This window comes from Cyprinodon tularosa, unplaced genomic scaffold, assembly GCF_016077235.1.
Source record: "Cyprinodon tularosa strain WSP-4 unplaced genomic scaffold, ASM1607723v1 ctg17, whole genome shotgun sequence".
Classification (NCBI taxonomy): Eukaryota; Metazoa; Chordata; class Actinopteri; order Cyprinodontiformes; family Cyprinodontidae; genus Cyprinodon; species Cyprinodon tularosa.
The window spans coordinates 4585019-4657107 of NW_024038531.1; the positions used below are offsets into that span (position 1 = coordinate 4585019).

At 39.1% G+C, this 72089-nt stretch overlaps 1 protein-coding gene across 1 annotated transcript; it reads left to right on the forward strand.

The window, feature by feature from the left end:
* The first annotated feature begins 6239 nt into the window (after positions 1 to 6239).
* mtpn (myotrophin) lies at positions 6240 to 33908 on the forward strand. The gene is made up of 4 exons (XM_038281368.1): positions 6240 to 6574; positions 12517 to 12630; positions 14427 to 14510; positions 32634 to 33908. The coding sequence occupies exons 1-4, from the start codon at positions 6503 to 6505 to the stop codon at positions 32715 to 32717; spliced, it is 354 nt and encodes a 117-aa protein (XP_038137296.1). The 5' UTR covers positions 6240 to 6502; the 3' UTR covers positions 32718 to 33908.
* Positions 33909 to 72089: the final 38181 nt, after the last annotated feature.

Below are 72089 nucleotides of genomic sequence, written 5' to 3' on the forward strand. Positions count from 1 at the left end.
CAGTGCTACTGAGAGAGATGGACTAAGCCACTTTAGAAAACAGTCATTATCTTTCTACACACTTACCAACTTTAAATGGATAGTTAGGAGCAGTGTGTCAGGAATCGTTTGTGTGGTCTGTTTTGTGTCTGTCTCTCCCTCCACCACCAGGTGGCACCCTGTCATTGGTGGTCCTCCCTGCACACCTGCAGCTCTTTGGATCATTATCTGGAGGAGTACTTAAGCAGTGGACTGTCACTACCTCGACGCCAGAGTGTTTGCCAGTTTTGGGTACTCTAGCCATGCTTAGATTAACTGAGTCTAACCTGAGTCTTTGTTTCTCTGAGTCTAACCTTGTTTTTGTCTTTGCCTTTGGCAGGAAGTCCTCCTGCATACTGGAAGTTTGGTCTTCTTCCCCTGGAAGGATTATTTTCTGAGTTCACACTGAGCAGGGGAGAAACCTCCACATGTGCCGTTGGACTGTTTACTGAGCTCACACTGAGAAGGGGAGATACCTCCACATGTGCCGTTCAAGTCCCTCACAGAAATCCAAGTGACAGTCCACTCCAGTGCTCCTCCGGGTCCAAAGAGAGTCTACCTGTCCACTCTTCAACATGTCCCCTCTTCTCTGGATCAACCCACACAGACTGGATGCTAGTGAGAGAATAACCCCCCCAAACACTTCCTAGCTCCTGTTCACCAGCTCCCTGAGTTCCAGATCATACCCCCTTCTACCCTTACCTCAACAAACCTGTTAAACCTTTGCCTTGCTCTCTGAGTGGTTCTTTGCATTTTGGGTCAGACCTCTTAAACACATCATGGCAAAGTGTTTATTTTTTATTTTTTTTCTTAACTCTGCCTGGTTACTAATTATCACTCATCTTATCCACCTACTCCTGCTGCTTTATATATGGCTCAGCCCAGCTATCGGGGCCAGATCATTGTTGCTGTTTGCTGATGTTCTTTGTTAAGTTTGAGTTCATTGCAGATTTAATAGTTCATCTTCATTTTCTTGTTCTTGGAGGCCAGTGGTGAGAGGGTTTTAGTTTTGTAGTGTTCCTGACCATATTCAAGTTTTAGAGTACCATAGTTTTGTAGTGATGTTGAGCTTTCCTGTAGTTTTCCTGTTTTCATGCCTTGTTCTGCCTCCCAACCACTGAGCTTTCCTGTTATTTGTATTAAGCATTTTCTGATTCTGATTTAACTTATAATTAACTTCTGTATATAAAACATGAAGGATGTTATTCACTAAGTGCAGCAGTTTCATCAAAAAAATAAAAAATAAAAAAATAAAAAGTGAAGGGTGTTTGTTTTCTGGGTGGATTATTAAAATAAATGGTCCTCCTAATTGTCCATCATTCTGGTGATATGTTTACGTAAGGCCGTCCCCATTTTCACTTACTGGTGGTGAGTCGGACATAGGGGAAAAAGCAAATCTTATTTTGGAAAGTAGGCTTGTATGCAAACAGCAACTTTTAAACAGAGCGTGCACGAGTAGTAATGGGCTCATGCATTAATAGGTTTAATAGGCATTCCCTCTCTCAGGAGTGGGTACAGGTTTGTGCAAGAGCATTTTTTTTAAGTGGGAAGGGGTGGTCTTTTCAAAAATGTGCAAAAATCCTCAACTATACCTTTAAAGGTTTGAATGTTGTTATAGTTATACTGAAACCTATCTGCATTGTCAATGCATCATTGTCTTCAAGCTTCTTTCTAATACTTCGAATAGTTAATGCGTACGCGCAGTAATCTCATCCACAGTCACTTCTTGTAAGCCATTTGGTATGTGCATTTTTCTACAGGCCAATACCAAACACCTGTTTTTTTTTTTGTTTTTTTACTGCAGTGAAGTAGAAATTCAGCCACATACCATCTTAGGGAATAAAGGTTGCCAAAGTTTGTATATATATATATATATATATATATATATATATATATATATATATATATATTTATTATTTTTTTGGAGGGGGTGGGGGTGTCACTGTAAGATTTAAATTTCTTAATGCACTAGTTTGTACAAACTACTTTGCAGCAAACCACAAAACTCGCAAAACCGTCATTTAAATAGGGTGTCTCCAACAGTTTTGCACCTGCCACCAGTTACGCAATCACTCTTGTTAAATCACCTGTAAACCATGGTTCAGCCCCTCGCGCAAAATTCCAGTTTGCGAGCGCAAATTACTGCAAGCAAAATTGGATCTTGATAAATCCGGCCCATTGTGGATTAACAGATCTATCTTCAAGTATCACACGACAACCATCACCAAGACTTCTGTAATGAGGTTTTACTGGCTTTGGTTATAAACACGTACACGACAGTGACTGCTGCTGCGTAACGTCCCTACTCACCACATCAGCAGGGTTGCCAGATCTCACTGACTCATGTGTTCCAGCCAAAATGTTCATAAACCATCTGGATATACGAAATCTCACCCAATTTGAACCAAAGTCTATTGATCTCTTAGGCCATAAATCTAAAGAAATTTTTTTTTTTACCAATAGAGGGCCATTCTAAACTGCCAGATTGGGAAACATCATGCACCGCAACATATTTTTGCAAAATATTTTAACATAAATTTGGCAAATATAAGAAGAACATCGTAGTTTGGTTTAAAGAAAGCATTTTAGTTTTATTGTAATTCAAGTTTGTTGCTAGGATTTTACAGTTTGAATAAATAGAAAATTACACCATATGCCAACCGTCACAATGATGTGCATGACAAGGAAGGGCTATATATACCGCATGCATAAAGTGTCAGTTTGGTGTCTTTAGAATTTGCAATGAAATGCACATGACTTTGTGGTGCTGCATTTGACTTTCAACATCACCTTTATATGGTGCTGTATGTCTCTTTAGCATGACAAGTAGGGGAAACCTGAGCAGTAATCAATTTTACCCCTTCAACCATTTTTGCATAAAATCTCCAACAACTCATTACACTTACAGTGAAGAGTATTAATACCTGCTCCTCAGCTGCTCAGTTTATAATATCTGCATGTGTGAACAAGCTGTCAAGCTTCTCAGAGGAGATTTTATAAAATCGGAGAGGATGTGAGAGCTCTTGAATGTCATTAGCAGGTTTAACATTCTTGTCATGATTTTTTTTCTGAGTAGCGTCCTTTGTTTTTATTTTGAAACAACTGTTTTTGTTATGATCTTAAGATTTTCTGTTCTGATGGTGGGCAAAAACATTTGTCTTCACCTATATTTCAGCCCTGTATAAACTTGTAGCTGAAGAGGAACCTTGCCCTTCATCTGTACACACCAGGGCAAAAAAAAACAAACATATTTTTACAAAGTTTTCTTCTGCTTGTGATTTATTGCATCTGAGACTGACTAGACAGCTCTTCAAGCAGCTTCTTTGACAAGAGCTACTGCCCTCAATTGAATACTGCCATCATCTGCTTTGGTTCCTTCAGCGCCTTGAAAATTATGACGCACAAGCCATGCCCTACTAAAACACCATCAGTCACTGCTTTTATGAGAATGTCTCTATCTCTCCTGACCACACACTGGAATATACAGTAGATGCTTTACTGCTCTTGTTGAGTTTACAGTGCACATTCACCTGCAGGCTCTAAAGATTTCATTTTAGAGGGATCAAGGAGGAGAAACTGTCAGTATTAAAGCACGATCCCCTTGTAAAAATGGGATTGCTTCTTCACTTTGAGGAAGCAATTCAATTTATTTATATTTTTTATATTGTTAAGTTAAATAAAAGAGGATCTGGGATCTTACATTTTATAAATTGTCTTTATTTTAAATAAAAGTTCTGCAATAAATGTCACACATGCAAATTCGAAAAGTGTAACAAGATTCAATTTCACCCTTATCTTTCTTTAAGTTTAGTTTAAAAAAAAAAGATCTCTTTGAATACAATATTAAATGTTGTGATTGCATCATCCATCTTTCAATTTAGATACTCAGAGATTAAATAATAATAATAATAACTGAACATTATTGATCTCACATTGGAGAAATTTACCTTTGCATTTAACCCCTCCCCTTGGGGAGTAGTTGGCTGCCACTGTGTGGCGTCCAGAGAGCAGTGTGGGGTTAAGGTTCTTACTCAAGGACCCAGAGTGGAGGCTGTGGAGATCGAACCATGTACTTGCAACCTTCCCAGAGCACAAGCACACTGCTCTAACCACTAGGCCAACATGCCCCCTTAATGTACAATAACTCTTCGAATGGAAGGATCTTGGATGAACTAAGAGTTTGCACTCCCATGCCTTATGACTCTGCAGACTGTAACTCTGCAGTCAATCACCACTGCATCACAAACGCAAGTTAAAACTCAGCTATGAAGAGGAAAAAAACAATATCTTGGTAATAATTTATAGTTAGACACATTGATATTTTATTGTAGCATTATACTAATACACTTATGCAAAATTACAGACATTTCTTCAAACATCTTTATCTCTGCAGCCAGCAAATGATAGATAATAACAATACCCTTAAAGCATTCCCCACACAGGCTATCCTATTGGACGTAAACTTGCAGATATTACAGAACTTAATGAGGAAACCGGGTCTAGATCACTCCATGTTGGCTAATTGATAATAGATCAATAATTAAGAGAAATTTGTTTTCTGTCAGTTACAAATTTACCTGATTGAGAATTAAATTCATAAAACATTTCATTATGGATTTATAGCTCATCATAGTACTGAACCGTTTACTGTCAGTCGTTAATAATATCTTGTTGGATGTGATTCTGGTACCTAAGCGGTCTTGGTTCTGCTTCTGCCTCCAGCAATTTTGATCACAGTATCCTAATATTACTTCTTAATCCTTTTTGTAGGCATTCAGTACACTGTTATCGACTGGGTGATGATTTTTTTTCTGCACCCCTTTATAATGTGAGGTCCCACAGGGCTCAATTTTCATTGTATATATTGCCTTTAGGTTTCATTCTCAGGATATATGGAATTGCTTCTTCATGTCTATGCTGACGATTGTCAGCTCCATTTGCAACTGAAGCTGGGGGAAAGCCCTTTGGGACTGATTGGAGGATATTAAAGCTTGGCTATTCCTGAACCTTTTTTATTCTTTTTTTTTTTTTTTTTTACTAAATATATTCCAGGCTTAAATAGTATGTTTTAGCCAGTCTTCCATGTGTTAAAGTCATATGAATTATCAGTCATTTTAAAGGAAAAATGGAAGTCATGAATCATTATGCAAAAGTTCTATCCAGCTACTTAAAAACTATAGCCTAAAAAAATTACATTCATTTAATCAGAAATTGATGTGCTGTAAATAATTGTGGATACTACAGTATATATTCTGAAAAAGTTGTTTATGGTTTATGAATTATGTTGATTTTTTCCTATCTTTGACTCAAAGTAAAGGTTTGATTTTGCTGAAATTGTTGTTGTAAGATTCTACTAAAGTAATTTACTGCAAACTTATTTTGGTGACTTTAATTCATCTTAAACGGAGGCCCAAGTAAGTCGAAACATGAATATCTGATTTGGAAACATGGTTACAACTCCAGCATTAAAAACACTGAAAAATGCTTAAAAATGTGTCTTGAATTGTAATGATCTTATTCAAAGATGGAGGGCTGGTAAATTGTGCAAACTGCAACCTGTGCCAGTTTTACTGTAATGTGGTGCAGACAGCATTAGTGGTTTTTAACATCAGTCCAGAGTAAGAAAAAAAGGGTTAATTCAGCATAACATTTTTTCTTGTCTCAATAAAACTTTTTTATTATTATTATTCTCTTTGGAAGGGCGTGAGGTTTTATCTAATGAAACTCAGCTACGGCAGTAACCTAGATTAAAAGGAAGTATGAGTCAAGAGCTGATATTAGGTCAGTGCCAGTTATGGGAAACTGTGGTTTGAATGGCCTGTATCTTAATTTAGGTATGCAGTTCTGAAACTGTCTTTAGGCTTTATAAAAGGGTTAACACGTGTCAATTATTGTCTTCTTCAACTTTAAACAATGAGATTGGTCGATAAAAAGAAAAAAATAACAGTAAAAAACAAAAAAAGCTCCGAAATATGAGAATGCTTTCAGGTCTCATCGGAATTTACGATTGTTTTTCATACTTCATGTGTTGAAATAGTTTTAGCATACATCTGTTATTACTCCGTGGTCAGGTGTATTAAAAATATTGACTGAATGCAATGTTGTTGTAAAAAAAAAAAAAATAACTTACGCGATGCGAATCTTTATGTTGAAGATAAGGCTGTGTGCGTATTTAATTTTAACGTGAGCGCCTGAACGCCACTCTGGTAGTTACCTTCCGGGTTACAGTTTGGAAATATTTCTGATGTGCCGAGAAAGGCGGATCCCCTTTTGCCACTTTTGTCTTTCAGAACTTCTGTTGGAGCAATCTTTGCTTTTTAGTCATCGACCGCTTCATTGTATTTGACAAAACGTTGCAGCGCTGCACATTTGACAGCCTTCTATATCTTGGGTGTTGCTCCTAGCGGCCATTAGAAGAGTGTTAGTCCACTGTTAGCGAGCTAACTTTTTACTGCATTACAAGGAAGGTGCTACACGCAAGATCATGGCAGATAAAGAGCTAATGTGGGCTTTAAAAACCGGAGATTTGGACGAGGTTAAAGCCAAGCTGGTAACGGTAGGAATGCTGTTTTAACTTTGTTATTTTCCGACAAGTGTTAGCTTTAGCCGAAAGTAAGAGGAAAAATAGGTTTTGTAGCCTTTCATGCTAGCCGGTTAGCTACCAGCGTTAAGGATATTACATGTATAATTTATTGCAAAACCGGCCAATGGGAACTTCTACGCGTAGCTAAAATTTTACAGCAGCTTAAAATTATTTAATTGGTGCTAACAGTTAAACTTCCTGCTAAAGCAGAAGTCTTAGCATCCACATAAGTCGTCGATAGAAATTGCTGTATCGAAAAACTTAAAATGTATATGTTGTGTTTGTTACAGTTGGACAGCAGTAATTTATTGTTAATCAATAGTTATGGGGGTTTGGTTTTGTTAATTCTAAGTTTACTCAGCGTGCATGATGATTAATCTATGGCAACCTGTTGGTAAGCTAGCCAACAATAGCACCGACTGCTAACTCTAGTGCTTATAGTGTTGCACCACCAACGAGTTAAATGTTTGTTTTATGCACATGTGTTTTATAAACTAGTCTAGTGTTTTTAATGGGTTGAACACGTTTTTAAAGTGCGCTTTTATGTTTGTAATTAAAACCTAGCTGGCTAACCAACCAGACAGGCCAAAAACCCAGCAGTGTCTGGATTTGGAGGGCGGGGATCCCAGCTGTCGCCTTAGACGGTGGGCTTAACCATGTCAAATTTAGCTTAACAGGAAGGAATCTAAATGTACCTTGGTGATATATTGTCCTTAGTGCTGTCAATCGATTAAATTTTTTAATCGCGATTAATCGCATCAATGCCTGAGTTAACTCGCGATTAATCGCATTTTAATCGCACATTTTTTTTCCTGATTGAAAATCATTTAAATACTCTGGATGACATACAAAAAAATACATACAGGCTAGGTTTGTGCCAATGTTCTTTTTTTAAATGAAAACAGGTCACAGATACTGATTTATGCCATAGAAACATATGGCAAGAAGATGGCATGTAGCAAAAAATAACAAATATGTAGCCAAAAAAAAGGCCCTGAAAACAGGCTGATGTAAAAGACAGTCTTTACAGTTAATACAGTCTTTTGAACAAAGACAAGCATTTTACCCTACTGCTATAAAATTTAGTAGAATTAACATTAGATGTTAATTAACCAAGGTAATAATGAACAATTTTCAATCAATACATCAAAATCAATAGACCAACATCACTAGATGAAGGTAGTCTATGCTCTCTAGAAAGTTACTTTTCAGCCTCTTAACAAAAATGAGAACACACACACACCCACTCACCCACACACAGACACACCCACCCACACACACACACACACACGATACCGACAAGAGTGCCGTAGCAGATTCCATTTCACCTCAGTAATCTGTTTTCTCAGCGTATTTCAGGTTGCTACTAGTTACCAGACACTCAACTTGTTTGTTGGTGGTGGGGCTTAAAGAAAAGGCACTAGCGCCACCCAGTGTATGAGCGTCTTTTTTCCTTGAGGAGCTCCGCTCTGGAAGCCTATGAGAAATGCATAGACTGGGGGAAAATAGCCCCGCCTTCCCGCAGGCTGCAGCGGGATGCACTTGGAAAATTGTACCATAAAACCACATAGCGTTAATCTCACGTTAAAAAAATTATCGCCGTTAAAATGGCCTCGCGTTAACGCGTTAATAACGCGATAATTTTGACAGCACTAATTGTCCTCATACTATTCTTATAGATTTGCAAAAATTAAAACTGTTAGCTTATTTCCTTATTTAGATACCAGATGTGGTATGGAAGGTTTAAAGTAGTGAATGTGCAAATGCTTTTCCTTTTGAATAGATGTTAGGCTAAGTGACTTTGACAACTTTTATTATCATTTCATTTTGTACAGCTTTCATTACATGTCCATTCCTTAAAGTGCAGCAGTGATCAAATGTTAACAGTGTGGGATTAAAGTGCCTACTCTGATGAAGTTTAAGACCTTCATTCTTTATTTTCCCCTCTTAGCAGTTGCTATTAGCGTTTGATCGGTTTGCATCCTGAGCTCAAGGGTCAGCATGTTATTCTCATAAAGTTCAGCATAAGCTCTGTAGTATGTAGTAATAAAAAAAAATAAAACTGTTGGTTGTTTATTTGCAGTGTTGGCTCTGAGTCAAACAGGAGCATATCTAACAAAGAAACAAAAACAAACATTTTTTGGGAAGTTACTCAGAATATAACCAGATTCTTGACTATACTATAGATATACATACAACTTTTTCAAACTGTCTTTGCATAAGAAAATAAACGTGTTAAATGACCGGCGCATAAGTGCAACCAATAGTCATGCTCAACAGATTTAAATAATATTAATAATTTAACTTTATTTATTCCACATTGGAGAAATTTACCTCTGTATTTAACCCATCCCTTTGGGGAGCAGTGCAGTGCCTAGGGAGCAGTGTAGGGTTAAGGGTCTTGCTCAAAGACCCAGAGTGGCTGTCTTTGGTAGTGGGGCTCAAACTCATAACCTCAGGATTCCCAGCCCTAACCACTAGGCCTCCATTACCCCCTTAAAATGGCGTGTGCAACCAATTTGGTTGCATTCTAGAGTCCAGAAGAAGAGTCTCATATTTGCTTGTCAAGGTATTGATGAAGACATTTGTTAAAGTCGTAGGGCCAGTTAGTTATACGTCAGCTCGTACACCTAAATTTGACCAATCATATATCAACGGTCATCTGTCAGTCAAATTTTTTTTTCGGTCATAGCATCTTGATAAACAAGATTTGGGTTTTTATGCAAAAAAAAGCACCAATTTTTGAATATTTCTCTATGAAATGGTTTAGGCCCCATAGAACAAAACATGTTTTTCTGCAAAACATGCCTTTAAGTGTTGCCACAAAAGGTATACATACCACAATGGTTTCACGACCTGAAAGGTCATTTACCTTTAAAAGAAAATAATGGGTTTTACAACCTCCTCGTCCACCCACACTATTGAAACCATGACATGAAGCTACTACCTAGCAAGTTATCATTTCAGTTGCTCACTCAATTAATGAAATGGACTACATAACCAATTTTAATGTTTTGGAAATCTAGGACTTTATATTCACTTTGAAAAATTTGTTTATTTTCCTGTTTTCCCATGTGAAGGTGTTTTAAGGTCATAGCATCTTGATTCATATGTCACAGCAAACATAGGCAACGGTTGAAATTAGAAATAAGTAGGGTTGTCACCATACTAAACTTTTCAACTCGATACCGATACTAAGGAAAATATTCGATACTCAATACCGTTTTCAATACCACAAGCATAAAAACAAATTCTAGAGAAATATTTTCATTAATAAATAAAATACAATAAAGGTTGTATGCTGTGCACAATATTAAGCAAGCTTGATAAAAAAACTTATAAAATTAAAATCAAGTGTTCCTTCCTTGTCTATGCTTTGCACGCATAACAATGACACTAGCCAAATCGGTTAAGAAACAAAAATTATTCTCAGCAGCTGCACCTCTTACCAAAAAAAAGTCTGAAACTGAAAAGTGCACAGAATTATTCAATCACACAGTGTTCTGAAAGTGAATTGTCCTCTATTCTGCACTTTAGATGAATGACTGCTTAGGTGCCACTGGTGGTGGCACTGTATTGATACTTTTAAAAACGAGTATTATCCAGATACGTTTCAGTGTCGATACTTTTTTGAGTGTCAATACTTTTGACAACTCTAGAAATAAGAATAATTTCCTTTTCCAGTGTTCACGGGGATGGACGTCTGTGTCTTCAGCAGGCGTAGAGCTAACAGAACTAGCAGCATTGCGAGGCAAGGGCTCAAACATGTACGGCTGGAAGCCTTCTACACCAAACCAAGCTTCTGCCGCCATGGCGTCCTCGTCCACAACATCTTCGTCCCCGCTTTCCTCCTCTAAATAAAAAATGGATGACGGGGGAGACTCATCCACGACCTTTGACACAAAACTCTCTTCCTCTTGCATGGTTCTGCTGTCTATGGTGTTCCTTCCCATTGGGAACCTACTAGCATTAAGTTGCTAACAGGTTAGCAAGGTGCTTCAGAGAAACTGGCCGCCACCGAACTTGCTTGTGAACCTTCCGTCACAACAACCCCACCCTCTTGATAAACGACCAATCACATTCACTTTATTCACCCATGTAAAATCGTGCACCACTCGGGAAAATTTTTACGACTGTAAAAAAATTAAGTTCTTCTTTACACATAAAGGGAAGTTAAATGTGCTAAAATAGAGCTCTACCAAAAATAAGCTGCTGGGTCTTTGAAATGTTCTGATCGTTTATCAGTTTGACAAACAGTAAATTGTTATCGGTTTCTTTATATTTAACTTTGTCCAATAAAAGTCAGGGACATGCTTTGATCCATAGATTGGATTGTTATTTTAATTCTTTAATTACCTTTTTGTTGTACTCAAAACTGCTATAGTGATCAAAGAACCCGATAAAGTTTTTTTTGTCTTATAGTTCTTAGGATAAAAATTGCCATCAGTCAAAATTTGAATTTGCAGGCCGGTCCATACAAACTTAAAATCTGCTTTGCCAAATGAAAGCCTGAACATGGTGTCTTTATGCTAAAAGTAAGAATACCTTTAGATCATGTAATGGTTTTTATCCCTTCCATTATTCTTTAAAAAACCTTTGGGGTGGCAGAACATTCTTGGACATGTGATATTCTGAAGGACTTTAGATATTGCTGATTCTTCATTTAAAAAACAGATGATCAGTTTAAATGTATAATTACAGCTTTTAATTTGGAGCAAAATTAAGTTGCAGTCATGAAGTTTCAAACATTAAGTAGTTTTCTTTGCAAGTCTGAATATAAATATATAATATAATATAATCCTTCTTCCATTTAATCAGTTTCCAGAGCCTTAGCCATTGATGGTAACAATTAAAAACTTTTAAATGAGGCTGAGATTCATTATCCGTCCCTGCTAAGCTCCAAAATGAGGAATCATGTTCATTACGTCAAAGTTGACCTTCAGTGTAGTTTGTAGGTGAGTGGGTGACAGTGGTGCTGTGGGGATTATTATATGATTCTGAATCAGCGGGACATTACATTTAAGGTTTTGGGAGTAATATGCTGTAACGTTCCTTTCAATTCAGCAATAGTAAAACCTTTGCTTTGCAGGTATTCAGCAGAGCTGATGTTCAGATTATCTAGCACACTGATGTCCTTTTCTACTATCTGAAATCAAAATGCCTCATCTGAGATAGAATTAGATAAGGATCTGTGTGAATCATGTAGCGAAACTATAATTTCTGTTTCATAAAAGTGGATATGTTTGCCATGTAATTACAGAGCAAAGAAGGGAAGTTAAAACCCTAACACATACTTGGAAAGCCCTCAAAAATGAGATGCATTTTATTTAATTAACATATATAGTTACTTTAGCATTCATCCGGATCTCAATAAAATTGCATTTGATATTTTATTGAGTTTTAAACCAGTTTGCTAAGATAACACTGGCCCACCCTCCTAAGGTTTCCTAATATCAAACTGCTGTCTAGGGGGATAACTTCTCTGTCTGCCTACGTATATTAATTCACAGGGATCATATCTCTTTGTTAATACTTTGGCATCTCTTGCCTTTATTTTTGTGTAGAAAATCAGATAAACATGTTTTTTTATGAAGGATGTCACATTTCATTGGTGGTGTTACCGGAAGCTCAGCTGCTTGGTATGTGTATGTGTGTGTGGTTTGTAGGCTAAAGAAATGAGGAAGCAGGCCAAGGTGTTTCTCGGTTTTGTGTCAAAAGCAAAGTTTAACAGGCTGTTATTATAACTACAGCAAAGTAGGTAAACAAAAGGACATGATGCCAGTATTTTACTTGCATAAAGTGTCAATACTTAAAATTTTCATCAGGCACAATAAGCCCTTTCTACTTTGCTGAATGTTTACAGTTTGCCTGAGTTTCAATATCTCGTCCAAACAACATGCTTTCCTCTTTTTCAGGCTGAAGATGTAAATCGGACCCTTGAAAGTGGAGGGAAGCCTATTCATGTTGCTGCAGACTTTGGCCAATCGGAATTGATCGATTACCTTCTTAGTAAGGGAGCAGATATCAACGTAAGAGATGCCATCACAATAGTTCACAATATGTTTGCATTCATTTGCCTACTGTCTAGTGTTGCCATAAACACAGAGTATAACTGCTCTCTTCTGCTTCCCTTACCACTCAGTGTTCCTACTCAACATTGCAGAATTGTACACTTTCTCTGCTACTGTTTGTTGGTTTATACAAAATCAGGTGGTCTGTTTTATTTTTTTCATTCATCGGCTAGTGCCCTAGCTAAAGCTAGTTAATGAACATCAGTTATAAAGTGTCACCACAGATTCTGACCTATATTTTGATCCAGACTTTAACTGTAGATGAAAAAGCTTTTTATCATTTTATTAAAGCTCCTGGTTTCTATTTAGGGCCGCTATCCGACCAGAATATAGTCGTCTGTCCCAGATTTTAGTTATTTCCATTGTTTGATTGTTCGCTTTGTATTTTATTTTATCCCCCGTTTCTGAACTCTAGTCCCTACTAAATAAAATACCCTGACTTGTTATTATATGAATATTGAAAAACATCTACACAATATGATGCTTCCACCACTCTGTATACCATGGAATTAGGGCTGAAACAAATTGGTTTAATCGTGATTAATCATTTATTGTAACAATCGTTAACTAATTCAGTAATCAATAAATCATTAACTAGAGAAAAGAGACTGTAACACATGCATTTAGCTGACAGAGCAACACACAGAGCACAGTAATAATACCCAGATTATAAAAAAACTATGTAAACATTTTGCATTTAAGATAAGAAAAAAAAAATCCTCTGTCAATATGCTCTATGCAAAACTCCTCAAGTGGAGAAGTTTTAGTTCCACCTGGCTTTATTTAATAAAAAAGTCTTATTTAAAGAATCTTTGGCTTGGATCTTGGATAATTGGATCTCTGGCTATCTGATTATTAATCCGGAAAATAATCGAAAGTAGGGCTGGGCGATAATTCAATAACGATATATATCGATCGATAGACGTGTGGCGCAATAGAAAAAAAGAGAGTCGATAAAAGTTCGATAAAAAAACGCAGTTTTCCTTCCTTCTCATTGTAGCCTAGCATGTAGGTTTATGCTAGTCACTACTTCCTCCCAACCAATCACAATGGTGGACCCAGGCACGCAGTCACAAAGCGCCGCCCTCTCAAACCACAACACAGAGCACATGAAGCTGTCGCAGCAAGGAGAGGCGGGGGTGGTGGTCCATTTATTTATTTGTTATATTTTTTTTGGTCACTTTTCTGGTTACTTTAGTTTATTCTTTGTCAGTATTTAATAACATAACTCAGGACTCTTAAGTTATTTTTCTTTAAAACAATTCTGTTATGGTTAAAAAAGTTGGTTAAATAAAGATTTAATTAGAAGTCTGTGTTTGTGTTCTTTATTATAATTAAATCATTTAGCAATATCATAAACTGTCCAGGCAGAGCTGCACATAAAATATGGTTTCAAATTTTTTCAATAATTATCGATCAATATGCATTTTTTTTTATCGATAAGCTTTTTTTCTATATCGCCCAGCCCTAATCGAAAGATTAATCAATTTGCAAAATAATCATTACTTGTAGCCCTACATGGAAGTGGTGTGCTCAGGGAAATAGTTCAGCTTTCTGTTACTAGTAATATTTTATTGGCAGAAAATTCCACTTGGCATTAGACTTATTGGAAACAACATTTCTTATCATTATCTTTTAGTTTTCAGTGTTAATGTCATAAAGTCACTAAAGATTTCCGAGAGTTTAAATACTTTTTAAAGACTCTACTGCCTGCTCCTGTTATTGAAGATTTGTACCTTGTTCTGTCTCCACAGGCTTTAGACAAGCATGGCTTCACTCCACTATTGCTTGCCTGTTTTGAGGATCATTATAGTGCTGCTAAGCTCCTGATTGAAAAGGTAGGTACCTCATTTTCTGCATGCATTCATGAACGAATATGTAAATGTGCATTCCCTGATGTCTCTCTGTCATCTATACTTGTTGATGTCAGATGCTCCCCAGTTAGTGCTGATGAGGTAACTCCTTGGACAAAAGGCCCTTTAACACAGTTCTATGCAGTCTGTGCTAGAATGTCCAAAGTGCATTGTGTCACATGCTGCCCGTTCTCCTCTAGTACTATCATTCATGGTTGTACAAACCTTTATGTAAAATTCTCCTAGTGTGTTTTTTCTTGGGTATTTACCTTGGATGTAACCATGCTTGGTACTCTGTCATGTTCATATTGAAAATTTAATTGTGAGCCGAGATTTCTACTTTGTTTTTTTCAGCGTAAAGCTGCCAGTAATGACATGAATAAGAACTTGGCATTTCTTACCGACTGAGCTGATAAAGAGTTTGTGCTTTTGCCGTTCTCTTACCCGTTTGACATGACTCAACAAAAAATTTTACATTTCCTGTTTAATTTGGTTGTTGTTGGGTTTTGTCAAAGTGAAAATAGAGCCAGATTTCACATGTTCTTGAAGTGTTTCAAGGGTTTGTCTTATATAAAGTAATATAAAGTCCCGTTTATAATAGTGAACCAGATTTTAATCTCATAATACTCTCTACTAAAATGCATGTTATCTAGTTTACAACCATGAAAGATTTATGTTCTGTTTGCTGTTTATCTTTGTAGGGTATGTCCAAGAAATTAAAAACTAGTAAAGGAAATTAACAAAAAGATAGGATGGCTTAAAGTAAGAAGCATGATCTGGGAAGGATCTATTTTGAAAAACAATTAATTTATTTTTTCTCTGGTTTGTATAAAGTACAAATCAATCTGTCAATCTGTTAGATCTAGACTGGTTTTGTCTTAATTTCCATTTGGTCTGCTCTGCTGCAAAGCATGTAGGTGCCTAAAATCATGCTCTGACCACAAAATAAAGGTAGAAGTTAGACCAAAGCAATTGGAAGAAGCTTTACAGCACCATGTACAACTAAAGGGACGGTTATCCTCCCGCAGCAGTGTGTTGCAGTAAGCTTGTCGCAGATATTTTTGATTTATGCCCAATTTCGAAGCATGGTCTGCTTTAAAAATGTTGGCCGTGTGATGTGACAGTATTTTTGTTTTTCCTGTGGTTTATCAAACACAAAATCTGGTAATTTTCCACTTTTTGCACAAGCTCAGCTATACTGTGTGACAGATTCTCCCATTCTGAAAGACTGCATGATGTGATGTAGCAAACTTAACAAAGGCTGCTCTGTATTGTGGGTGTTTATTAGGGCTGCAACTAACGATTGTTTTAAAAATCGATGAATCGGCCGATTATTTTTTCGATTAATCGATGAATCGGACAAAAAATATTTTTTATATTAACCTCTTTATTCCAAAATAAACATTTTACACAGAACAAACAAGCACACGAGTACAGGTTGCTCATTAACTGTACTGGTGCAATATGAAAAATAAATGTTTGTGTTAAAACTACGCAAACTTACATGAGAAATGTAGCTGTACATCCACAAAATATAGGGTACTTTGTTTCATAAAGCGCCAAAAAAGACATTTTTGTTTTTAAAGCCCCTCAGGGGTTCAAACAATAGCCCCCCCCCCCCATTTCAACAAATTCGTTTTTTTAGACTAGAAGAGTTCTGCCTTTTAAGAAAGGAAAGTATAGCAGGTAAAGTTGCTACTTGAGAAAATACTGAACCATAGAGATAAAAATAACCCTGTGTAAATTGTATTTGGAATAAAAATGAGAGAACTAGGGGTGCTAAAAAACACATCCTCCAAAGACAGATATTTACATGGGAATGTGGCATATAATTAATTGACATATTACTGATCTTGCTGGATTTTATTCTGCTTTACTTCCATAAATTGCAGGATCTTCTTTTCTTTATCTTCGCCAGAAGATTTAAACTTTAAAAGCCTTGCCCTCATAATTTGCAAGTTAATTTATTTAAAAAGAAAATATAAATGCTGCTTAAGCTAATTCAAATGAAATTAAAAGTAAAATAAGTAGCCAACCTTATCACTGTAACCTACTAACAAGGTAAGGAAAGCATCAGATGAGCTACCTGAGAAACTAACATTACGTTTCCCCACTTTAAAACGAAACAAACTTTGTTACTCATCCTGCTGATGAGCTCTCTTCACTGCCATTGAAGGCTCCAACGTGTTTTCTTTTCAGGTGCTGCGTCATAACAGTGGTGGTTCCGTGCCATGTTCATTTGTTTTTACAAAAGTTGCATGTTACGTGTTGTTTTTCACTTTACAAAGCGCATTGTGATCATTGTGATCAATTTGCGCCGTCAATCCCGGCGCATGCGCGCTTCATTTGCAGTCTGGACGCTGAGGATAAACTCCTCACTAAAATCCAGCGGCTCTGACTGCAGCGCTGAGAGGGATTCCTGTGGGAGAGGGAGAAAGGGGTTGGGATGGGGGAGGCGCCCCACGGCAGGCAAAAGCCGCCAGTGACACCGTGAAAAGTCGCCAGATTTGTCGCTAGTCGTTTTTTTGAAAAATAGTCGCTGGAGGGGTCTGAAAAGTCGCTGAGTTGGCAACACTGCAACTGCGGCGCTACTCGCTCCGCCATATTTTTTTTTCTTCCCCCGGATGACGGCGGCGGCGGATGACGCATTAATCGCGCGACACAACTAATCGATGATTAAATTCGTTGCCAACGCTTTTAAAAGTCGATTTTTATCAATATTATCGATTCGTTGTTGTAGCCCTAGTGTTTATATTGGGCAGATGAAAAGATGGACGTTGGTGCATAAACAACGGCCTTTTCTCAGCTTTGATAAGGGATGGCTCCCCCTAACTGTTTTATGGAATTAAACTTATTAAATAGTAAATAACTAAGCAGGACATTTTCTCTTTGTCATTTTACTGTGTACAAAGACACCGCCACTTTTAGTCACTTATGAATGTGGTCAGTTCAGTTGCATTTCTCAAAGGGTTTTTTAGAAAGAGGAAGTTTGTATAGGATATCTTGCAGGGAAAAGGGTGTTATTGTGATAAGTTTCCTCTTGACAGTCAGTTATTTTTAGTCTCTTTCCTTTCTCTAAACAAAGTTTTGACTATTTAGTACAATCAGGGAGCAACATTGAAAAAAACAGCAGTTCAGTAGCCAGTCAGTTGGATGGATATTATTACTTTATACCAGGGGTGCTCAAGTCAAGTTCTCAATAGCTTCCATCCTTTGCCTTTTAGATGCATCGCTTCTCTAACTCACCTGAATCTAAAGGCTCAATCCCTTCATTTAGCTCAGCAGAGGCATGGTGATCTAACCTGACTCCGCCAGATGGATTTGCTCTGCATATCCATCTGGAAACCTTCCGTTGCAGTAATTTTCGGAAGGAGCGAAAATACTGGTTAGCTGATTGGCCTATGTTGGTGATAGACGGGCCAAATAAACCAATCAGATCAACGAAGCATATGATGTACTAACAGAGCGACGACGAAAACACAACCACAAGCCAGGCTACCCTTGCCGAAACCAGTCGGGAGAAGGGCAAAAAAACATCTTTTCCTCTGAGAAAAGCCTCCAGAGCAGTGTTTTGCTCTTCTTTCAGTGAAGAAATACTCTGTAATTCCGATAAAACTTGCTCGATAGCCACGCTAACGCTAGTTTCATCGGCTGAAGCCGCCATGTTCTTTAGACTGAACTGTCGCGCTTCTCGTTGCGTCACACCTCAACCCGCCTCAAAGCCAACGCTGATTGGACGTTCGTTTGGTGAACGGCTCCAAATTTTCTTTAACAGAGAGTCTCCAGACTGATCTGCGAGTGAAACCTTGCAAGCTCGCAAGATCAGGATGGTCTCACGAGGCGAATGGTAATCCCCCACTCATTTGATTCAGGTGTGTTTAAAAATGGAGTGCATCAAAAAGTTGCATGATGGTAGCTCCTGAGGACTGGACTTGAGCAACCCTGCTCTATACACTCCATACATCTTTTGCTTCTATGATAATCAACCCCGCCTATTTTTCTTTTAATCTTTTCTACATAATGGAAAGCGAAATATATATCTCCCCTTAAAGTCGTAGGGAAACTGCCGTTACAACCGTTGCATTTCCGAATTCTTCCAAGTGGTGCACGAGTTAATAAAGTGAATGTGATTGGTCGTTTATCAAGAGGGTGGGATTGTTGTAGCGAAGGTTTGCAAACAAGTTTGATTGTGGCTGGCATCTTGAAATCCTCTTGCTAATCAGTTAGCAACTTAGTGCTAGTAGGTTCCCAATGGGAAGGAACACTGGGACTTAACTCAGTGGTAAAGTAAATTATTCTTATTTCAACCGTTACGTATATTAGCTGTGCCATATGAATCAAAATGCTATGACCAAAAAAATTTGATTGACAGATGACCGTTGATATATGATTGGCTGAATTTATGTGTTCAGGCTGACGTATAACTAACTGACCTGCATAAAATAAATAAAAAAAGAGAACCTCAGATTTTAAGACAGGATTTTTTTTCTAAATTTTGGGAAAATATGGTCTGATAAAGAAGACATTTATATACATGTTTAAGCCAGAATGGTTTTACATGTAAATATGATTTCCCTACGACTTTTGAATGCAAACGTTCAGATTTATCCGGGAAGACAAAATTAAATTGTCTAGAGCTGTTTTAAACGAAATTTCGTTTTGTATGCACTCGTGTATACAAAATAAATCTGTCCAAGTCCAAGACGCTACTCTTAGCCACCCCAGCAGCAGTGATGCTAGGTTTTATTGCTTTTATTGGGTAGAAAAAGAAAGAGGAGAAAGGAAAAAAAAAAATGCAGAGTATTGGCCGGTTTGGCCTGACAATCCAGCTTTTCTGCTGGCGGGGCGGTAGCGCATGGGTTCACATACCTGCAAGCACTCAGGGTGAGTCTGAATTGACGACAGATTCCGAAGGGTGCGGGCTTCATGTTTTCATAGAACTTTACTCTCGTGTGCGTGCAAATAAGGAGTGTTTAAAAACATTATTTTAAACGTTTTTTTTTAAGTATTACGGCTGGTGAAATTTCATATGTTGTAAATATAAACCAGCAAGTGATCAATTAGGGGATTAAACATTTTTGTAACGCTGAAATTCTCATTAGTACTAAAAAGATGTGCATTTAGTATTTTGCGGTGTGCTTTTGTTTTTGTTTTTTTTCCCCATTGCACTTCATATAAGCTTTTCTTTAGAATTAAAAACCTGGTAGAGATGGCGAAACATGAGAATGCTTTTGGCTGGACTTTTGGTTTTCTCTGTAATTATCTCTTATCCCACAAAAAAAGGATTATCATCAGGGTGCAGCTAATGGGTAAACTGTCACTGCAGGTACCAGATGCTAATTCTTCTACTCTTATCCATTTGAAAACCTGCCTGCTGCCTCAACAGGAGATTAATAAACTGACCCAGAGCCAAATCATTGACTGCTGCTTGGTAACCACTGTGTCTGGTTGCACCGGTAGCACCACTGCCACCCTACTGCAGTTAATATAAAGGATCACACTGAGGATACTGCATTATGAGCAGTTGGTTTTGCAGGGGGGGAAAAAGGTTCATTTTCTAGTGCATCTTGGGAGTTGACACCTGCCCTCCAACTCTATGGTGCGCTGCTGTTGGTAATAAATTATGAAATGTGCTTTTTATTCAAAAGGTGGCCCAGCTGTAAGATGTTGGGCATAAATATGAAATGCACCTTCCAAGCACAGGCCAGCTAAATAAAAATCTCCCAATAAAAGGGCAAACAGAGATTCATACATTGAGAAGAACATCCACATCATTTTTATGAGGAACTATGTTCATGGCTGGGAAGATATAAAGTTTTAGTATGTCTAGTTAGTTCCTCCATCTTTCTGTGGGTTTTTCGAAAAAAAGAATTGAATAAATATTTGCACTTCTCCATGGTTTGATCAATAACTTTTTGTGTTGGCTCTTAAAACATCAAACACTTGTGAAATACGAACAACTTATAAACTTTTGAGATTCTCCTTTACTTTTGATACAGTATGGATTTCCTTTTTTTTCATTTGCTGATGTTGCCAAAGGCCAATACACTGAAATACGTGTTGCATTTCAAATGGCTATACAGGTGCTGGTCATAAAATTAGAATATCATGAAAAAGTAGATTGATTTCAGTAATTCCATTTAAAAAGTGAAACTTGTATATTATATTCATACATTACATACAAACTCATATATTTCAGATGTTTATTTTGTTTAATTTTGATGATTACAAATGACAACAAATGAAAATCTCAAATTCATCATATCAGAAAATTAGAATATTGTGAAAAGGTTCAAAATTGATGGCCCCTGGTGCCACACTCTAATCAGCTAATTAACTCAAACCACCTGCAAAAGCCTTTAAATGGTCTTTCAGTCTAGTTCTATAGGCTACACAATCATGGGGAAGACTGCTGACTTGACAGTTGTCCAAAAGACGACCATCGACACCTTGCACAAGGAGGGCAAGACACAAAAGGTCATCGCTAAAGAGCCTGGCTGTTCACAGAGCTCAGTGTCCAAGCACATTAATAGAGAGGCGAAGGGAAGGAAAAGATGTGGTCGAAAAAAGTGTACAAGCAAGAGAGATAACCGCACCCTGGAGAGGATTGTGAAACAAAACCCATTCAAAAATGTGGGGGAGATTCACAAAGAGTGGACTGCAGCTGGAGTGAGTGCTTCAAGAACCACCACACACAGACGTATGAAAGACATGGGTTTCTGCTGTCGCATTCTTTGTGTCAAGCCACTCTTGAACCACAGACAGCGTCAGAAGCGTCTTGCCTGGGCTAAAGAGAAACGGGACTGGACTGCTGGTGAGTGGTCCAAAGTCATGTTCTCTGATGAAAGTAAATTTTGCATTTCCTTTGGAAATCAAGGTCCCAGAGTCTGGAGGAAAAGAAGAGAGGCACTTCATCCACGTTGCTTGAAGTCCAGTGTAAAGTTTCCACAGTCAGTGATGGTTTGGGGTGCCATGTCATCTGCTGGTGTTGGTCCATTGTGTTTTCTGAGGTCCAGGGTCAACGCAGCCACATACCAGGAAGTTTTAGAGCACTTCATGCTTCCTGCAGCTGACCAACTTTTTGGAGATGCAGATTTCATTTTCCAACAGGACTTGGCACCTGCACACAGTGCCAAAGCTACCAGTACCTGGTTGAAGGACCATGGTATCCCTGTTCTTAATTGGCCAGCAAACTCTCCTGACCTTAACCCCATAGAAAATCTATGGGGTATTGTGAAGAAGAAGATGCAATACACCAGACCCAACAATTCAGAAGAGCTAAAAGCCACTATTAGAGCAACCTGGGCTATCATAACACCTGAGCAGTGCCACAGACTGATCGACTCCATGCCACGCCGCATTGCTGCAGTAATACAGGCCAAAGGAGGCCCAACTAAATACTGAGTGCTGTACATGCTCATACTTTTCATGTTCATACTTTTCAGTTGGCCAACATTTCTATAAATCCTTTGTTTTTATTGGTCTTCAGTAATATTCTAATTTTCTGATATGATGAATTTGAGATTTTCATTTGTTGTCATTTGTAATCATCAAAATTAAACAAAATAAACATCTGAAACATATGAGTTTGTATGTAATGTATGAATATAATATACAAGTTTCACTTTTTAAATGGAATTACTGAAATCAATCTACTTTTTCATGATATTCTAATTTTATGACCAGCACCTGTAGACTAAAGCTCTTAGCCAATAAGTAAACACATACAGGTGCTGGTCATAAAATTAGAATATCATGAAAAAGTAGATTGATTTCAGTAATTCCATTTAAAAAGTGAAACTTGTATATTATATTCATACATTACATACAAACTCATATATTTCAGATGTTTATTTTGTTTAATTTTGATGATTACAAATGACAACAAATGAAAATCTCAAATTCATCATATCAGAAAATTAGAATATTACTGAAGACCAATAAAAACAAAGGATTTATAGAAATGTTGGCCAACTGAAAAGTATGAACATGAAAAGTATGAGCATGTACAGCACTCAGTATTTAGTTGGGCCTCCTTTGGCCTGTATTACTGCAGCAATGCGGCGTGGCATGGAGTCGATCAGTCTGTGGCACTGCTCAGGTGTTATGATAGCCCAGGTTGCTCTAATAGTGGCTTTTAGCTCTTCTGAATTGTTGGGTCTGGTGTATTGCATCTTCTTCTTCACAATACCCCATAGATTTTCTATGGGGTTAAGGTCAGGAGAGTTTGCTGGCCAATTAAGAACAGGGATACCATGGTCCTTCAACCAGGTACTGGTAGCTTTGGCACTGTGTGCAGGTGCAAAGTCCTGTTGGAAAATGAAATCTGCATCTCCAAAAAGTTGGTCAGCTGCAGGAAGCATGAAGTGCTCTAAAACTTCCTGGTATGTGGCTGCGTTGACCCTGGACCTCAGAAAACACAATGGACCAACACCAGCAGATGACATGGCACCCCAAACCATCACTGACTGTGGAAACTTTACACTGGACTTCAAGCAACGTGGATGAAGTGCCTCTCTTCTTTTCCTCCAGACTCTGGGACCTTGATTTCCAAAGGAAATGCAAAATTTACTTTCATCAGAGAACATGACTTTGGACCACTCACCAGCAGTCCAGTCCTGTTTCTCTTTAGCCCAGGCAAGACGCTTCTGACGCTGTCTGTGGTTCAAGAGTGGCTTGACACAAGGAATGCGACAGCAGAAACCCATGTCTTTCATACGTCTGTGTGTGGTGGTTCTTGAAGCACTCACTCCAGCTGCAGTCCACTCTTTGTGAATCTCCCCCACATTTTTGAATGGGTTTTGTTTCACAATCCTCTCCAGGGTGCGGTTATCTCTCTTGCTTGTACACTTTTTTCGACCACATCTTTTCCTTCCCTTCGCCTCTCTATTAATGTGCTTGGACACTGAGCTCTGTGAACAGCCAGCCTCTTTAGCGATGACCTTTTGTGTCTTGCCCTCCTTGTGCAAGGTGTCGATGGTCGTCTTTTGGACAACTGTCAAGTCAGCAGTCTTCCCCATGATTGTGTAGCCTATAGAACTAGACTGAAAGACCATTTAAAGGCTTTTGCAGGTGGTTTGAGTTAATTAGCTGATTAGAGTGTGGCACCAGGGGCCATCAATTTTGAACCTTTTCACAATATTCTAATTTTCTGATATGATGAATTTGAGATTTTCATTTGTTGTCATTTGTAATCATCAAAATTAAACAAAATAAACATCTGAAATATATGAGTTTGTATGTAATGTATGAATATAATATACAAGTTTCACTTTTTAAATGGAATTACTGAAATCAATCTACTTTTTCATGATATTCTAATTTTATGACCAGCACCTGTATACACAGGAGACCATTCAATTCCTTTGAATAGAGGCTTAATGAAAACTTAATGGACACTCTGGCAGGTCAGGAGTGTCGGGTTACTGACCCACTGGGGTTTTGTGTTCCTCCATAATCCAGGATTGTGATGATGCGGACACCGTGGTAGTCTTTTCTTATTCTTGGTCTCACTTGACTGGCGGTTTCCTGATGACCAGATAATGTTTGGGCTGTGAAGTGTTCATGAGGGATCGTTATTCAAGTCGAGAAATGCTCATTACCATAAGTGGTGTTAGGAGTGTGTGACTGAGCTGAATTGCCGCTGGGGATGGAGGTGCTGGTGGTAATAGGAAGATGGTCTTATTTTTTTTTTTTTCTGAACTGTTAAACCATCTTGCATACCAGTTAAATATGGAGGATAAAAAGTGCCCAAATGAAATAAATAAATACAGCATTAAATAAATAAATGTTTCAATAATGAATTAAATGTGGAATTAAATAAATATGTAATTCATTAATTAAAACCATGTCACTAATATAAAGTGCCACAATTAAATAAATAAATACAGCGATAAACAATTATTTAAATATGTAATTCATTAAATAAATCACCCATCAAAGTTAGGGGGCGGTTATCTAACACCTGATTGGTCACCCTGCACATTAAGGCGAAGCAAATCGATTACAGAGACTCGATTCGCGTTAACCCCGCCACCTAACTTTGATGGGTGAGTTTGACAGATTCTTTTAATGGTTTCGATGCACTGCGACACAGGACCATGAAATAATTAAATTCACACTGACATAATTATATATATTTTTTTAATAAAATGAAGAGGTATTTTATTAAATTAATGACACATTTATATATTTAATTCCTTATTTATTTAATGAATTACACATTTAAATAATTGTTTATCGCTGTGTTTATTTATTTAATTGTGGCACTTTTTATCCTCCATAGTTAAAACATTACAATGTATATAGTTGAGAACTTCCCCAGCTTGTTAGCTTCCTGGCAGAAAGTGTTGATGGTAAAAGGGCTAAAGTGTAGCTATACTGCCACAGCCTTGCGACTAAATGAGGTCTGTTTCTAGGGATCATTTTGAACCAGCTGCTAATGACTTCCCCAGAGCCGGGCAGAAAACTACTGGGAAATGGGGCTTGGTCCTATCTTTTCGTCCTCCCTTCAGTCTGAACTCAACTCAGTAGAGTACAGAAAGATTGGTTAGCCTGTACCTGATATGGAGCGGCAAATGGAAATATTTACTGACACAACAAACACCTCATCTTGGTGTTTACGTTAGGCAACGAGTGTTTGCTCAAACTTCGATAAGGAAGCAGCCTATATCAGATGAACATGATCAGAGAAGGATCAGTTTCGTTTCTGTTCTGAATCCTTCCTGTCTCAGGTAAGATGAATCACAACAAGCCAATCCTCTGAGGATTTTTAAGAAAGACAGTTATGCTCTTCTTAAAATTTGAAGGCCTTACTTTTAACAATTTTTAGTGGAAGCAATTATCCTGTTTATGGTTTTGTTTCATTTAAAATTCGAATAATACTTTACTAATAGCAAAGGAAAATTTAATTTCAGTTATAGGAATTTGTTGGCCATAAGCAGAAAGGTTCTGCTGTATAGGTCCATCTTACAGGAGAAGCCTCTGACTGAAGTCGCATTGTTTCTGACACTTAGAGGAAGTAATGCATCTTAAATTGAATCCAGGTTGTGAAATTGTTTACTTTAAATTAAACTTTTTGAAAGCATAGTCAGTTGTAAAAAGTGTTTATTTAAATTCTATGAGGTTTTTTTTACGTAACTTGAAAGATGCAGATAAGTACTTTGCTAATCAGGACAAGGAGCTCAAGCAAAACCTTTTCTTAGAGTCTCTTATCTTTGCATTCACTGTTACCTGAGCTTCTCTTTACTCTGCTTTTTTGTTTTTTTTTACTGACAAGGCGTTCATCTGTTAAAATGAAAGACAAAACAGATTCAGACAGTTGGGTATCCTATGTCATGTGTTCTAGTTTCTCTGCCCTTCAGTGCATTTTTATGATGCTTCACAAACAATATTAAGATGTTGGCATTCCAACCATACAAAAAGTAGTTCAATCGTTGCACACAGCTACAGCTCAGACTTTACGATGAATCTGCAGGGTTTAAAACTTCACAGCTCACGATGTATTTTCTCACACTAGCTACGTTTACATGGACACAACTAATCGGATTGAAGGCCTGATCAGATCAAAAATGTTTCATGTAAACATGTCAGACTGAAGATTCTAATCCGATTCGGTCCGATCGGATCTAAATTTAATTCCGAAAGAGAGGTGGTTTTTGCCGATCGCCATTCCGATTGGCGTCCATGTAAACACCCATTCGGATCTTAAGAGTAAAATAATCTTCACTGCGCATGTGTGCGACGTCAGCGTGGCGTTTTTCCGCCTTGTCAACAACAGGAAACCACCGGTCGCTCTCGCTCTTGTTGTGAACAACATGGCGGGAGGAGTCTAGTAACGCCGACTTATACACTCAAGTTTATTTAAAGCTGCAGGAAGCAGGAATTTATCCTCCTCCTCTTCCTCTTTTCTCTCTCCACAGCCCACTCGCTCTCCCACGCCGGTTCAATCGCTCATTCTCTACATTTTCTCTCGGACATTTCGCTGCCAAGCGCTTTTTCCCTCCTCTCTCCTTTTTTCTTTCCGCTCGCTCCGAGCGCATCGTTTGTCAGGCCTCCCAAAAACCAGACGCAGACAGAACTGCCAAGTTTGGCAGGAAATTCTGCGCATGCTTAAAAGATTTAATCTGATCCAACGCTTGGTACATGTATACACACGTCATGATCGGATCATTTCATTTAGTGTCCATGTAAACGGAGATTTTGAATTTCCGATCAACCAAGGATCGGATCGGGGAAATTTTGCGCATGTAAACGTAGCTACTGTGTGACCCGACGCTTTGGTACGATCTACCTGCTCACACTGCACATCTAAAAACCACGTCGGACTCAACTCCGCAGTGAGATGGTGCTACTTGGACTTGTCTATCCAGAAGCCAAATGAGTAGAACAGGAATATGAAGCTCTCTAGAGTGAAACGTACTGACAATTTGCTTGTTCACATATTTTATAAAACACCTGAACTGACCATTATTTTCTTTCTTTTTTCTGGCTTAATGAGAGCAGTGGGCTTTAGCCTCAGGAATGAGTACATATCAAGGTACTAATTTTGAGCCTGGATCCATATTTATTTTTGATTCTGTTCATGGTGGAGAATCCTGCTTCACAGCAGCAGGTTGAGCCAAACATCCTCTAAATGTGCAGGATCATCTTTGAGCACGCCATTTCACTTTTCTTTCACCAGTTCACCGCAGTTCTTCCAGCAGTCTACACCTTCTCTGCTCTCTTTTTCTCATCGTCTTCTCTTTCTTTCCCATCGCCCGGCTTGCCACAGGTTGGCCTGCTGTGTCTAAAAGTAGCAGCAGCAGCAACCCAGACTGACTGGAGAGCTTTACCGTACAAACTGGAGAATGGGCGCAAGTGACATTAGACACTGCCGTCGGACAACACGCAGGCATTTATAAATCCCGATTAGCCAGCAGGTGAGTCCAGATCTGGACCACGGTCTGCTAATCTGTGACCTATGATCTATCAGATCAATGAGGAGCATTGTTTAGAGTAGCTTTCCAGTTGTCCGGATGATTTGTTCCCGTTTTGTGCACTCTGACTAAAACGAAGCGGGAGCAAACGTAGGAGAAAGATACGCATCCACTAAGGGAAAAATTCCACAATGCACCGATCTGCGCTCAAAATCAGTGCTGTTCACAATCGTGGCCATTCACTTAAAAATTGGCCGAGCGCTGCCGATAGTTCTTTATTCAGAACAAGTAGGACTTAAATCTGTAAAAAAATAAAAATGAAGACATGGTGGCATCATTTGCAGCAGTCACAACATGAAGATATATCTATACTTCACAGGGAGTCATCTGCATCTGACAAAAACTGTTCAGGCTGTCTTAGACTTGAAGAATAAATTTCTCCACTCTCCATTTTTCTTCCATAAAAGGGTGGGACTTTCAAAAGTAATATTTTTTTTTCATTCTTTCCTTTTAGAGTTCTTGTGTGGTTAGCTGTGTTAAAGTGTAGTTTGTTGGAAAATAAGTCACTTCCAATCTGAGCTTTCTGACTCTGTACATCCAGCATATCTTGGTTCATTGAACTCTTTTTTTTTTTTTTTTTTTCTTTTTTTTTTTGATTCGGGTGCATTTTAGTAGCCCCCATATTAAATGGAAGTTTTCATTTTTCTTTTAAGATGTATTTTTTTTCTCTATAAAAATATAGCTTATGGGATTTCTCCCACAACCTTGTAGCTTTTCAATCAGTCTGAAGGATTTTTGTCCAGAAACCTCTGAGGTTGTCAGCATGGATTTTGGTGAAGGCCGCCTGGTTTAGGCTTCCAGACATGGAGAGCTTTTTAAAGGGCATGGATTTGGCCCGTCTGCAAGTCTACTTTTTTAAAGGAATGCTGTTTTAGGAAGTATGTGTCCCTTGGGCGATTTCATTGAAATTGTTCAGACTGCTTCCATACATGATGCCTGCTTTAGCTGGCTTGCCCTCAAAGTGTGACTTTAAACTTTGAGAATTGGCAAAAAGTTTAATATTTTTGCCTTTTGTGCATTCTTTGACCAGTCAGCTTAAAAAAATCCAACACATACGTACGAAATGTGGTGAATTTCAGGGCACTGCTTATTTTAATGCATTCTGAGATTTTGGCTGACTAACTTCCCTGAGGGGAAAAAAATAATTAAAACGAATGGAGTGCTTTTCTCTTTTGGAAAATATTTTGTCCACAGCTGTGGTGAGAGTACTCAAGATTTCTGAGGGTTTTTTATAATTTAATAAAATCATGTTACAGCCAATATTTACTTATTTAAAATGAAAATAATCTATATATATATATATATATATATATATGTATATAAAAAGGAAACAACTAACTATTATTTTGCAAATCCATTAATTATATTTTGATTAATCGGATATTAAAAGATACTTTAAAGTCGACTTTTTGTGAAATGAAACCAAGTGAAACTAGTTTTCCACTCGAGCAGTTCTGGATAGAACCGATTGACAAGAAAATAATTTTATCTTAAATGCAAAATGTTTACTGAAATGCTAAAAAAAAGTTGTTGGTCAAAGGACATTGGAATTTCATAGTCTGTATTCATATGAAATCCTCCCAAATTGATCAGTGCTGCGTGACTTTCAATGAAAACATCCCAGAAAGAAATTAAAAGGATGTTTAAAGTTGTCTTACTTCAAATACTGTGAGACGGCGCTTTAACCTGACATGAGGGCTGACAGATGCATGGTTCTTGGAAATGTAATCCATGTTGCGAATTGACAAAAGTCCCTTCTACTCTTTCATTCCCTCACCAATTAGAGATGTAGATCTGACAGAGTTTGCAGCCCTGCCAAATCTCTGCAACTCTGGATACGCTCTGTTACCCCTGAAACATGGAATTTGCACGACAGCGCCTCACCCGCTGCCGGATACTTGAACCGGGTCCCATTGTTTTTTGATGCCCTGCTCCTCCACGCAACAATACGTTCTGTTTGCCTTGAATCTGTAAGCTCCTGCATTAAGAAGCAGCTCAAACAGTGGGATCTCTCCCATTACATCATTTGTCATTATAAGTGAATTCTGCCGTCTCGTTCTCTATCTGTAATTCTATGGACGTGTTTGTTTCTCTGTAATCCAAAAAATAGTGTCCCCACTCTGCTTTCACATTGATTCTCTTATTGCTCTGGGCTTAAATAGATTTGGACCTCAGCATCTCACTGTGTTTTGCGTGTGTTGTTTGAATTAAGATGGACTGACAAGGAGGTTCTTAGTGATTGAGTGAGAATGAAAGTGAAGGCTTGTTTGTGTTGCCATTGTAAAATACCCAGGGACCCTGTCTATAAATGCCTTGGGCCGTTTGCACCGATTTAAAGAAAGCAACTCTGACAAGTGTGGCCGGGCTATGTTGCCCCGAGTGCCATCGTCCTGCATGTCTCGCATTCAGAGCATGCCGTCACCTGCCGCTTAATGACTCTATAGCTTTTCTTTCTATTTATCTGCCAAAAAATGCCTTCAAATTTCACCAGAAAAAAGGAGATTCTTCTATTTCTTTAACTGAAAGGTTAAATCTAATCTGCACAATCCAGTCTGTAAACAGATTGGATATAAATGTCATCTAGTTTCTGTAACCTCAATAATTAAATTCAGTTTATTTATATAGCGCCAAATTCACAACACATGTCATCTCAAGGCACTTTAACCAGATCATACAGTCAAATTGATTCAAAGTTTTCTATCTAAGGAAAACCAGTTGATTGCATCGACTCATTGACTCAAATGCAATCCCTCACACTAAGCATGCTTGTAGCGACAGTGGAGAGGAAAAACTCCCTTTTAACAGAAGGAAACCTCCAGCAGAACCAGTGTGAGCGGCCATCTGCTGAGGCCAACTGGGGTTCAAGGAGACGGAAGCAGAGACACAAAAAGCAACTGTAAAAGGCGGCCCGTCCAAGAAACACACAGCCAGGCAGACGAGCTCCGAGCCAGCTCCCATGCCAGAGGATGAAGAGAGCACATCCAGCCAGTCACGGTCAGAGAAACAGGACTACACTGGAAAACAGGCCGATCTCCAGCCTCTATAAACAAGGGTGTTGATGGAAGCAGCACAACTGATGTTTCTCTCCAGGGTGGCATCACAGCCGAACAGGCAAGGCAAAGCTACTCTAAAGCAGAGAGAGCAGAACGTTAGAGATTGAACTAACAGATTCTGCAGAATAGGAGAATAGAGATAGAATGAAGCAGAATGATGAAATGGGGGTCCCTATGTCCTCCAGCAGTCTAAGCCTATAGCAGCATAACTATAGAGATAGCTCAGGATAACCTGAGCCACTCTAACTATAAGCTTTATCAAAAAGGAAAGTTTTAAAAATAATAGTAAAGGACATAATTTAATTTTTAACAGGTTTGCTTAAATGTAAACTTGTAGATTTTTCTTTGAGCTAAACTGTCCCTATCAGATGAAATAAACAGGAAAAACCAGGAAACCACTGACCCTCACAGTTGACAAGCATGGTGGTGGCAATGTCATTTATAACTAGTAATGTTTGTGTTGTAAGCAATAAAGAACAAAGAGGCTAACTCACTTTGTCCACCTTACTACAAGAGGTGCAGGTTTTTTGGTCGTTCTGTTTTGGTCCATTAAACAGTTCCAAACGTGATGTCCCTGAACTCAAGTCAAACACTTTGACTGTTCCCAAGCCTTAGTTTGTTACCAAAACACCCAAACTTGTTCAAACAAGCTCTTCTATCTCTCAAACTTGTTGTCAGTAAAAGGCTTTTTTTTTTTCTTTCAACATTTAATCAATATTAGTGAATTAATATATTATGGGTGCATTCATGTCTTAAACCTGTGGATTTTAGTAAATCCAAAGTTTTATATTAAATGAATGGCATTAATGTCCCCATTTTCTATTTTTTATGCAATGACCTTATGTGTGTTTTCTCTGTGGAATCTGCTGTTTCGTTCCCTCATCTTATTAGAATACTTTTTATGTTCAATGTTTGGATCAGGGTTCCCGCAGGTCCTTAAAAAGTCTTAAAAGGCATTGAATTCTTAATTGGTATTAAAATGTCTTAATTTTTAAAACATCATAAATGGGATTATTTTTATTATGATTTATTTTGTAATCTAAATAAAACATTAAAATTTACCCTTTTTTTTTATTTAAAAAAATAACGGCTCGCCATTATTGGTTTCGTCCCGATAGAACCAATAAAAGCGTTGTTGCGGCCGGGACATTTGGGAGATGCACCATTTACTTTTTGTCTGTAAAATATGAGCAATTGTAAATGTAACGAAAATTGGCTCCAACCAAGAGTTTTCTCCATGGCTAAAACCAGGGAACATACATGAGTCTCAGTGGATTTTGTGCAAGAAGCGATTCAAGCTCAGAACGATGGGAATTAAGGCAGTGGAGTCACACATGCGAAGCACGAAACACAAAACGTCAAAATGGAGTTACAGAGAAACAGCCGGTATTTCGCAGTTTAGTTCCACCCTTGTCTCTGCAACGCCTCCACTTATCGCCAAATCAAACATACTAAGAAAACCATACAAAGAAAAATAGCTGCAAAAAAGACTTAGCACTGGTTATGTTGTGGCTTTAAAACTGATTTGTTTTGTTCCCTGCTAAAACAAAGTTTGTGAATTCAGTTAAATATTAAAATATATCTGTCATTTGTGTGTTTTTAGCTTTCCAAAATTTGAAACATTAGTGCAGTGGTTTATGTTAAAATAAACCTTTGGGTTAAGTTGTCGCAAGAAGGTTTTTCTTGTGAATTTGGTCTTAAATTTTTATTTCAAGTGGCACTAAAAAGTCTTAAAAAGTCTTGAATTTAACTTGCCTTATGCTGTAGGAACCCTGTTATCAATATTAGTGAATTAATATATCATGGCTGCATTCATGTCTTAAACCTGTGGATTATAGTAAATCCAAAGTTATATATTAAATGAATGGCATTAATGTCCCCATTTTCTATTTTGTATGCAATGACCTTATGTGTGTTTTCTCTGTGGAATCTGCTGTTTTGTTCCCTCATCTTATTAGAATACTTTTTATGTTCAATGTTTGGATGCAGAGCGTCACAAATAACCCCTGACCAGATGTGAGTCGGACTCAGTGCACCTATTAAGCAGTGTTAATATTCATGTCCCTTCACCTCCACAGGGAGCTGACAAAAACCAGAAAGCACCCGATGGCACAGCTCCCCGTGATGCTTCTTCAGCTGACGTGATTAAGAACCTGTTCTAGTGAGACCCCAGCATACGGGAGGTGGCTGGACAGGTGGATGAACAGGCTTACAGATGGATGCAGTGGTCCCCTGACAGAAGATGGACTCGCCCCATTTATTCCAATCAACCTCTGTCTTAACACTGCTTTGGTCTGTTTGCTGAAGGTTCATTTTTGTCTGTCTGGTGATTTTCCTTAACCTTATTTTTTTTTTTTCTCTCTCTCTTCCCCCAAATGTTTGGGATAGTATTTTCTCTTCTTTTGGCCTCTGTTAGCAGGAAAACATCTAATAATCTCCCTCAGGTAGCAAATCCTGCGGGAGTTTTGTTAAACCTGGATCATATAACACTGTTCAGACTAGTAATTAAATTTTTTAAGGTTAGCACTTACACGTGCATCTGAAATTCTGCTGTCTCCTGTAACCAGTAACAGATCAATAGTGTGTTCATTTTTCCACAGTTGTAGTACTTGTGGCCAGTGTTTGAACTCATGAACAGTAACTGCACTGTGATAAATAGGTTGGATTAAAATGCAAGGTTGTAATGTTTCATTAAGTACAAAAAGAAACGCAACGTGTCGCCTCGTTCTTTTCGATTGACCAAACTGTATCATTTTGAACCTTTTTAAAAATCAGTTATGGATATGAGCTCATAATTTTTTCTTGTTTAGGTCTATTTCTCTCATATCAAATGGCATTTAATGAGTTTTTCATAATGGAGTGAGATTTGTTGTTTTTTTGACCAATCACCATGCTGGGTTACTAGAAAGACTTGAATGTTGCAGTTTTGAAACCTGTTACTAAATCATTTAGAAAAATGGCTAACGGCACATAGAAAATTACATTTCAGAGATGTTCGTTTCTTCTCCACGATGAGTGAGATGTCAAATAAAAAGAAAAAAATACTTTTTCATTGCAACAGCTTTCTTCGATCCGGAACTAATGGGCTCCAGGTGCTGAGAATGATGTTTAGATAAGGGTTACAGTTGAAACCTGAGCAAGGGGCTGTTAATATTTCTCCTTGCCTTGGATTTACTAAGATGCCCTGCCTTTTTTGCTGCATGTCAAAACTGCCTCTGCTTTTATGCTATGAAATGGTTACTGTCCTCTTGGTTGCTTTCGAATTGATTGCTAAATATGTACTGAACTAAGATGATCACGCTTACTTTGTTGTGACAAAAGTCTGGAGAAACCAATAAAAAAAATTACTTTAACTGTTTTGTTTTTTTATCTTTTATTTCTAATTTTAATCCAAGCAGGAAACTGATTAGTATGGAGGACCAACTCTGCCATATTTAAAAATAAATACAGAAATAAATAAATGCTCAATAAATACATACAATTAATTACCAACAAAAATAAAATAAAATAAATGTAAGTACAAATTAAATTATAAAGTGAGACATAAATGTATATAACTCTTAATTAGCTTCCTCTGTAATATTTACCTTATTTATTTTTTTTTGTCCTTTATAATCAACTTTATTATTTATTAATTACTTATATTTTTAGGTATTTATGTGCATGTTATATTTTTGTCTGTTTTATTCTTCCTTTGTATTTTTTTTACCTTAGTTATTTTTTCGCCGCTGTCTATTTTTGTCTGCCCTTTTTACATTTCTGTAAAAATAAGTCATAAGTAATGTAATAAGTAATTAAAAAATAAAGTTGAAGATTATAATGGACAAAAAAATAAATAAGGTAAATATTACAAAGTCAAATAAATAAAGAAGCTAATTAAGAGTTATATACATTTATGTCTCACTTTATAATTTAATTTCTACTTACATTTATTTGTATTTTTGTTGGCAATTAATTGTATGCTTATATATTTATTGAGCATTTATTTATTTCTGTATTTATTTTTAAATATGGCAGAGTTGGTCCTCCATAGATTAGGAGCTTTCCAGTAGAGAAAAGCTTTTTTTGCATTTAAGGGCACATTCCTTTAACCCTTTATAGGGCACTCATTGAAATACTTAGAAAATCAAAATTTCAAGCAAGTCTTATTGGAGGACAGGAATAGACTATATTACTTTTGTAACATTCAAAAACTATGTATATTTTGATGCCAAAAATTAATGTCAATGTAATAAACAGCCACTTGCCCTAATAAGCAAAATAAAAGTCATTCTATAAGAAATTAGTGAAAAACCCAGAGTGAAAGAACCGTTTTTGTTTTTCTTTTTGTTACATCATAACCTTAGAGTTTTAATGCTGATACCGGCACTAACATTTTTTCCTTTTTTACTTAGCTTTTTACATTTTTTCTTAAATTAACTTTTATGCTCAAGTTAACTTTATTTCAACTTAATTTACAGTAAATCATTGAAGGCCTCATCCATTTGGTCAAATGCAAAAATATTATGTACAGCCATGTAGCATTATCTTTGCTAAATGGTTGGATATAGATTTTGTGCTTTTAGACCTCACTGTGGGGGGACTCCATTTATAAGTGGTATGCAAGTGATCAAAAACGCTAACTTGCCCTATAAAGAGTAGGAAGTTGAGCCACAGCTTTGTTTAAAATCCAAGCTGTTCAAAGAGCTGTAAATAAGCTGAAGAAGCTCAGTGGGTGGAAAAAAAACAGCTAACAGTGAAACAGGATTCTTTCGAGGAGATTCGCCGTGCATGAGCTGCAGCTTGAGTTGGTGGGTCACAGCTGTTGCATTGGGTCAGCCATGTCGGAGCCAGAAGTGGTGTCTTGCCTGGGACAGTTTTCACAAATGTGCATCCTAGTGACATCCAAAAAATCCTTCAAATTCTTAATTTCATCATGAGAATTCAAATTTTTCTCTTAAAACACCTTGGGTATTATAAAGCTACTTTAAGGCAAAAAAGTGCTGCCTGCTTGTATTAACCAGCAATATGTCAGACAATATTTTCACGGACCAGCCTTTAAAGTGTGGGGGGGTAAATACGATCAAATAAAATGATACGACTGGCATAAAATTAAATATAAACAGCATAAAAATAAAACTCGCCATTATGTTGAATTAGTGGGAGCACTGAGCTTGTTTCTCCGAACAAGCCGGTCCCATCTACGCGTAATCGGAGACAATAACACCTAAAGTGTGCTCCTGATGTCCAGTCTGCTCCATAGCTTTGTTTTGGTTACTGTAACCGCAGAAAATCCCGCTTCACAAATATAGGATGTTATAGAAAGGATGAGTCTTGAACTGAATTAACCTGTGTCAAGAGGCACAGATGCACCGACTGATGTAATTGGGAAAGAATACCCCAATGTTGTATATTTTTCAAAATAAAACATCACTCAGACTCTGATCTTCCATAAATTATATATATATATATATATATATACTTTTTTCTGTGCGGCCCGGCACCAAATGACCGACGGACCGGTGGTTGGGGACCGCTGCACTAGAGGCCCCAAAATATCATAGATGTAGAACAATGTGAACAGCATAGAACAGGAATCCCAAAAGTCGGTCCTTGAGGGCCGCTAGAGGTTTCCCTTCTTTAGCGCAGGTCATTATGATGATTGCAGTTTAACAAAAACCTGTTAACAAGTTTTCAATTAAAAGCTTTCAGATACTGAATGAGGCGCAGCTTAGCAGTGAAATGAATATTTCTATTTCATAAAGTGCTGCAGAGATCGAATGTACACAGCGTGGGAGAAAAAAACGGTGACAAAAGGCATTGATGTTGAAGTTCAGAGCAAAAACATATATAATGCAAAAATGTCAGTAGAAAAAAAAATTGAGTTGAGTTCTATTTGGTTTTTTGTCCAACATTCAGCTGTCTGATGGCTGCGGTGGAAAAGCTGTTACAGAACCTACTGGACTTGCATCGGATGCTTTAAAGCCTCTTCCCAGAGGGCAGCAGGGAGAACAGTCCATGGTGGAGGTGTGAGGGGTCATTGATGATGTTATGGGCTCGGGACATGCAGCGATGGGATGAAATATCCTTAATGGAGGGAAGAGGAGCCCCAAGGATCCTTTCTGCTGTTCTCACCACTCTTCTCACTTTCATCCAGTCTGTGATGCTGCAGCCTCCACACCAGGCATCCCCAAAGTCAGTCCTCGAGGGCTGCTGTCCTGCAGGTTTTAGAGGTTTCCCTGCTCCAGCATAGCTGCGTTTAACTGAAAGATGATTAACAGGCTTTTGCTGAATTGCAGTCATCAGAATCTGCTATGCTAAAGCAGAGAAACCTCTTAAACCTGCAGGACAGCAGCCCTGACTTTTGGGATGCCTGCTCCACAACTACATGTGCTTCTGTGCCCGTTTGACCAGTGAGTTAGCATAGTCAGTGATGTTTTCAACTGCACAGACTTTGTCTGGATTTGTTCTGTGTTTTATCAAGTCCAAAGTTAACTCATCAATCAAAAAATAAAATAAATAAATAATGGCACTTTATGCTTCCCTTTGCTGACAAGTGATACCATCATCTTCATATGATGGTATCAGTTTCCTGCTGGACTTGCACCTGCCAACACCTAAAGTACCAATCTCTGGCTTTTATGGCCATGCTTTCACTGTTCTTGATTAGCTATAAAACTCTCCTGACATAAACTCCACTAGTAATCCTTGCCCGACTGTCAAAAAGAAAATGATAAACACCCGAGCCAATCATGCAGATGAGCTGAAAGCCACTGTGAAAGCAAACCCCTGCTTTTTTTTCTCACCAGTTGTAAGAAATTGGTTTTAAATTCCTTATTTTTAATGCCGTGTTCATTTAAGATCAAATTAGTTCCTGTTGGCACTTTGCTGCATTATGTTCAAATGACGGTATTACCTTAAGCTGACTCATCAGCACCTCCTCACAGCACATCAGAAGTGACGGATGGATACATTTTAGGGAATTTGTGATATAATTGCCTAAATTAGCCTAATCTTTCTCTCAAGTTTTATCAGACTGTCTGACAAGGTGACATGTGAACTGAGAGGACTGTTGTAATGTTGTTGCTTCAACCTTATTGCTGCAAGCCCGTTTCCCAGAAGTAAAATCGGCTTTGTGTAACATGCAAGAGTTGATCATAGCACCTTAGGAAAGCTGTAAGGGAGCAGATAAGTCATAAAAGCAGTTTTTTTTTCCCTTACACAGACTTCTTTTAAACATACATATACACATAAAAAAATAATAATAATAAAAAAAAATAAATATATATATATATATATATATATATATATAAATATATATATATATATATTTTTTTTTTAGATCATTTATTCTACACATTTGGTATAAAGACCTATTTTTTTGTCTTTATTTCTGAAGGAAAAGTTTACCTTTGGAGCGTCCTCTGCCCTTAGCGATCAGTTATGAGGAATTAATGCTGCTCTACAAATAGAAAAATATAAACCCCAAACTTTATAATCTTATATACCACCCCAAGCTGTTTTAAAATAAAACATAAACCGACTGTGTGCCTCCCAAGATTTGTATTAATGTCTGAAGCCTTAAGCTTTTTATCATGTCAGAAAAGTCTGTTCTGTTACAGAAAGAAATACTCCCATCGGCATTATAGATGAGCCCCTGTTATAAACATTTCAACTGACATTTCAAATTAGTCTATCTTAAAAAAAAAGATGTAACAATCCTAATAAAGTTGTAAAAATACTTATATAACAGTAAACTGACAGGGTATTATAGAAATGTAACTTTATTGATCCTATAATGGAGAAATAAACTCTGCATACAGGTGCTGGTGCTTAGAATATCATGAAAAAATAGATTGATTTCAGTAATTCCATTTAAAAAGTGAAACTTGTATATTATATTCATACATTACATACAAACTCATATATTTCAGATGTTTATTTTGTTTAATTTTGATGATTACAAATGACAACAAATGAAAATCTCAAATTCATCATATCAGAAAATTAGAATATTACTGAAGACCAATAAAAACAAAGGATTTATAGAAATGTTGGCCAACTGAAAAGTATGAACATGAAAAGTATGAGCATGTACAGCACTCAGTATTTAGTTGGGCCTCCTTTGGCCTGTATTACTGCAGCAATGCGGCGTGGCATGGAGTCGATCAGTCTGTGGCACTGCTCAGGTGTTATGATAGCCCAGGTTGCTCTAATAGTGGCTTTTAGCTCTTCTGAATTGTTGGGTCTGGTGTATTGCATCTTCTTCTTCACAATACCCCATAGATTTTCTATGGGGTTAAGGTCAGGAGAGTTTGCTGGCCAATTAAGAACAGGGATACCATGGTCCTTCAACCAGGTACTGGTAGCTTTGGCACTGTGTGCAGGTGCCAAGTCCTGTTGGAAAATGAAATCTGCATCTCCAAAAAGTTGGTCAGCTGCAGGAAGCATGAAGTGCTCTAAAACTTCCTGGTATGTGGCTGCGTTGACCCTGGACCTCAGAAAACACAATGGACCAACACCAGCAGATGACATGGCACCCCAAACCATCACTGACTGTGGAAACTTTACACTGGACTTCAAGCAACGTGGATGAAGTGCCTCTCTTCTTTTCCTCCAGACTCTGGGACCTTGATTTCCAAAGGAAATGCAAAATTTACTTTCATCAGAGAACATGACTTTGGACCACTCACCAGCAGTCCAGTCCTGTTTCTCTTTAGCCCAGGCAAGACGCTTCTGACGCTGTCTGTGGTTCAAGAGTGGCTTGACACAAGGAATGCGACAGCAGAAACCCATGTCTTTCATACGTCTGTGTGTGGTGGTTCTTGAAGCACTCACTCCAGCTGCAGTCCACTCTTTGTGAATCTCCCCCACATTTTTGAATGGGTTTTGTTTCACAATCCTCTCCAGGGTGCGGTTATCTCTCTTGCTTGTACACTTTTTTCGACCACATCTTTTCCTTCCCTTCGCCTCTCTATTAATGTGCTTGGACACTGAGCTCTGTGAACAGCCAGCCTCTTTAGCGATGACCTTTTGTGTCTTGCCCTCCTTGTGCAAGGTGTCGATGGTCGTCTTTTGGACAACTGTCAAGTCAGCAGTCTTCCCCATGATTGTGTAGCCTATAGAACTAGACTGAAAGACCATTTAAAGGCTTTTGCAGGTGGTTTGAGTTAATTAGCTGATTAGAGTGTGGCACCAGGGGCCATCAATTTTGAACCTTTTCACAATATTCTAATTTTCTGATATGATGAATTTGAGATTTTCATTTGTTGTCATTTGTAATCATCAAAATTAAACAAAATAAACATCTGAAATATATGAGTTTGTATGTAATGTATGAATATAATATACAAGTTTCACTTTTTAAATGGAATTACTGAAATCAATCTACTTTTTCATGATATTCTAATTTTATGACCAGCACCTGTATAACCCATCCCCTTTAGCCTCGTGAGACCATCCTGATCTCGCGAGCTTTCAAGGTTTCACTCGCAGATCAGTCTGGAGACTCTCCGTTAAAGAAAATTTGGAGCCGTTCACCAAACAAACGTCCAATCAGCGTTGGCTTTGAGGCGGGTTGAGGTGTGACGCAACGAGAAGCACGACAGTTCAGTCTAAAGAACATGGCGGCTTCAGCCGATGAAACTAGCGTTAGCGTGGCTATCAAGCAAGTTTTATCGGAATTACAGAGTATTTCTTCTCTGAAAGAAGAGCAAAACACTGCTCTGGAGGCTTTTCTCAGAGGAAAAGATGTTTTTGCTCTTCTCCCGACTGGCTTCGGCAAGAGTAGCCTGACTTGTGGTTGTGTTTTCGTCGTCGCTCTGTTAGTACGTCATATGCTTCGTTAATCTGATTGGTTTATTTGGCCCGTCTATCACCAACATAGGCCAATCAGCTAACCAGTATTTTCGCCCCTTCCCAAAATTACTTCAACAGAAGGTTTCCAGATGGATATGCAGAGCAAATCCATCTGGCGGAGTCAGGTTACATCCCCTTGGGGAGCAGTGGGCTGCCATTGTGTGGCGCCTGGGGAGCAGTATGGGATTAAGGGTCTTGCTCAGGGAGCCAGAGTGCAGACTGTGGGGATCGAACCCGGTACTTGCAACCTTCTCAGAGAACAAGCGCACTGCTCTAACCCCTAGGCCAACACTCCCAGTTGTAGTGGCATCAACTTCCAGAATAGAGGCTTCAAAGAAATCTAAAAGCAGGCTGTGACGGGTAATTTATCCTTTCCTAAAAATATATAAACAGAGATAATTCTATGTATTATTAACTGCTCAAACGAAAGGTGGAAAGTGTGACATATTTAATCAACCGACTGAAGGTGAATCTTTTTTTTTTTGTCAGGTCAGAATATGTTTATAAATAACAAAATATGTGAAGATTTCAGAAAATTATTTTGGGATGAAAGAAAACTGACATGAATGCAGGTACTTGATGATACAGCTATTTTATAAACTTTAGCTGGTAGTACACACAAAAAAGACAGAATTCTAACAGTTTATAGACCAATAGACTAATATTAATTACATGTTGGAGGATTTTAAAACACAGGGCAAGAAAATAAGAGACAAAGATGACGAACGCAAGTAATTCTGAGGATGATCAAGCTTTTTGTCTTTAAAGCTAAGCAGTTTTATTTTTCTTTCCTACCTCATTTTAAAACCAGAACTACTTTGATATTTTTAACACGATGGAGCTCTTTAGTACCGGTTCTGGTTAGAGGTGGTGTTTTGACTGTTTCATATTGAAACAAAAACAGTTAACCAGACTACTTTGGAGTAGAGACTGACATTTTTTCGGGAATCCCACGGATTACGGGATTCCCGTGGGATGGGAGTCAGTATTAGTAACGATCACGTGATTGGGACGGTACAGGATTAAACATTAACGAGAGCAGACGGGAGCGGGAACAAACCAATAGTAGCTAAAAAAAACTAGGATCTATGCCAAAAAATAAAATAAAATAGAAAGAAAAAAAATCCAGTACTGGCGCCGCCATTTTGTAGTTTTTTTCCTTGAAGCCTACACTATAATGCGAGTCAAAAAAACTACACAACCCAAAAACCATTTATAATTATTATTCCTTTTACTTTAACTGAACTTTACTACAGTTAGAAACAGGAACTTAACTGACCCTTCATAGAAATTCAGACTCAATGTATTGGCAAAATCCACTCCCGTGTCAGTCTCTACTTTGGAGCACAGAGTCCAAACCATTTTCTCTTGAAGAGCTGACTCCCAGGTGCAGTACATGTCAGGGGAAGCTTCAACCACCTCCTCAATCGGTTGGCATTAGCAATTAGGGGTGTAAATAATTATCGATTTGTATCGATGCATCGATCCAACAGCCGACGACCCGATGCATCGACACGTCCGCAAGAGAATCGATTCATGTTTTTTTTATCCATTTGCTCCTGGACGTAATTCTCCCTCCCGTGCTGCGGTGGCGCTAAACCTGTTTTGCCCTCCTACCTTGCTTCCTGGTTATACTCTTACAGCAGTGTGTTGCAGTGAGCTTGACACAGACATTTTTAAATTATGCTCAATATTGAAGCGTGGTCTGTGCTACACACTGTGGGTCTAGATACGGCCGAGGCGGAGAGGAAGTGGGGGCGAGTTTAGTCCGACGACGGAGGAACATGAGGGCCAAAAAGAGCGGAGATCCAGGTGGAAAAAGGGTCCCAGGGTTCTCACGCACCTCGCTCTTCTAGCGGGTCAAACTTCACGAGTTGTTTTCCGCAATTTCGGTCTTACAAACAAAACAAGCCGGCCTCCTGTCTGCGGCACTGTCTCCGGTCAGCTACAATCTGGGAGAGGGGCAGCGGAGCGTCTCTCAAGGGCGCGGGGACGTCTGGAGCCGAGGTATTGCATTGCACTCATTGCACAGATTATGTGCAGTATTTTTGCACTATTTTTTGATGCAACTTTTCTACTTCTGTTATTTGCTATTGTTTCTGAAAAAATGCATAACGATATTACAGCTTTCATTGATTTATTTCAAACTTGAAACTTTGTTTAGCCTGTAAGGTGTAAAAAAAAAAAAAAATTAACCGATTAATCGATTAATTGAATCGAATCGCATCGTGGTCTATTCTTGAGTATCGAAAATAATCGAATCGTTGGGTCAGGAAATCGATACTGAATCGAATCGCCATGATGGATGTGATTTACACATCTATTAGCAATCTTCTAATGACTTAAGGCTGATTAATACTCAGAAACCAGCTCATCTGCGTGCGTGTCGCAGTGAACACAAATATGCACTGCATGAAAAGTGAGATTTTCGTCCCCGTAAACCCCCGTAAACTTCCGCAGATCTGCCTGATTTTCGTCAGTTTCCGACAATTTGCAACCCGTGCTTGTCCGCGTTTGTCGTGCCACAAATTGTCGGAAACGTACCGTGACGTATGTGGAGAGCGATCAGCTGTACTAATGGCCCTAATTAGCATATGAATGCAGCAAACCCGCGCGGCTGGCCAGGTCTGGCTTGAATAACCTTCTCAGTATTGGCTGAAACCACTATTCTCAAACAAATGAAATCGCTCGTGATTGGCAGCAAAACCACACGTGGCCACGCCAGGCTTTAATTTTCTTACTGAGTATTGGACGGAACCGCTTCTTTTTAAACAAGTAAAGTCGCTCGTGATTGGTTGGCATATATATATATTTACATATATATATTTATTCATATATATATATTTATATTTATTTATTCATTCATATATTTATTCATTCATATATTTATTCATTCATATGCTGTGTATTTATGTTATCCTACACTACTACACAATTATTATGCTACCATCAAGGACATGAATGAATTTATACAGGAAATGAACATTTGCCAGGAAGCTGTTTATGCAAAGAAAGAGCTTTATTAAAACACACACAACTATATACAACGCGTATCCAAACACATGCGTTTCTAAAAATTAAAACTCCGTGAACGGTCCGTTTGCTTCCTCGGGGTTGGAGGTAACTGGCAGCATTCCCTCCGAGGCAGGTCCGATGTGCAGACGCCTAGTGTGCGTGGCCCTGTACTTCGGCATCGCTTCTAACCGGGACTGCAGCTTAACACAGAGTTCAGTGAGATCCGGCCTACGAAATGGCGGCGATCGTACAATCCATCCAGAGACACCGCCGAGGAAGGCGGACTTCCAGAGTTCCACTTCCTCATCTGCTAGCACACTCTGCCTCGCTTTCAGCAGCTGAAAAAAAAAAACAATGAATCAGCGCACTGCGTATGGACACAACACATCTATTAATGCACCTGAAAAATAGTCACCAAATAAAGTCTTACCCTCTTTCTTCTGGCCCGACTCCGAGCAGATTGCCTCCGCACGCAGCGTGTTGGCTGGCAGCGTATATCTGAAGCTCCTGCGTACCGTCTGAAAATACGTCTTACAGGCAGCTGGAAAACAATTAAATGAGAGTGGTATAAATAAAAAATCAAACGCAAGTCACAGTAACAAGGAAGGAGAAAACATTAAAACAAGTCACTTACACACAATGTCGTCTTTATCATCATCGTGCAAATCTGGACTTGCTGATTATGGCTCCGAGCAAATAAGAGGTCTGTGAAAACAAAATGTAAAGCTATGATCGGTATCCATAACCTTTTACCGCAGAATGAAAGCATATTCTTTAAATCTTACCCTTGCTCCGGTTCATAGCGCCTGCAATTAGTCTCCGAGTTGTTAAGACGGCGTACTGCTTCCTGTAAATCACAAAAAATGCACTTTAATAAAGCTTGTTCTTGCAAGGCTAGGCTAGATAGGCTAATAGCTAGGCTGCTATTAGCCATAGCTCAGGCTAGGCCGCTTTTAGCTTAGCAGGCAGTAATCGAACATATATTTACCGCTAGCATCTCTTCTTTGAGTTCGTCTTGTTCGATGCAGAGTCGCCATTGCGTCCAAGAGGAGTTTTAGGGTGGCCAGATGTCCGGCTTTAGGGCGGACAGTCCGGATTTTCATTGCACTGTCCGGCGTCCGGCGCTGCACCCAGCCGGACGTGTATTTGTCCTCCTTTACTCCCAGATTCCACATACTCCGTCAGCGCTCCGCCCCGCTCACGTACGGAGTACTTGTCTGTCATGTAAATCAATGAGGTTTCTTGGAGATCGTACAGAGCATGCGCGAGATGAACCAGGGTGTCCGCGGATCAATAAAAATAATTAAAAAATAGCATTAAAATAGCAATAAATTAGAGTCACTCATTCCTGTATGAACCCTGTGAGCGCTTAATTTTATATGACATATTAAAAAAATCCCACCATCATCCAGCACATGTTCAGTTTCTGCCCAAATATATATTTATATTTTTGTAGATTTTTGTAACAGGGATAAGGATAATTCAAAACTGCTTTTTTTTTAATGAACTTGTTCACTACTTCCAAACTCAGCATCTCTTTTCATTCCTGTAATAAGAAGTTTCTTTTGAATGGATTTGATTAAAGTTTAAGTCCCTCGGTATAAAATAAATATTTTGATGGAGATGAGAAATCTGCTTCCTCGTTGGTGAATAACCAATAGTTTGGATCCAATCATTTAAATAAACGGTGTTAGTTTTTTTTTTTTTATATATATATAAGAATTGTGCTATAATTTCTAGTCACCGATCTGTTGCTGCTATATTTTAATTTGACGAACCGGAATTTGTCGATGTTCTTTTTCCTGTTTGGTGCAATTGCAATTGCGGATGTTGACCTGGCCGGACCTTATGACCACAGTGTACCAATCTTCTGATGGCTACTTCCAACAGGATAATGCGCCATGTTATAAAGTGAATCATCTCAGAATCATTTCTTGAAACTTTTCCACTTAAGTAATTGTGAATTGAGCATATTGACAGACAATATTTTATTTTTTATCTTAAATGCAAATTTTTTTAAAAATAATTACTGCTCTAAATGTATTGCTCTGTCAGCTAAAGATCTGTTTTGGTCTCTATACTTTAATTAAATAAATCAATTCAAGCTAAAATGTGAGAGGCTATACTAAGCCTGATCTCTTTGTATCAGAGATTTTCTTCCTCAGAAAGATGTCACTTGGGGTAAAACCCCCCCTGCAACCCTGGTTTGCATTTGTATAGCTCACAGCATGTTCATTTACATGTTAAAGCCTCCCCTAGAATTCCATGGGGGGGAGGCATGGGGGGAACACTGCCTAAGAAATTCCACGTCAATTTATGACAATTTACGGGAGTTTTCGACGAAGCCTGCAAATTGCCGTAAACTGCCCCTAACCTGAAGTTCCACGACAATCTACAGTGCCGTATATTGACGAAAATCCCACTTTTCATGCAGTGATGCCCCCGACCCTTCCGCAGACACTCTGATGCGCTTCTCCAAAATTGTAGGTGACCGTAGACAGGAGGTCTCTGATTGGTTAAATCTACATCCACTCTACACTATGCGTATCTCTTGTTTGGCACCTTACTGACTTGTTTTGTTTTGCCATTGTGGAAAACAACTTGTGAAGATGGACCAGCTAGAAGAGCGAGGTGCGCGCTTTTTCCACCTGGATCCCCGCTCTTTTTGTCCCTTAGTTATCGTACAAACTTGTCCCCACTTCCTCACCGCCTCGGCCATATCTAGACCCACAACTAGTTCCTGATTGTCCCTGTTCCGTTGTGGCGTGGAATGACATAGAGCAGACCACGCTTCAATATTGGGCATAAATCAAAAATATCTGCATCATACCTGTGATAAGCTCACTGCGACACACTGCTGCTGGAGGATAACCAGCCCTTTATACTATTTTGGTGTTTCCTGACTTTTTCCTTATGTTTAACTTTTTAACCAAAAATCATCCTGTGGTAAAATCAAGAATAAAACTAAATAACATAAAAATAGAATAAAAAAGAATTAAATTCTAAATTAATCACCTAAATTAACCTGTATTTGCGAACAGAACAGATAATTTTTAAAAGGGTAGCTTGGTTTGAAAGGTGCATCACTGCTCCGAGAATAAAAACTTTGTGTCTTATAGCTTCGTGTCCATATCCTGAGGACTCTTCAGAAACTTTTAGATGTTGGGCAGAATTTTAAACTCCCCCTTACTAGTAATGCTGCCTGTCCACATGACGTGAGATGGTAATGAATAATCTGCCGAGGGTTTCTGTGCGGTAGAGACAAATCAATAGCAGCATATAGCAGAGCTGCAGGGTGTGAAGCGTTGCATCAGGTCATGTCAGGCGAGCGTGTTCCAGAGGAAGACGGCGGATGTGGAGATGGAGCTGCGGTGTTGATCAGACTGAGAACAAATACAAATCAATTAAAGCAACGTGAGAAAACATTACTGCAAAATGGCTCCGCCACACTCTGACAGCCTCATACCCGCCCGCATCTCTCACCATCGGATTTCTGCTCATTTAAATTACATTCAACAAGAACAACTGGGGAATACTGAGGTCTGCCTTCGGTTGACAGTTACATTCTTACGTGATACAAAAAAAGACAGTTTTTCCCTCTTTGTTAAACCAGTAAATATGCTTGGGGGCTGCAGAATAAGGTGTGTAATAGAGGCTGACTAACAAATGAGAAAGAAATAACTTTTTCTTTTTTTTTTTTCATGAAATTGCTTTGATGCAAGAGCGTCAAAGATAGCCTGCGGTTCCGCAGGTTGACACATTAGTTTAGCATCATCATTTGATGTTTGGGAGCGGTCACACACTGAGGAGATCAGGGGTTTCCCTCCCTGATAAGCTTTTCAGAAACAGTCTCACAGCTTGACACGCAGTTCATCAAGATTTGTGAAAGTTTAGCTGAGCTTAGTGCCCACCTGCTGTTTTTCAATCACATCTGCAACAAATTACCTTCCGAAGGTGTTTTCCCGCTACAAATTATTGCTGAACTATTGTTTTCATTCAAAAAAAAAAAAAAAAAAATGTCATTCATCTCAACATACGCCAACATATACTCACTTCCCTCTAGGTAACAGCCTAATTGATTTCAGAATGTCTTTACAGTAATTACCACATGTGATAATTAGCATACATGCATGCACACACACACAGAATTTACACTGAGCCACTGTTGTGATCAACTTGCTCAAAAAGCTGCTTAATGAAGTAGCAAATCCAAATCATTTGCATAATTAATACAGACTCCTGATTGCCTTTCGGGCATCTCTGGCTGTCTCTCTTTGAAACCAATTGTTCTCTTTTCACCTCACGCACTGGTTTACTTTTCAGCTCATTTCAACAGAATCTTTCATCTGTTCCCCCAGTCGTAGTTCGGTTGTGACATTTGAAGGGAGGCAAACATTTTAAAACGTCCTAAACTAAAGTTGATCCGCTTGAACGAAAACCCTTGCTGCATTTTCAGAGTCTGTCATGACCTGGCCTTAGGCAAGTGACAAAACATAAAAACCTCACAGGAGAAAACAAGGAAAATTTGTGACAAATCATGAAATTATTATAATGTAATGCATTAGTTTTCTATCCCTTTAAGGTCCGCACCAAGAAAACTACAATGAAAAAATGTTTTCTTTGTATTTTTTATTCCTTTAGAACATCAATAACAAAGTGCATAACTTTTTTTTGCAAACACCCCCATAGTTTTTAAATCACAAGCCTCTACCAAACGGTTGAGAATTCCGTTTATGGTAAAACTTTGCATACAATTACTCATAACAAAAAATTATTAAAACTTCTTTAATCTAGTAACAGAGTAGGAAAAACAGGCAAAAAGAGTTGTAATGCATTAGAACAAACTGCAACTGCAGTTTTGATGTATCGGATCAACCTTATTTCTGGTGATATGCAACAAAGCACTGCTGATGGGCATTCAGGCACAAGAAAACGTTGCACTTCTGACACTTCCACCTTGACACTCCTTTTGGACAGAGGTTACACCGGCCTCGTTTGTCACAGTGAAGTGGCAAGTGTCCAAAGTTGTCATAACGCACATCTGGCTGGGGCTGAGTAGGTCTTGGGGTGTAACGTTTCTTCTGATGCAACATTTGTGGTGGAGAAGAAGATGGTGGTCTTCCAACCTTCTGTGCTGGCTTGTTGACCTGCATCAAACTATGAGCAACTGCCAGACAAAACCTTTTGAGGCAGAGTGGCTTCTCATTCAGTAGGGCACAATCCCTCTTATGAATGAGCAAGGCATTTGAGATGCACAGATCAAGAATGTAGCCAAACAGTGGAAAATACCATCGCCTTGATTTTGCTGGGGTCTTGTACATGTGTACCAGCATGTCTGAGAGATCGATGCCTCCCATGTGTTGATTGTAGGCAGGAATAACTGATGGGCATGGAACATCAATCTTTGTGCGGGTGTCTTTACTCCATCGTTTAACACTTCCAATAGGCATGATCCCACATGCATTGCTTAGAATGTTAACACATTTGTTGTCAAACCATTTCACAGCAAGCACTCCTTCAGAAGACCTAAAGTCAAAGGCCCCACGACCTTTTTTCATCAGTTCTTTGTCTGACATCAGTGAAGCTTCACCCATTCGGTTTGATCTGACAGTGCCAATGCATTTGACCCCCAGATTTGCATGGAGGTTTTGTATCAAGTCAAAGCTTGTGAAGTAGTTGTCACAGAAGACAACTGAGAGGTGGGGCTCTGTTATGGTCTTGCATAATGTCATTACCACTTTGGATCCAAGAGGTAGCTTTTGTTCCTCCTCACAAAGGGGAACATTGAAGAATGTTGAGGCACCTTGGTAAAGCAATAAGTCATGAATGATGCCAGAGGAACTTGCACGGCAGAACAGTTTAAAGCCCCACTTGTCTGGTTTGTTGGCAATATATTGGCGGAGTGTGCCGGCTCTCGTGCCTTTATATGCAACCATAACCTCATCCACACTATGTTTGCGAGAAGATGGAATCAGAAGACATTGCTTTCGAAGCATTTCAAAAAGAGGGCGTATTTTGTAAAAGCGGTCTGTGCTGTTGTTGAACTGGTAATTGTCATTGAAATGAATGCAGCGACGTAGTAGCTTGAATCTTTTCCTTGGCATGATGTCAGCTATCAGGTTGTAACGAGAATCATGATGCCAATAATCCTCCATGGCAGGGAAACTAAAAACACCCATGACGAGTAGCATTGCAAGGAAATTTCTATCTCCTCAGGACTACAGTTGATTGGATCCCCCAATTCTTGGGCAGAGTAAAGGTTGGTGTGGTGAGCAATATGTTGAATCATCTCATCTGTAAAAAGTGACTTGAAATACTGCAAGGGTGTTTTCACACATTCAGGAGCTTCAAATACAGAAGCAGGCACATGGATTTTATCAATGTCTTCATATTTCCAGATTCTTCGAGTGGCTTTCTTTGGGTTTGGAGGTGTACTTTGCTCAAGAGTTTCGTCCAGTTCTCTTACTGATATTCTTTTGAGAGTGTTTTTTCCTTTACGTCTTTTCTTGCGGGGTGGTGGTTTAGAGGAATAGCTTGTGTTTGGAGTCTCCTCATCTTCCTCCTCTTCAAACATAGACTCAAAAGAAGTTTCATCTTCCTCTTGTGTGGGATGATAGTCAGGATCTTCTATTTGGTCATCATCATCATCACTCAGATCAGCATCAGAATCTTGAGGGTGTTCTGGTATCAGAGCCTGGGAATTGTGTGTCCTTGAAGCATAAAAGGTTTTGCTGTCCATGTAGAATTTTCGATATAAAAGGAAAATGTATATACAAATATAAAAGATGTAAATCCATGCATCAATGAAGTGGTTGTAATATGTTAGCATTAGAATAAGTCAATAAGGGATATAACAACTAAGAAAATGCATGTATAAGTGATCCAATCACTGAACTTTACAAAAGAAAGTATTTTCCAACTACATTAGTATTGTGCCTATGCCTTCATTATAAATGGACAAATCAACCATTTGGTAACATGTGTTTTTAGAAAATTATTTAACCCTTATAAGATTAGCTTTTCATCATAATATTACTTTAGAATGTTTAGTAGAGCCTCTGACATTGTTTCATGTTGAAAAAGTATGCCTACCTTTCAAATATTTGACAAAAAGAGCTGTCTTTTCTTAGCATGGTCATCCCACTGCTAACTTCCTGTGTGGACAGTTCTTCAAAAAGTCAAAATTTCACTGACACAGTGCATTCTAGTGGTGTTTATGAGTATTACAAGTCTAAACCAATTGGTAGAAAAGACTCAATAAGGTATATCAATTTCAGTGTATGCCTGAGTTAGATATAAAGCCTCAAAATGTGCTCTACCAATTTGTTGAGCAGAACGCTAAAGGGCTATTGAGTCTGGAAGATAGAGGAAAGCTAAACAAAAGGTGTTTGTCATCATTATGAAGGAAACATTTCATGCCCACGCACCATTTAAATACAAATTCCTCAGGATGATTGTTTTTGACAGCTCCCCCCATATCTGGGGAACTAATTCAGGACTGACTTTATATTGCACTGAAAATGGGACACTTGTTTAGAACATTTTATGCAATTTGTCTAATTCAAGTTTACTATCAGATGCTGTTTTGGCAAGCCTATATGTTCCTCTCTTCAAATCACTGAATTCAGATGTATAAAATCAAGCAGCTAGACATTCAGGCTGCTTCTGAAAACAGTTTTAAACCAATGGGTCACTCTCAGGAGCTCAGTAAATTCCTGCATAGTACAGTAGCAGCTGTTGAAAGTTGCCCTTACCAGTCAAATGACAGCCAAATGGCAGCCCACTTCCCTTAAACTCCCAGTAAAATCCCCTCCAACTTCCAGCCACTTAAGTGACTCCCCTCTTCTCCTCTCCGGGCATATTTTTTTACTCTGACTCCACCCTTTCACTGAATTACATGGTCTGACCAGGAGATTAAGCTTCTCTTTAGATCTTAATGTCCACAAATTGTTACAGAAAGAATATTTTAGTACAAATATTGATGTTTAAAAAGGAATTATAGGGGACTACTGGTTGGCTACTACTGTATAGTCATAAATTACCACTTGTGCAGTAAGTCCAGTCATTTAAAAAACCCTTTTGATATTCCACAGACAACTGTTAATAGCATTATAATGACATTTACTCCCTCAAGAGGTGTTCCAGGCAAGTCTCTCCGGGAGGAGGCCTAGAGGACGACCCATGGCATGCTGGAGGGACTATGGCTATGTTCACACTGCAGGCATTGATGCTCAGTTCTGATTATTTTTGTGAAATCTGATTCTTTTCTGTGGCTATTCACATTTCAAAATATATGCAACTTCTTTGTAATCTCCTGTGTGAACTGCATTCATACAACTTAAGGGTCCTGCGTGCGCAGTAGAGGATGCAATGACATCCCAAGCGAATGTGCTCTCTGTTGACGGAAGTAAACACAGATGGTAGAGCTGGAGTACATCTAGCAATCTTTCATTTTTTCCCCAACCTCAGCCAGTGGATTAAAGGTATACTATGCAACCGGTGTTGATTTTCCAGCGAGGCTCCCCCCAGAGGGCGAAAGTAAAAGTGAACTGTCGTAAATATGCTCAGCTGTTCTCCTGGTTTCTCCCTCAAGCCAGGCACGGTTGTTTTGAGCTTAGCAGACAGGCGAACGCAACGAATCACCATGTCTACTGCGGTAAGTGACTATTTTGTTCCAATTTTTGAGTTTGAAAATTCTCGCTGGTTCCGCCATGATAACTGCACAAATATCGCCACTGCGCTAGCAACGAGCATGCCTTTCACTGGGGGCGTGTAGCAGTTCTCGCCGTAAAGCAAGACCGACTCTCGCGATGCACAAGACTTCTGAGCCTGTGGGTGCGGGTCGGTGCTCCTGCAATTCCAAGTACGGTATTTCCCCTACAGACCACCAGGGCGGCCGAGAAAACCTTTGTTCGACCTGAAATGACTCATTTAATCATCCAAAACGTTATGGAACACATTAATTAACTGAAAAATGTTGCATAGTGTGCCTTTAACAAAACAATCTTTTCAAGATGGTTGCAGAGGCTATGCGTCAGCAGCATAAATTGGCCTTTAGTTTCCAAAAGCCTTTAGGCACATGACCAAACATTTATCTTTAAGAACTGGCAACATATTTTAACCATGGCTAAAATCGGCTCTTTGGAAAAAAGCAGGTTCAGAAGAGAAAGAAACGAAAAGCATTATTGATTGATTTATCATTGTCCTTTTGGACAAACAAAATGTTTGGAAGGTTTAATGTGCAGATTTTAAATAAAAAACATTTTTTTATCTAAAAGGTGTAACTGCGGAACAGTTGCATTGAATATAGGAGAGGAAGTAAAATTGGACTAATTCCAAATTCACATCAGGAAGTCCTTTGGTCCACTTGTTTGACCAAAGACAAGCCTTAGTTTTATGGTTTGATGTGATGCAGGGTTTGATTCATATTATGGCTTTGGCAAGTTAATAACTTGTAAACAAATCCACACAAGTAATGATTGTTATTCCCATTTGATAGAATTAATGAGGGTTTGTTTAAAATGGAGGAATACATTCTCAGTACCAAGTGCCTGACTCAACATATGACCCCAAATGTAAACCTGGTTTGCATTTATCTACTAGATTTGCTGTCCTAAAAAAATGACTAACTTGAAAGTCCAACAAAATGGCACAGGCACATCACAATCAGGCACAATCATAGGATACTTTTTAAAAAATCTTTTTAAACAAGAACTGTGTTAATTTATTTTACCCAGTATGTTTTTTTTGTGCTTTTTTTTTTTTTTTTACAAATTTTCTGATTTTCAGTACACTCAGATTTTACAGTCACCTGGACTTTACTATATGCACTGAATCAAGAACAAGCCATCCCTTCTAAAATACCAATTCATATATTTGAATATATTTAAATAAACTTAATTTAATGTAATTGCTTTTATTCACCTTATGCATGTGTTCCTCACCAAAACCAATTAGGCAACAAGAGGAGAAGAAAAATACATTTCCTAAAACACTTGACATTTAATTCGGTATTTTTTTCCCCAAAGATGAAAACATACTTTAAACTCTATCAGTGACATGGAAAGACACCATTACCCTAAAAGTGCTGCAAATTTAGACGTTTCTCCACCTCTCCGGGAAGCTTTCTCAATTCAAATGTCTGGATCCGCAGTGAGTTTGAGTCTATATACAGGTGCTGGTCATAAAATTAGAATATCATGAAAAAGTAGATTGATTTCAGTAATTCCATTTAAAAAGTGAAACTTGTATATTATATTCATACATTACATACAAACTCATATATTTCAGATGTTTATTTTGTTTAATTTTGATGATTACAAATGACAACAAATGAAAATCTCAAATTCATCATATCAGAAAATTAGAATATTGTGAAAAGGTTCAAAATTGATGGCCCCTGGTGCCACACTCTAATCAGCTAATTAACTCAAACCACCTGCAAAAGCCTTTAAATGGTCTTTCAGTCTAGTTCTATAGGCTACACAATCATGGGGAAGACTGCTGACTTGACAATTGTCCAAAAGACGACCATCGACACCTTGCACAAGGAGGGCAAGACACAAAAGGTCATCGCTAAAGAGGCTGGCTGTTCACAGAGCTCAGAGTCCAAGCACATTAATAGAGAGGCGAAGGGAAGGAAAAGATGTGGTCGAAAAAAGTGTACAAGCAAGAGAGATAACCGCACCCTGGAGAGGATTGTGAAACAAAACCCATTCAAAAATGTGGGGGAGATTCACAAAGAGTGGACTGCAGCTGGAGTGAGTGCTTCAAGAACCAACACACACAGACGTATGAAAGACATGGGTTTCTGCTGTCGCATTCCTTGTGTCAAGCCACTCTTGAACCACAGACAGCGTCAGAAGCGTCTTGCCTGGGCTAAAGAGAAACAGGACTGGACTGCTGGTGAGTGGTCCAAAGTCATGTTCTCTGATGAAAGTAAATTTTGCATTTCCTTTGGAAATCAAGGTCCCAGAGTCTGGAGGAAAAGAAGAGAGGCACTTCATCCACGTTGCTTGAAGTCCAGTGTAAAGTTTCCACAGTCAGTGATGGTTTGGGGTGCCATGTCATCTGCTGGTGTTGGTCCATTGTGTTTTCTGAGGTCCAGGGTCAACGCAGCCACATACCAGGAAGTTTTAGAGCACTTCATGCTTCCTGCAGCTGACCAACTTTTTGGAGATGCAGATTTCATTTTCCAACAGGACTTGGCACCTGCACACAGTGCCAAAGCTACCAGTACCTGGTTGAAGGACCATGGTATCCCTGTTCTTAATTGGCCAGCAAACTCTCCTGACCTTAACCCCATAGAAAATCTATGGGGTATTGTGAAGAAGAAGATGCAATACACCAGACCCAACAATTCAGAAGAGCTAAAAGCCACTATTAGAGCAACCTGGGCTATCATAACACCTGAGCAGTGCCACAGACTGATCGACTCCATGCCACGCCGCATTGCTGCAGTAATACAGGCCAAAGGAGGCCCAACTAAATACTGAGTGCTGTACATGCTCATACTTTTCATGTTCATACTTTTCAGTTGGCCAACATTTCTATAAATCCTTTGTTTTTATTGGTCTTCAGTAATATTCTAATTTTCTGATATGATGAATTTGAGATTTTCATTTGTTGTCATTTGTAATCATCAAAATTAAACAAAATAAACATCTGAAATATATGAGTTTGTATGTAATGTATGAATATAATATACAAGTTTCACTTTTTAAATGGAATTACTGAAATCAATCTACTTTTTCATGATATTCTAATTTTATGACCAGCACCTGTATAGACAAGGCCTTGTATTGCTTGGAAACATGCAAATGGAAACCAATGAGTGGGTCGTTTGGTTCCATTGTTAGCCTGTAATATCTGAAACCTGTCTATGATTCTGAGGGTCGGTCGTTAAAGGGAGGCGATTGTCTCCTGTAATACCTGAAACCTTTCTATGATTGTTAATCAGCCTTCAATCTGCTCTGAGTTGCTGGCTTTTTAATAATAAACAGGGTTGCAGGAAAACAGTTAAGGTCAGAAATAAAGCATTTTGTACAATCAGGAAAAATCTTAATTTCTAAGCATTGTACTTAAAAGGACCTTTGTGTATCCAAGGGATGATAAGTGACCAAATCGTGCTATTGATAAATGTTGATTAATTAAAACCCTATAAATAATGATTAAAATATACCACAAACCTGTCATGATCATGGCACTGATGATTGGATTTGGCTCATTTCTTCCACGTGCTTAGCTCCACCCTGCGCTAGTTGTTACTCATCAGACCCACTTGATCCTGTTGTCTATTTAAGCTGCTTGTTCCCAGTCATCAGTGCCAGATTATTTGAGCCATGAGTAATCTAGCACACCAGTGTGTTTCTGATTAACTGATCTTGACTATTTTCTGCGTCTAGTATTGTTTGCCCCTGCTCTGCTCTGTTTGCTTGATCTGTCTTCAGACTGTTCCCTGGATTCTATCTGCTAACAACCTTGGATCTGTGTCCTGACACCGGCTCAGTTTCTCCTTTGGTACTTCTTCAGCCCTCTGAACTTCTGGCCTGTAAACCTGCTCCTGCACCGACTCTGACTTTCGACCTCTGCTCTTCAGCGTCTGCTGGAAGGATTGTTTTTTCCCGCTGCATGCTGTGGAGAAACAATTCTTCTGAGTTTCACTCCTGCCTCTGGACTCAGACTGAACTCATAACCAGGTTAGTGACTCACATGCTCGTTATTGTTTCCACCTCTACAGAGTGTCCAGTGATCCTGCCCCAGCTAACGAGCCACTGTACGCTAAGCAGTTAATAAACGCTTGCTGTGAAAACACTCTGATCTGTTTGCTTGAATTCTGGGTCCTAAGTTCTTAGCTTCCCACTAAACCACCCTGCCATTGAAGTGAGATTACTTTATTTTTTAGATTGGTTCTTTGCTGTTATTCAGGCAGGGTTTCTAATGAAATAGCATTCATGTTTCTAACATGCAAATTTATGTATTTCATGTCTGAATATATCCTACACATTCCTGTTCTTATTACACATTTTCATCTTATATCTCAAGCATTTATACCGTATGCTTTACAGGGATTTTACGTGTAGATAAACAGAAAGGAATCTCGAACTTAAATTTGAGGCTGCAGAATGAGTATTTGGAGAAGGTCAAGGAGTATAAAAGCCTTTGGCACTGTAAATGTCCCTGTAATTGTCCTGTTCAGGACATTATCAAGCCTTCAGCTAGTCTTTACAATGCCAAACATTCTACTCTTAGATGTTAGGTTGTGATTGAATGGGTAGATATCATTGCATGAAATTCTTAAAGTATATGCTTGAATTCTTTTCATGAAAGAATGAACGACAGCAGAGGAAGTCATCTTTAAATTAAAAATAATCTTGTGACTTGCCTTTCCTCTGCCAGTCAGCTGTCAAATGAATGAAGTGATGCCCCAACTTTCTCTGCATCTCTTCCTCTAAAAAAAGAGATAGAAAAAGATGGGGAGCGCAATGAGCTTCAGATTTACATAATTAGTGTCTTCAGAGTCCACAGAGTGGATATAGCGGACTGCTGCAGACATTTAAAAGCAAGCAGTTGTGCTCCGACATGCCTGCACGTGCATGCATAAGCATAAATCTTTCTGAGGCTACTTACTTATCAGTGCTTCTTTGTTTGCACTTGGAGCCAATGTGCAATGAGCCCGATCGTAATCCTTGTAAATGCCTCAGTGCAAATGTTCTAGGCTAAAAAAGCATTTTGTCACTAAATTGATGTAACCACAATGCTATTAGGAGGATTTTTAATTGGAAATGAAAGTGGATTCATTATTACTGTCATGATGGCTGAGCATGTCAAAGTCCCAGTGTCTGGCAGCCATGGCTGTGCATTCTGCTGATTGTGATAACAGCCTGGAGAGTTATGACACAACATACGTTCTTAGTTTGCACTTTGGTTTTGCTTACTTTAAAAAAACTTTGCATTATTAATTAAATGCTTTTTAAAAAAATAAATAAATTACTGAATCATTTTTTTTCCCAAATCGAATTGGGAAATCCACAAAGCTATATTAGAGATATTTTCCTTTTTGAAACATTTTTTTCTTTCATGCAATATGATTCGATCTCACACTAGACTCAAACAGATTACAGGAAACACATGCAGAGGAAAGATGCCCTCTAGATATGAGAAACTTGCACCTGTTTTTGCGTCAGGTCATGGGTCCTCATTTTAACCAAGGACGCGGCATGAATGGGTTATTCCAATCAAAGACAGAGAGATTGGTTAAAAAAATATTTTGAGGTTTCAAAAACAACACTTGAAGCTCATTACTTTTAGTCTATCATTTTAAATTAAGTTTATTGTTCTGGTAGTGCATAAAATAATTTACAAGGTATAAATATAGCATTTAAAGGAGAAGCATCATTTTAAACATTATTTATTTTTAAGTACTTTTATGGATTTCTGTGTTATTGTGTTTATTCATTCAGTTTGACTGAGCTTCTTTGTCCACCTCCCTCATAGCTGACATTCATTCCCTTAATTAACTCACCTGTTTGACATTCCAGCAATTATTTCTCTGTAGTATTTAGGCGCTTGGTTTGCTCTCAGTTCTTGCTTGATTATCTGCCATATGATCATGCATTCCTGGCTCCAGAGTAACCTGCTTCTTTTTCTGTTTTTGTGACTTTAATTCCTGGATCTTTGCTGTCTGTAAGAAAATATCTCTGTCAGCATGGGGTGGTCTCATCCTTGCCTACATTTGGTTCCTCAACAACTGTGACTTAGGATTCCAATGCCTTCCTTGACCAGTTTCTAATAAATCCATTAGGTCCGCAGTCCGTCACATTAGTAATCACTAACGCCTTATTTTTTTTTCAGATGCATAAATCAAATGACTCCAGTCTTCAAATGTGCCATATATACATACATATAAGAAGGCTTTATTTCAAATGCAAGCTGAACCCTCGCCGTTTTTAGCTTCTGCACAAAAGAATTGCATATTTTGGTTTCTAAAGATATGTGTACAAACTCTTAAGTTTTACACAATCTGAGCTATGTAGCTTCAAACATGTTCAAAATCATTTTTTTCTCTAGCTTAAAAAGGTTCAATTTTCAATATTATATATCTTGAGCATAATTAAAAGTGGATCTCTCCAACTCACTACACCTGTTGTTCATGTTGTGCACAACAATTGTGTAAAATTTCAGATCTCTAGTGATCATTATGAAAGCATGACCCTTTTTGTATGCATATGGTCCATTCGGCACAATTGATCCATGCTGTGCATTTTCTGTGCATGTGCAGTTCTTTCTCCTCTCACTCCTTAAGCCTAGAACACGACAAATCTGATTTTGCATGTGAGCTTACAGAAAATTGTGTCTGACGAGGTCATGGCGTTTAGCACCCATTGAAAGTCAATGAGGAGAAACAAACCCAGCATGGTGTATTTTGGTCTGATTATGCAGCAATCCAGTGGCAAATGTATTAGATCTGAAAGAAAGAGAGTAGAAAACACAGTGTATCACTCTCCTAGAAATATATAGAGAAATAAAACACCTCCACAAAATTTTGGACAGAAAACAAAGCCTTACAAAAACAAAACGAAGAAGGGTAGATGGTGCCGGTAAACAAAGCTTATCACTCTCCCCTCTTTATGAAAAAAAAAATAAAAACATTTCAACACACTTCTCAGATCTCTGAGAACCATCTCTCATTACCTCAGCCAGCATACACTGCAAAAAACTATCTAGAACTAAGTCATTTATTAAATTTATACTACACAGAAAAGATGGATAAATCTATATCTAGAGGCATAGAGAGAACAGCATTAAGAGATGCTGTCCAGACTCATAAAGTGGGGATTTATTAGCTGCACTGGTTATTTGATTTTTTTTTCATTATTATTAGTTTTTAATACATTTTAATCTGTCCAAGTCTAATATGGGAAACCAGTTGACTGCATCCACTCATTGACTCGAAGACAATCCCTCACACTAAGCATGCTTGTAGCGACAGTGGAGAGGAAAAACTCCCTTTTAACAGAAAAAAATCTGCAGCAGAACCAGGCTCAGTGTGAGCGGCCATCTGCTAAGGCCGACTGGGGTTCAAGGAGACAGAAGCAGAGATACAAAAAGCAGTTGCAAAAGGCGGCCCCATCCAGGAAACACACCGCCAGGCAGACAAGCTCCGAGCCAGCTCCAATGTCAGAGGATGAAGAGAGCACATGCAGCCAGTCACAGTCAGAGAAACAGGACTACACTGATAAACAAATCGAGCTCGAACAACAGCACAGCTGATATTTCTCTCCAGGAGCGAGCCACAGCCAAACAGGAACAGACCAGATGAAGCTACAGTACAGGTGCTGGTCATAAAATTAGAATATCATGAAAAAGTAGATTGATTTCAGTAATTCCATTTAAAAAGTGAAACTTGTATATTATATTCATACATTACATACAAACTCATATATTTCAGATATTTTTTTTGTTTAATTTTGATGATTACAAATGACAACAAATGAAAATCTCAAATTCATCATATCAGAAAATTAGAATATTACTGAAGACCAATAAAAACAAAGGATTTATAGAAATGTTGGCCAACTGAAAAGTATGAAAATGAAAAGTATGAGCATGTACAGCACTCAGTATTTAGTTGGGCCTCCTTTGGCCTGTATTACTGCAGCAATGCGGCGTGGCATGGAGTCGATCAGTCTGTGGCACTGCTCAGGTGTTATGATAGCCCAGGTTGCTCTAATAGTGGCTTTTAGCTCTTCTGAATTGTTGGGTCTGGTGTATTGCATCTTCTTCTTCACAATACCCCATAGATTTTCTATGGGGTTAAGGTCAGGAGAGTTTGCTGGCCAATTAAGAACAGGGATACCATGGTCCTTCAACCAGGTACTGGTAGCTTTGGCACTGTGTGCAGGTGCCAAGTCCTGTTGGAAAATGAAATCTGCATCTCCAAAAAGTTGGTCAGCTGCAGGAAGCATGAAGTGCTCTAAAACTTCCTGGTATGTGGCTGCGTTGACCCTGGACCTCAGAAAACACAATGGACCAACACCAGCAGATGACATGGCACCCCAAACCATCACTGACTGTGGAAACTTTACACTGGACTTCAAGCAACGTGGATGAAGTGCCTCTCTTCTTTTCCTCCAGACTCTGGGACCTTGATTTCCAAAGGAAATGCAAAATTTACTTTCATCAGAGAACATGACTTTGGACCACTCACCAGCAGTCCAGTCCTGTTTCTCTTTAGCCCAGGCAAGACGCTTCTGACGCTGTCTGTGGTTCAAGAGTGGCTTGACACAAGGAATGCGACAGCAGAAACCCATGTCTTTCATACGTCTGTGTGTGGTGGTTCTTGAAGCACTCACTCCAGCTGCAGTCCACTCTTTGTGAATCTCCCCCACATTTTTGAATGGGTTTTGTTTCACAATCCTCTCCAGGGTGCGGTTATCTCTCTTGCTTGTACACTTTTTTCGACCACATCTTTTCCTTCCCTTCGCCTCTCTATTAATGTGCTTGGACACTGAGCTCTGTGAACAGCCAGCCTCTTTAGCGATGACCTTTTGTGTCTTGCCCTCCTTGTGCAAGGTGTCGATGGTCGTCTTTTGGACAACTGTCAAGTCAGCAGTCTTCCCCATGATTGTGTAGCCTATAGAACTAGACTGAAAGACCATTTAAAGGCTTTTGCAGGTGGTTTGAGTTAATTAGCTGATTAGAGTGTGGCACCAGGGGCCATCAATTTTGAACCTTTTCACAATATTCTAATTTTCTGATATGATGAATTTGAGATTTTCATTTGTTGTCATTTGTAATCATCAAAATTAAACAAAATAAACATCTGAAATATATGAGTTTGTATGTAATGTATGAATATAATATACAAGTTTCACTTTTTAAATGGAATTACTGAAATCAATCTACTTTTTCATGATATTCTAATTTTATGACCAGCACCTGTACTATGGGAAAAAGCAGAGAGAGCAGAACGTTAGAGATTGAACTAACAGATTCTGCAGAGTGGGAGAATAGAGAGAGAATGATGAAAAATTGTCTCTATGTCCTTCATAAGTCTAAGCCTATAGCAGCATAGGCTTAGACTGCTCAGGATAACCTGAACCACTCTAACTATAAGCTTTATCAAAAAGGAAAGTTTTAAGCCTAGCCTTAAAAGTAGACAGGGTGTCTGCGTCACGGACTAAAACTGGTAGTTGGTTCCACAGGAGAGGAGCCTGATAACTAAAAGATCTGCCTCCCATTCTACTTTTAGAAATTCTAGGAACCACTAGTAAACCTGCAGATTGAAAGCGAAGTGCTCTGTTAGGAACATAAGGAACAATCAGATCTCTGATATCAGATGGAGCTTGGCCATTTAAGGCTTTATATGTGAGAAGGAGGATTTTAAATTCTATTCTGGATTTATCAGGATGCCAATGAAGAGAAGCCAGGAAAGGAGAGATATGATCTATCTTTTTTTTTTTTTTTTTTACAGTGTCCTGTCTGGCAAGGTGGCAATAAGAATAATTGTCTTGATGCCAAAAGGAGCCCAACAGATTTTACTTTCACAAGTGTAGCAGTACGGCAATTGCCATACTGCTCCACTTGTTTCATGTATATAAATTGCTTTATTATAATTATGCAGGGAGTTTTACAGTTCATAAGTAGAGCAGAAAAACAGAAGAAGAAGGAAAAAGAAAAAAAAAGGACAAAAGATGAAAGAAAGAGGAGATAGGAAGGAGACAATGACAAAACATTTTCAGTCTGCTTCATCACCTGCAATGAGATGAAAAAAAAAGAACAGCACAACCAAAAGACATGGTACGAGATATACAATAAAGCAAACACCTTGAAACTATCGCTAAAGTAATATTAAGTCTGACATGTACTCTGTGTTACCTGAAGATATGAATGTGGGGTTTCTGTTTGGAAGTGAATCTCTAAGTACCTGAAGCCTAGCACCTGTAGTTGTTTGTGAGGGTGAACTTGTGCATGTAAAGTTTTAACCATAGAAAAAATGCTCAATAGTGGTTGTGGAGAGCCGGAGAGGCACACCCCCCAGAGCACTGAGTCCAGCGCCGGGAGACCCAAAGCCCCAGGCGCCCAAAGGGACCCCAGAAGCGAAGGCACCAAGGCGGGGCCAGCCCCGGAAATCAGACCCCCACCAAGGGAGGAGGAGAGACAGCCACGAAGAAGCCCCCCCCCCCCCACCCCCCCCCCCCACCCCAGCAGCCCGAGGGGCAGCACAAAGCCAGAGCGGAGCGAACCACGGCGCTCCCCCACCGGACGAAGCCAAAGCAGCACAGCCACGTCCGCCGCCCCCCCCCACCGCACCAGGCCCTGACACGCGGCCAGAGCAGCCCCGCCGCCCCGGCCCCCCAACACACGCCGGCCAGAGCCACTCCAAGCCCCCACCCGCCCCGCAGCCTCACCCGCCGCGATCAGCGGGAGCAGAGCAGCTCCGCCATGCCTCCAAGAGGGAAAATCCACCCGAATACCCAGCCGGCGCGCCGCCAGCAGGACCCCCACCAACAGACACCAAAAAAAAAAAAAAAAAAAAGAGCCCCCACACTGCGACACCGACCCGCCCGCAACCGCTCCCCCCCACCGAGGTATAGAAAAAATAAAATAATAAAAAATAAAAACATAAATAAATAAAAAAAAATAAATAGGTAAATAAATTTATTAATTAATAAATTAATAATTACAATTAAAATAAATATGCAGGAGGAGAAGTGCGAGCAGAAAAACGGAGCCCAAAACAGGACCCAAGACCCGCACCCCACCATGCCGTGCAGCCCCCCCCCCGAACCGATACCACAGAATCGGCATAGGAGAAAAAAAAAAAAAAACACCGCCCAGGAACCGGCATCGTAGCGAAGGCACCGGCACCGACACCGAAAATCCCCGAACAACAGCCAGCCCCACCCCGAAGCGGATCCAGTCCCAGGCCCCAAGGGCACCCGATCCCCAGACAGGAGCCCCAGCAAAGCCCCGGCCGGTCGGGGCCAGCGGAGAGGCCGCCAGGAATGAGCCAGCAGCCCCCCGGGCATCCACCCCCAGACCCCTAGCCCCACCAGTGCACCGGTGAGCCCCGATGCCAGCCAGCGGGGGGAGAGCAGGACGGGGGGAATGGGCTCCGCACTTTGGGAGAGGGTGCGGTTGAGACCCCAACCTGGGAGAAAAAAAAAAATCTCAATCTCAATCATGCCTTCCCTCCCTAGTGCCCCCACTCGTACCACAGAGAAAAAAAGAAAAAAAAAGAAAAAAAATTGAATAAAATAATAATAATAATAATAATAATAATAATAATAATAATAATAATAATAAATAAAGAAAATGACAACGCGGACACACATTCACACATAACACTCACATCCAATAATACCAGGACCAAAAACCCGGTGACACCGGTGGTTGGTCCCGGGACTATCGGATGACCCCATAAGTGAACCTAAAATCCGGATGTGAGGGGAGGGGAGCGGCGACACCGCCACACCAACCCATCTCTTTCCTGCTTCAAGCCCGGCCCCCCACCCCGCACACGGACCGGACCACCCCCAGCAAGAGCCCCCCCCGGGACCAGGGCCCACCCATCCCGCGCCGGCCACCCAACCAGAACCCCCCCCCCGAAAAAAATAAATAAATAAATAAATAAAAAAACCTTCAACCAGGCACTTCATGCCCCTTCATCCAACCTTCTTTGGGGAGAGCAGAGGTGACAGCCCCGCCACCGGCAGGCAGTGTTGGGCACTTTACTTTGAAAAAGTAATTAGTTATAGTTACTAGTTACTTCTCCCAAAAAGTAACTGAGTTACTAACTGAGTTACTCCACAATAAAAGTAACTAGTTACTAGTAAAAGTAACTATTGCGTTACTTTTGCATTTCTCGCCCCCGTAAACCTCACCACCCGGCCCCCACCTTCTCGCCGTGTGTTTCCAAAGCCAGCTGAATAGAGCGGACGACAAAGACAAGAACCTGCAGACAGTTTAGCATTTATTGCAACTCAACGTAAATGACATCAGGGGGGAACGCGATGTGAAGTTTTATAACAGGACATTCAGATCCGGTGAGTATATTAAATTAATAACTGGGGATGTCTAATTCTGAAATCCTGTGTGTTTGGGTTGTTATAGATACTGCAACATCCATCTATCCATCTATCTATCTAGATGTATACTCTGTGTGTGACATAAAATATGGATCTCCATCCCTGCCACAAAGGCCATCAAATAATGTTTAAAATAAAAAAAACAGTAGGTTGAGAAGGCAGAGTATCCATCCATCCATCCATCCATCCATCCATCCATCCATCCATCCATCCATCCATCCATCCATCCAGATTTCTCCCTTTCTCCATATAGGCTATCATTTCTGGCTGTTGTCAGGTTCATTTGATCGTTCACGCTCTCCATAGTTCTCCTGTGGCGCGAGCACAGGGTTGCGTGCCTTTAGCGAGCATGCGCGTTTCCTGTCGCTTGCGCGGTGACTCTTGCCGCCTGCGCTGTGTGGAGAAGCAGAGGAAACCGTTATGTGATGGTGAAACGCAGCTCGACGTAACACCGGTATTTCCATGTGGAAAACGCTGTTTTGCTGCTGGAGTCATCCTCACTCTCCATTTCTCTGTGTGTGCTGTACGTTAACACCCACCAGCAGAAACACCCACCTATTCAACTGACAGACGGAATCTCATCCTCCCCTCTCTCATGACAAGGCGCGCACCTCTGGATGACCTAAAATAAATCTTTAATATCTCTTAAACAAAAGTAGCACAAACAATATTTTTTTCTGCACAAATCTGCACTAACGTTGCACTAACCATTCAGTCTATTTGCAGAGTTTTTTGACGTGGGTGGGGTGTCAGCTTCACGCAGCTGCGCACGAGTCCTATCATGAAAAAAGGTTCATTGTGCGACCTGAGTAACGCGCAGTAACGGGGTGCCTGCAATGGTAACTGCGTTATAGTTACAGTCAAAGTAATTAGTTAGATTACTCGTTACTAAAACAAGGTAACGGCGTTAGTAACGCCGTTACTTTCAACGCCGTTAGTCCCATCACTGCCGGCAGGCCACCTAGGCCCCGCAGCCAGCCCCAGCCAAAACCACGGACCAGGTGGCTTGCTCTTCCTCCAAGCCCCAGACTCCAGGCGGCAGCCGGAGAACAGGGGTGTGAGAACACCCCGATCCTCACTGCGCCCGCTCGAATGTGGTGTTGTTGCGTGTTGCTCTCAGATGCAATTAAAACTGGGAGTACCAAGAGGGGGTGTCCGGCACAGTCCACCCCCCCTCCAGGAGATAGACGGCGCCAGCACACCCCCCCTTCGACAACCCTGAACCCTCAATGTCTAGATGCTAGAGGGGATGGAGGAGGCCGACCGTGGTGAGGCCCATAAAATAAGCCCCCCCCCCCCCCGGTGGCCCTGACCCCCACCCCCCGAAAATGCCCTACATAGATGTGTGTTGTGAAAATGATGTAGATGGAAGTGTCTAAAATGCAAAATAAAATTGGTGTGGGGGACGATGATCTCTCTTTTTAATTTTCATCAGAACTCTGGCTGCAGCATTTTGGATCAGCTGAAGGCTTTTAACTACAGTTTGTGGACTTCCTGATAGTAAAGAATTACAATAGTCCAGCCTTGAAGTAACAAATGCATGGACTAGTTTCTAAGCATCACCCCTGGACAGAATATTTCTATTTTGTTTTTTGGAATATTCTGCAGATGAAAGAAGGGAATTCTAGAAACCTCTTTGATATGGGATTGAAATGACAGGTCCTGATCAAAAATAAACCCAAGATTTTTACTTTATTCTCTAATAGAACACCTATGCATTTGGCCATAATCTTAAGGGATCAGTGCTGGTCCAGGTCTTTTGCGCATTACTTTTTGTTGCCTTTCCTCTCAGCCCATTAGCTGTTTGTAAATTCTGCTCACACTCAGCACTTTGCAGGTAATCTTGATTCCAGTGAACCTCTTTAACCTTTGCACTACACGCTTAGACTGCATGAGTAAAGTATTTAGAACAAGGCAGTCTCTTTTAGGAGAATATTTTCATAAACATGCTGATGCTTTGTATCTGACCTGATTTTGTCACCAGATCTCTTAAAGACCAAAGTTGAGGTTTGCTTAATTTATTTGCACTCACAAACTTTATTAAACATGTAGACTTAAATTATCTACAAACCCAAAGTGTCCATCTGGTTTTCCGTAGAAAGTTTTAATTGAAAGCAGATGCCCTCTGACATACACTTTTGTGCAAAGAGGAATCTCTGAAAAACCAAGCAAGGCTACAGGTTATAACATTACATTCTTATGTACATGGAACCAAAACAATATGCTAAAGTGGCTCATCTGTCACAGAATAATGTTATATTCATAAGTGTGGTGACATGCCTGTGGCAAAGAAATTGCACAGCATGAACCTGCTATGTCTCCTGGCAACATCAACGATTTTCAGAAGTGCTTCTCTGCACCCTGATTAACATTTTTGCAAGACTTACAAGGGCTATATTTAAGCTAGAAGATCAAAAACACTGCATGGCCCTTCATATGAAAATCCTATCATTCCAAAGGGCTAATGTTATACCACCAATAAAAATGTCATAGCAGGTCAATTTTCCCATAAAGATTATAAGTGAGGCAGTAAAGATGTTTATTTTTGTAGCAAAGTTGAATTGAACCCTTAAGTGGCTATTGTAAAAGTTGTTTATGTGCATTAGATGTCATATTGATCTTTTTTCTCAAACGAGAATGGTAGTTCGAAATGACTTGTACACATAGGCAATCAAAACAGTAGAAAAAGGTTCTTCAATTGTCTATTATGTCCGTCAACGTCAGTATTCTTGACTATAGTGAAATAGGGTCGCAGATAATTTATGTATAATTGGAAGGGGGTATCTTTGTGTTTATCAAATTCTTTTCTTGGGGTTATTTCATGTTACAGATGGACATTCTGTAACGATCTCGGTTCTGTTGTTTTTCTTTAAGTTTTCAGTTTCAAGTTTAGCCAGGTTTTTCCTTGTTTTCTAGCTTTATTGGTGTGTCTGGATTCATTTAAGTTGCTTAGGTTTTTCTGTCTGTCCTCTGTTGCCCCCTTGTGTTCTTTTCCCTTGGCTTCCTCATCAGCTCTAGTCACACCTGCTCCTCATCAGCTCCTTAGTCCTACCTTTGTTCGGTCAGCCATAAATATACTCCCTCTGCAGTCCCTCTTTGCTGGTTCCTCGTCTTACCTCTTCTCACCCTGGCTCCTTGATGGTTTTCCCCTGATGTCTCCATGGTTCTGGTTTGTTTTTTTATTTTTATGTTGGATTTTTTGGATTCCTGGGGCCTGTTTCAATAAGGAAGTTCAACCAACTCTGAGTTAAACTTGAACTCTGAGTTGACTTATCCTGAGATTGGAAACTCTGAGTTTTGGGTTTCAGAACAGCTGAAATGAGTTAGTTCAATCAACTCTAAATTGACTGACTCTGAGTTAAGCGTGTGCACCACAACTATAAAAAGCCATTATCAATGGAGCACAGATATTACGAGTCACCATGGCAACAGCGTCAGACAAAAAAAGGTGTGCATATTTCTCACCAGCAGAACTGGATGTGCTTATGCAAGCATATGCAGAATTTGAACATGTATTTAAAAAAAAAAAAGCAACACGGCTGCAGCGGCGAAGGAGAGAGAGCTAGCTTGGGTGAAAATAGCTGCTCGAGTCAATGCGTAAGTTTACATTTTAATTATTTTTATACAGTGTTGGGTGTAATGATTTAAGTTACTTAAGTCATATAAATACTGTAATTAAATTAAAGACTATAAAACAATAGTGGATTTAATATCAAATTTTAAAAGGTATATTTTGATTTGAACTTTCTCCCTCTAGTTACACACTTTGGTCAATTTAAGATTAATTCATGCAATTGAATATTGTTTATTTGAAAGCATTAGAAGTGCAGTTTCTTGTCTCTCCTTGTATTGTTCAAGTGGTTGAGGTTGATTTGGGATTTAGAAAGTAATTAATAAGTAAGTAAAACTAATTAGTAAGTAAAACCAATACTTTCTAGAGACAGTAATTATTACATTAATCTAATTAGACTTGATGAAGATAAAATTTGTAGTTAGTAATTAAGAACTATTTTAGAGTAACTTACCCAACTGTTATAATATCAGAGGTGAAACTGGAAGAACAGTATTTTATTAAACCTAATTTAGTTTTCATGGATAGGTGCAATCCTGCAGGCATCAAAAGAACATGGCAGCAGCTGAAAATGAAATATAAAAACAAACTTCAAGCAGGTAAGCCTTGAGCACATCATGGGAGTAGAGTAGCTACCTGGCTTTACAAACAGGATCATCCATAAAAGGACATGCCATTTCATTCCCTTTGATGCGCTCTACGTGACTGAAATGTGTGCAATGAATACTGTATGTCCCCAAAGAATCAATGAGGTGTTTAAACACCACTTCCTCTTTAAAAAAGGGGAGGAGACCAAAATAAACTCTGGATTTTCTGAAGAAAACCTGCTCCCGACCAGGTTAGGTTCACAGAGTAAATTCCCATGGTAACTGACTCTGAGTATAAGTTACCTCTCTTTCAGAAACGGGCTTGACTTACTCTGCTTTCTCAGGTTTAACTTACCTCCCTTTCTGAAACAGAAAACCCAGAGTTTCCCTCATTTCAGCGTTAACAAACTCAGAGTTTTCACTTAACCTCCTTTCTGAAACAGGCCCCTGATCTCCATTAAACCTTTTTAGAACTCACCCCTGCCTGTCAGCCTCTGCATTTAGGTCCTCATAAAAACCTCCAAACAATTCGTGACACATTCATGTGTTAATGTGTTTTGGATATTTATTTAGTAGTTGCTTTGTGATAACATTCATTTATAGAAACTAATATTTAAGGTATATGGCACTGGTAAAATGGTTCTCATTGTTCCTTTTGCAGTTTACAATATCTTTTCCCCAGTTGGTCACCTCAGAGTATTAATCAATTCTTCATATACACTTTTGAATTTGACAAGAGACACAGACTGTGTTTGGTATACTTAGAAATGTGTTTTATATTGAACATGAAAAAAATTATGTATTTATTAAGAAGTTAACTGCCAATGAGTTTATAGGGTGTGTTTTGTTTTTTGGGGTATAGATGGACAATTTTTACATGAGTTTTTATTTTTATCTCCATGATTTCACAATCTTTCTTTGCTTTTGAGACTTAATAATTACCTGACCATCTTGGGCTAAAAGTTAAAAGCGCGATGCTCAGTTGAGTGGCCCAAAGTGGTCAGAGAATTACAGGTGCTGGTCATAAAATTAGAATATCATGAAAAAGTAGATTGATTTCAGTAATTCCATTTAAAAAGTGAAACTTGTATATTATATTCATACATTACATACAAACTCATATATTTCAGATGTTTATTTTGTTTAATTTTGATGATTACAAATGACAACAAATGAAAATCTCAAATTCATCATATCAGAAAATTAGAATATTGTGAAAAGGTTCAAAATTGATGGCCCCTGGTGCCACACTCTAATCAGCTAATTAACTCAAACCACCTGCAAAAGCCTTTAAATGGTCTTTCAGTCTAGTTCTATAGGCTACACAATCATGGGGAAGACTGCTGACTTGACAGTTGTCCAAAAGACGACCATCGACACCTTGCACAAGGAGGGCAAGACACAAAAGGTCATCGCTAAAGAGGCTGGCTGTTCACAGAGCTCAGTGTCCAAGCACATTAATAGAGAGGCGAAGGGAAGGAAAAGATGTGGTCGAAAAAAGTGTACAAGCAAGAGAGATAACCGCACCCTGGAGAGGATTGTGAAACAAAACCCCTTCAAAAATGTGGGGGAGATTCACAAAGAGTGGACTGCAGCTGGAGTGAGTGCTTCAAGAACCACCACACACAGACGTATGAAAGACATGGGTTTCTGCTGTCGCATTCCTTGTGTCAAGCCACTCTTGAACCACAGACAGCGTCAGAAGCGTCTTGCCTGGGCTAAAGAGAAACAGGACTGGACTGCTGGTGAGTGGTCCAAAGTCATGTTCTCTGATGAAAGTAAATTTTGCATTTCCTTTGGAAATCAAGGTCCCAGAGTCTGGAGGAAAAGAAGAGAGGCACTTCATCCACGTTGCTTGAAGTCCAGTGTAAAGTTTCCACAGTCAGTGATGGTTTGGGGTCCCATGTCATCTGCTGGTGTTGGTCCATTGTGTTTTCTGAGGTCCAGGGTCAACGCAGCCACATACCAGGAAGTTTTAGAGCACTTCATGCTTCCTGCAGCTGACCAACTTTTTGGAGATGCAGATTTCATTTTCCAACAGGACTTGGCACCTGCACACAGTGCCAAAGCTACCAGTACCTGGTTGAAGGACCATGGTATCCCTGTTCTTAATTGGCCAGCAAACTCTCCTGACCTTAACCCCATAGAAAATCTATGGGGTATTGTGAAGAAGAAGATGCAATACACCAGACCCAACAATTCAGAAGAGCTAAAAGCCACTATTAGAGCAACCTGGGCTATCATAACACCTGAGCAGTGCCACAGACTGATCGACTCCATGCCACGCCGCATTGCTGCAGTAATACAGGCCAAAGGAGGCCCAACTAAATACTGAGTGCTGTACATGCTCATACTTTTCATGTTCATACTTTTCAGTTGGCCAACATTTCTATAAATCCTTTGTTTTTATTGGTCTTCAGTAATATTCTAATTTTCTGATATGATGAATTTGAGATTTTCATTTGTTGTCATTTGTAATCATCAAAATTAAACAAAATAAACATCTGAAATATATGAGTTTGTATGTAATGTATGAATATAATATACAAGTTTCACTTTTTAAATGGAATTACTGAAATCAATCTACTTTTTCATGATATTCTAATTTTATGACCAGCACCTGTATCTGCTATATTTATTAGAAAGCCATTAAAACAGCACAGTCCAAGGTGTAGTGGAGGGGAGGTGATTCTATGTCTGGAGGCTATTATTTTCTTGATGTGACCTTTCTTGATCCTGACCTGATCAATTGGTCCAACATGTTCACACATGGACAAATTTGTTAGTGTCCTTTTATTTAAGTGTTAAAGACAAATAATCACAACATTCACAGGAATAGCCAGACATCACTTTTCAACCATGAAATAATTTAACAGATGGATAAAAAAAAAAAATTAAACAGGCTGGACAAAAATGGTACCCATAAAATTGAGAGACAGTAATGTAACCAAAGGGACGTTTTAATATAAAGCATATGTAGTTACTAGCATCACAGTGGTTTACAATGCTGTAATCAGTCAGTGGGACTATACATATAGGGCTACAGGTAGTCACAATACTGTTTGGTGACGTGGTGTGTACCACACTCAACATGGATCAGGGTAAGTGAAGTTAAGAGTTGTCGAGATAAAAAATGAAATCAATAATGAGAATGTTAAAAGTAGAGGTTATACCAGCATCTACAAGCAGCTTGGTTTTCCTGTGACCATATTTGCACATATTATTCAGAATTTTAAAATGCATGGTACTTTAGCCAACTTCTGTGGATGTGGCCGCAAGAGGAAAACCGATGACAAATCAAAGAGATTGATAATATGAATGGTAACAGAAGAGCCCAGAAAAAACATCTAAAGAAATTAAAGCTAAACTTAGAACTCAAGGAACATCAGGGTCAGATCACACCATTTGTCATTGCTTGGACCAAAGTCGTCT

Excerpts from the sequence above, each read along its gene's own strand:
- mtpn (XM_038281368.1), top strand. The coding sequence starts at position 6,503 with ATGGCAGATAAAGAGCTAATGTGGGCTTTAAAAACCGGAGATTTGGAC. Across the intron at positions 6,575-12,516 it reads TTAAAGCCAAGCTGGTAACG|GCTGAAGATGTAAATCGGAC; the intron begins GTAGGAATGCTG and ends CCTCTTTTTCAG. Across the intron at positions 12,631-14,426 it reads GTAAGGGAGCAGATATCAAC|GCTTTAGACAAGCATGGCTT; the intron begins GTAAGAGATGCC and ends CTGTCTCCACAG.